The sequence below is a fragment of the Barbus barbus genome (assembly GCF_936440315.1).
Source record: "Barbus barbus genome assembly, chromosome: 34".
Taxonomy (NCBI): Eukaryota; Metazoa; Chordata; class Actinopteri; order Cypriniformes; family Cyprinidae; genus Barbus; species Barbus barbus.
Window position 1 is genome coordinate 5,758,271 of NC_136762.1, and position 60,948 is coordinate 5,819,218.

A 60,948-nucleotide genomic window follows, 5' to 3' on the forward strand; every position below is an offset into this window, starting at 1 on the left:
AAAACAAATAAAAATAGGCTATAATGGCTTACCTGGATGTGACTGTCTTGTAGTCTGATATAAAAAACTATCCGACAATGAGCAAAGAAAGTATTTAATTTATTTAATTGCTTTATTTCTTCCAAAAGAATTAAAATGAGGAGAATAACTCTTTGTTTGTCCCTTTTCCCGCTTCTTGCTTGGCGCTGTCACGGTTGCTAGGCGACAGGATATGAGCAACGGGTAAGGGAGGGAACTGAAAGAAGGGTAGGCTGTCCAAATTCACAAACACCGACTTCCGGGTTTTGCGGACGTCGGAGGATCCCTCCTCCTTCAAACGGGTAGGAAGGATCCTAAGGAGGATGCAGACCCTGAATTTGGACACAGCCATAGTCCTGTCTGTTCAGTTAGATTTCGGCTGGTCTACTCATTACCCCCGGTGTTTGATGTCTGTGAGTTTGCCTTGTCCTGCCATGTCTTCAGTAAAATCTATTATTTGAGTTACGTTCTCGTATGCGTGTTCCTTGTTCCTCCCTGCTGTGTGCACCGTGACAAAACCACTCAAAGCTTGAAATAATGATTGCCTTGAAAAAATGGATGGTCAACAAAAAAAAAGATATTAAAATATCTATATTAAAGTCATCATGAAATAAAAAAAAATGACCCTAACAGTTACTTACTTTTTTAGTGCACTTTACTAGTCTTGTATCGAACAATTAAACCGTGCAAGTCAATACACCGGGAAAAAAATTGTCTGCCGTTGTAATATTTAATCAAAACCTGAAAATTCGCTTCCACTCTGGAATGGTGTTTTCGCTCTGACGTCAGTTTGATGGCTTGGGGAGAATCCTCTTGTTAAGTCATGACGTAAGGCATGCTGCTACCGGGTCCAAGCCGCTTCCCTATTTCACTTGAGAATACTATCTCAGCAGCCATTTATGATCACTATTTAATTAATATTACATATTGTGACGGGGTGGAAGAATCACGCGTCAAGGAGAGCTCAAATAAATACCCCGGAGGGTGGATTTATTAATAAAGTGGGTGCTGAGTGGAGTGTAGCTCGCTGAAGTGGTGCGGTGCTCTCCGTGCGTGGTTTTCCCTTGGGCGGTGCGTCGGTGCTGTGCTCGTGGCAGGGCTGGATCGGTCACACGCTGGTATCTGCAAATACGCAAGAGATAGCACATTAAATCCTCAGCTTCTTGGAGACCAGTCTCCCCGTGTGACAGTCTCCCGCGGCTTATATGGCCGCGGGCAAATGGGCCACAGGTGTGGCCGATCCAGCCGTGATGAGCGAGTGCAGATGTCTCGCTTCTTTCTCCAGGGCAACGCTGATGAGTGCTCGGGATGCTCGGCTTGATGAGGCCCCGTCCTACCTGGAAGCCCAGGTACTTTGCCTCAAAGAGGTCCAGGTGACACTTGCGATGGTTGGCGGTTAGTCCAGCCCTTCGAAGATCCGTAAGCACCCTCCGCAGACGGTCCAGGTGGTCTTCCCAACGCTCCGAGTGAATGACAACATTAGCCATTGGAACGTGGCCGGCGCCCTGTGCAGACCGAAGGGAAGGGTCCGATACTGCCAATGGCCACTTGGGGTTGAAAAGGCGGTTTTCGGTTTAGCATTTTCGGAGAGTGGTACCTGCCAGTAGCCCTTCGTCAGGTCCAGGGTGGAAATGTACCGGGCCCTTCCCAGGTGATCCAGCAGTTCATCCACCCAGGCCATTGGGTACCCGTCAAATTCAGAGACTTCGTTGAGGCGTCAAAAGTAATTGCAGAAGCGGAGGGTGCCATCTGGTTTCGGGACCAGAACGATTGGGCTGGACCATGGGCTGCGCGATGGGTCGAGCACCCCTAACTTCAACATCTGCTGAATTTCTTCCTCAATAGCCTGCCGACGAGCCTCTGGGATTCGGTAGGGCCGCTGCTTTACAACGACTCCTGGTGGCGTCTTGATGTTATGCTGTAGAAGGTGGGTTTGCCCGGGGACTGTAGAGAACACATCCGAGAACTGACCGACCAGGTGTTGCAGCTCAGCCTTCTGCGCCGCCGACAGTCCGGGATTGGTGTCTACCAGTACGGAGGCAACGGTCTGCTCCCTGGTCCCCACCCATCTCTTCAGCAGATTTACGTGATATAGTTGCTTGGGGCTTCGTCTCCCAGGTTGCTGTACATAGTATGTCACCGGTCCCACCTTCTCTACCACCGTGTACGGCCCTTGCCAGGTGGCCAGAAATTTACAGGCTGCGGTGGGGACCAACACCATAACTCGGTCGCCCGTCTGGAATTCCCGAGGCTGAGCTGCACGGTTATAATGGCGCCGTTGAGCCTGCTGGGCCTTTGCCAGGTGTTCCCGGACTAATGGCATGACACAGTCGATCCGCTGCTTCATTTCGGCGACATGCTCGACCAGGGACCGGTGTGGGGTAGGTTGTTGGTGTTCCCAGGCCTCCTTTGCCACGTCGATCAGTCCACGAGGTTGCCGACCGAAGAGGAGCTCAAACGGCATAAAGCCTGTGGACGCTTGGGGGACCTCCCAAATTCCAAACAGAACGTAGGGCAGCATCTGGTCCCAGTCCCGTTTATCTTCTGCTGCCACCCGTTGTAGCATCTGCTTAAGGGTCTGGTTAAAGCATGTGACGAGTCCGTCCGTTTGGGGGTGATAAACGGTCGTCCGCAGCTGCTTTACCCGGAGCAGGCGGCAGAGGTAAGCCATTAGCCGGGACATGAACAGTGTTCCCTGGTCGGTCAGGATCTCCGTCGGTATGCCGACTCGGCTGAACAGCAGGAAGAGCTCGTGTGCGATGTTCTTTGCTGTGGCTTTCCTGAGGGGGACGGCTTCAGGGGGACTGGAAAATTTTCAGTACTCTTTCCACAACTGCAAAAGCATGATGGGAAATGACTGGCTGACGACACAGCTTAATGCTCATTGGTTGAGACAACTGATGTTGCGTTCTCTTCTAAAATGTTTTATTTTTTATCTGATTTCATGTGATTACATATTTAAATTATGCATGAATATTCCCAAACACTAATGACAGTGCAATCTCTGTGTGAGATATGTGATTGTTGTCATATTTCTATAAAACTCTAAAATACATGTTTGTATTAAAGTAAAAATGGGTGATAATTAAACAGCAAGCACTTTGAAAGTCTTGTCCATCATATTTATTTTCATATAAAGCAACAGAACTGAAATTATATCATGTTTATCAGCAGTACAGCACATGAGCGAGAATAACGCGATATAAGCCTTTGATCTCGTAGGTATCTGTTCCACTTCGAGAGGTCAGAACTGCCCGTCTTGACTGCACTTATTTCACTCCTCCCCTCACTGCAGCCGCCTACATTTCAGGCGAGGCGCATCTGATGACATGGCATCTGACGCATGGAAGCCAGTGACATGCATGTCACAAGTAAATCCATGCAAATTAATTCCGCAATGTAATTAAGTTTGATAGAAACGTGTCATCAATTAAATATAGTGTGAATGTGTGAATGCTTGTGTTCATGTGTTAGATTAGTTTACATGTCTTAGATTTATCAAATAAAGCCTTAAGCCTTATTTATATTGAAAAGAGGAGTATATTGTGTTTTGTGCTCACAAGTTAATGTCTTAAACTGCCGACCTTTGTTACTGTGCTATTAAATAATGCCATCCCTATATTTTGGATTTTAATATCCCGTGCACAGTTGATGTTATACGGCTCGTTCAGTGAATCGGTGCCATGAAACTGTTCAAATTCCCTATAAAATCATAAATTATTCCCTTTGAGATAATAGTTGACATAATAGTTGATAACTTTACTGTAACACACTGTACTTTCACCAAATTCAGTTGACACATCACTGCTCTCTTACTGGTTTTACTACAACACTCATTTTGTTTGTTGCACTGTACTATGTGAACTGAATTTGATGAAAGTACAGTGTGTTACAGCGAAGTTATTAACTATTATGTCCAATAACATTGACGTTATTGAATATAAAATATAACATAAAAATGATCCAAAAGCAGTTATTTTCAAAATAAGTGTTGTAGTATAATCAGCAGGAGAGCAGTGATGTGTGAACTGAATTTGGTGACACTTCAGCGTGTCACTGTGAAGTTAGTGAGTGTTTTATTAGTAAAATTTTTCGTGTTTCACACTTTGCAGACGGTCCCTTAGAACTTGTCTCTCAGATGCCAGCGCATTAAGATCTATGAATTTTTTACAGAGCGGAGAAAAGCTTGTTTTGAGGACAAGTTTTTCTCTTTTTTTTTTTTTTTTTTTTTTTGTGGACATAGGCTTTAAACAATAAGAACTCCAGAAAAGCTTCACTGTGAGAAAAATAAAAATCACAAACCTAGCAGAAGGTACCGCTGGTTTCAGTCTCCTAACTGACCAACTTTTGAAGCTGTGCATTTTTCTTTCATGTAAATATTATTGACATGTCTATGACAGCACACTGCGGATTTCTAACGAAAACTACATTTCGAACCACTTTATTTACTATTGCTGTACGACGGGCAAATTCAAAAGAGATCAAAACATAGATGTGAAAAAAAAACATCTTTATATGAATATTTTAAGCAAAAATAAATATTCTGTCGTCATTTACTCACCTTTTCGTTGTTCAAAGACAATGCGTACAGGTCTACAGTAAACCAGTTAAACAGTAGCCTAGCGAGTGAAGTCGGGTTCGTGAAAGAATTGTTCTTTTAAACCAAATCGTTCTAAATCGTTCGCGTATCTCTCAAGTCAGCACGTTACTAAAGTTACACACTAGTCACAGTCACTCTGACTCTGACCAATATCCCGGAGTATATTATAACGAAGTTACGCAGTTATGTTATATTATACGCAGTTGCACACACAAGCAGGGGCAGGGCTTGACCCAACTCACACAGAACATTTCATAACAACCCAATCAAGTCCAACATTAACATTTAACACATTCCTTTAACAACAGTAACCTTTTAAACAAGCTTAAATATGTTACTGCAGTTACTAAATCCTGAGCATGCTGGTAATATTTATTTATTTATTTTTCAGTGGGACAAAATACATAATTCTTAAGTGTTTTGAAACATCAGATAGTGTAATAAAATAAAATATACTGAAAATATGTGTATGGCTTAATTACTGTCTTCGCACTGTATTAAAGAATAGAATAGAATAGAATAGAATAGAATAGAATACCTTTATTGCCATTGTAGAGCTCTGCAACAAAATTTGGCACTCATTCAAAAGTATACACATACACATACAAAAGTAAATGAAAACAAAAGTAAACAGATGTGTGCAGAATGCAAATGTAAACAGAGTTCAAATGTAATCATATGTACAGTAAGCACAGTGCATGTAAACAGATTGCACAATAGGTCGAGGGCAAATGAAGCAAATATGTAAGTGAATGCAGATATATATTATAGTGGTAAGAACACATCGATTGCATATTTAGTAGCTTGTTATGGTGTGAACTTAATTCAATTTCTGTCATATGAAGCTTTTAATTAAGATAAGCTTACAGTAATGTCAATTGTTTTCTAATCTCACATATTTTGGTGGGTCTTGAAATCAATTGTACTTGTCTATGTGGGTCCTGGAATGGAAAAGTTTGTGAACCCCCCCAACTTTGCAACTGGACCAGCTGCCTTCCTGGGATTGACACTAGAGCACTTTCCTGACCTCAGCTGTGCTGATAGAAGGTGTCAGGCTGTCAGTGGATGGTAACAGCTCAGACTCAGTTTCATTCATATTGACTTCAAAGCAGGTGAAGTAGTGATTTAGTTCCTCCGTCAATGAGTCGCTGGTGCTGGTGATTCGTAAACCTGTAAAAGCCTTTGTCATTTGTAAGGTGCTGGATGCCCTGCCATACTTCAGGGTCCCCATAACTGAAGTGGCCTTCAGTTTTATTCCTATAGGCTGCTTTTGCTCCTTTGATGCTCCTCTTCCAGACCTGAAGGCTGGTCCCTCGGTCAGAGCTTGTGTCATCTGTGATTTGTTGTTTGGATAGTCATTTGATTTGCTGTGACACTGTCAATGCAGAACTGTAGGTAGGACATGATACTGAATGTGTAGTCTTCTATGTTTTGTTGTGCAAATAAATCCCAGTTGATGCTTTCAAATAGGTCCTGAAGTACAGGCTTTGTTTTTCTGATGAGAAGTTTGTAGGCAGGGGTGAGAAAGTGGGACAGATGATCAGACTAACCTGAGTGGGGGAGGGTCATAACTTTGTATTCGTCCTTTATATTGCTGTAAATGTGATCTAAAACATTGCGTCCTCTCCGGTTATTTTCCAAGAACTGGAATTATATAATATAGCCTTCAGGTATTTGGAAAACATATTTCATGGGTCTTTTTAAATATATGTTCACACAGCTCCCTCTGTAGTTCAAAACATCTGGCTGAGTGTCAGTGATAATTAGTGAGATCTCGCGATACCTTGAGGGTCCACTGCGCTCAGACAGTCTCTTTGGAAATTAAAACTGAAACCAAAACAGAATTTATTGAAAATGAACGTGATTGTTTTCCCCATTGCGCTATCAAGGGAATGCAAAAGAAGTCAACAAAAACAGTACAAAACCCCCACATAAATAAGTATGTTTGTGGAAATACGTTAAAGTCCGTGTAAAGTGATATTAAAATATGTGTTCTGAGTTTGTCACACAACAGAAAAATGTGTTATTAACCACCCAGCCAAATTTCAATGATAAAAAAACCTGCCAAGTAACTAAAATAAGACAAACACTGAGATCAGAGCGGCTTCGAGGGATGTTTTTATCCCCCCCATCCGGCACTTCTCTACTGGCACTTCTTTTTTTCCACTTCAAGCACTGTATATATATATATATATATATATATATATGGGTAATTCCAGACCTCCCCGGAAACCACAGTTGTACCACAGGGAATGGCTAGAGTCCAACTCCTAAATAATGGTTACATTGTGATTATCCCTTTAATTTTTAAATGGTTGATTACAAAAATTAACCACGGTTTCACTACAAAAACACATGGTTATTGCAGTTAAACAATGGTAACCACGAAATAACCATGGCTTTGCTAGACTAACCATAGTTTAACCATGGTATTTGTAGTAAAACTGTGGTTATACAAATGGTAATCAATCAAAAATGGTTACTACACTTTTACAACAATAAAACCATGGTTAACTTTCGTAAGGGATTTGTTATGAAAAATATATTATTAAAATGCAGTATTAAAAAATTTAAACAACTAATCTCAGAGATTTACCCAACAAACACAGAACGTTCCCCTAACGTTCCCGTATGGTTCCCATTTGGTTATTTTTTTGGGAACCAAATAAGAACGTTCTAGGAACGTTCCCTGTAGGTTATTTTGTAAATAACCTAAAGAGAACCTTCCCAGAACGTTCCCTGTAGGTTATTTTTAGGTTCTATTTTATAACCTAAAGGGAACGTTCTGGGAACGTTCCCTGTAGGTTATTTTTAGGTTCTATTTTTATAACCTAAAGGGAACGTTCTGGGAACGTTCCATGTAGGTTATTTTTAGGTTATATTTTTATAACCTAAAGGGAACGTTCTGGGAACGTTCCCTGTAGGTTATTTTAGGTTCTATTTTTATAACCTAAAGGGAACGCTCCGTTCTATTTTTCTTAACATGTAAACCAATTAAAACGTTGCAAATGTTTCGTGTGCTTTAACAGCAGTGATCAAATGCTTAATTACATGACCATTATCAGGTAGTAGAGGGTATGTCTTCATAAAACAAAGTTTAAAAATTGTTCATGATGCATGTATTAATGTGTACGAAAAAATATATTCATATGTATACGCCTTAGTTTTTAATCAATGTTTTTTCATTTTTATTTCTACACCACGTTTACCATTTCTAAAGGTATTATATTATATTATATTATATTATATTATATTATATTATATTTACGTAACTTCTGCGTGACTTCTACGTGCTTTAATGTGCGCGCGCTGAGCTGGAGCGGAGGAAGTCACCATGGAAACGGGGCACAGCTCAACTGTCAAACAACTAAACGCCGTCTCTCACTGTTGTTTTCACTAATTGCAGGTAAATTTAGTCTCTAAAATTCCACAAATAGTACATACAAGTGTTCCTGACACTTTCTTTCATTCAAATAACACGCTTTTGTTGAATATTTACTTTAAAGAAATGGTTTAGTGTCTTCGGGAAAAGTCCGTTAGCATCTCAACAGTTAGGCTAACTATAAGAGCTAAATTAACTAGCTATAGACTTGAGCTCTTGTTTCTGAAAGTTTGGGCTTTTAATGTCTTCTTATGTGTAGATGAGCGTTTTTTTTATATAAAGGTTTTGCTGGCAAGTTGTCAAAGGATGAATGGAAGTAACTTAAACTAATTAAGTTACTTCAACCTAAAAGTATGTAACATTACTGTACAGTTAATCGGATAACGTTACATCTCTTACACAGAGCGTGAAAATGAGCTGAAACTTAAAACAGGTTTTGATCTTTAAACACATATTAATAACACTTGTTCTGTGATTTCAGAGGTGTCAGGAAAAACCCTCTATGACACAGGAGAAGTTCCTGATTTAAACTATTTCTGAAGGGAGCTGCTGACAGAGAAATAGAAAACACAGGTGATCTGAGAAAACTTAAATAACTTTATATGCATCTTTCACAACATATTTTGCCTATATCACCATTCATCTGTAATTTTCCTTTGCAAAATTGTGTGCGTGTGTGTGTGTTTGCTTGTTAGTTACTTTAAAAAGGCTTTGCTGTCCAAACATAAGTAACACTGTAAGAGCATTACTAAATAAGTAAACCTAAAAATGTACATTCTGTTATTAAATTGTATATTCTGTAAATTATTATTTTTCTTTTCTGCATTTCACCTCTGCTATAGTTTAAATAAACCTGGCATTGTATAATAAATATTGTTGGCTCTGTGACAGATTGTTTATGTTCCTAGATTCTTCCACGCTGATGGCTGTGCTCTAGAGTTGGAGCGTATCTCCTGTCAAAGAACATCTCTAGACATTATGAACCATATGACTTGTAAGTAATACCTAAAGCATACACTGCTTAAAGTTTAAGGGTTAGATTTGTCACCTATTTGCATGTGTTTTCTGAAGTTGCAGCGTGTTGAGCTCTCGCGGCCACTGTAGGCTATCACACAGAAGTCATAATTATATACCTTAGACATCTGATATTCATAACAAAAGACATAAGATATTAAGTGAAAGATATGATGCATGATTAGTCACATAGTTTGCATAAACGCACAGCATCTCCGCAGAGCACATGCGGAGCTGTTTCTCATATCCCGCCGTCAGCAACAACTGTCAAAAACAGACCGTCAGAAACCGCTATCTGCATTCAGTTCCGGAACCTTATGGTTATTATTATATATCATTACTATAATATTCTAAATATGATGGTTTCATTATAAAATGTGTTGCTTATTATCAGACACCCAGCTAAAATTATATTGACTATCTGAATCTTACATTTCTTTTCAAAAAAGGAAGAATCACCATTATTTTTTATATTGTGCTTTTAGCAAAAATATAAAATAATAATGCAACTTTTTGCCCCAAAAGTCAAACTTTTACATATTTTTCAGTCATAAACAAATAACAAATAAGCTCTCTAACCTGCTCTACTGCTCATGTTTTGAACTACTGGTTCAATATATCTGGTTTCAATTTGCCAACAAATGTTTTTGTTTGTTTGTCTGTTTGCTTTAAATGTGAAATTTGTTGCATGAAAACTAAAACATTCTTTTCATTTTCAGCAGAAGGACCAGAGAAAGGCTGTGCAGCTGCAAAATGAGGATGATGAGACACTCCTTTTTGAAAATTAATAAGGCTTTAATCATTTGTTAAACAGAGTCAAAATGTAATGACTTGAACAAAATTAACAAAAATGAAAATTTTATTTTTTTTAATTCTCAACAAATTTTTTGGTAACATTTTTGAAAATTAATATTAATTATTAGCTTAGTGTGGGAAATGTCACTGAAATGCTGAATAAATAGCCTACTGTAAATGTGTTTGTGATCATCACTTGATGCTCACAAAGTAAACGAGTACAGAACAGTACTTAGTGTAACAGTACTTATCAGAAGTAATAAAGCTCAAAGCCTGTTGTGATTATTGGATGGCAGCCCTGATATAAATAATGTTTAGTAACATTTTGTCCATGGATCAGCTGAAAACAGCATTGACCAAAAGAACGATTTTGTGATTTAAGGATCAATAAAATTTTTAATTCATCAAAATAAAGATCTATTAAAACTGGGAAATCAATATTGTCAACCCAGTCCTACTGCCATACGAGCAGCCTTTTTTGAAACCATGGGGCAAAAGGCTCATGAGGTAAGACAGGTAATCTACAGGGCTGGATTTCACCATTCAATTACTCATAAAGAGTAGATAATTAATAATCTAAGCAAGCATAATGTATGACTTAAAAATGACTTCATATCAAAATGTATGTCGTAAAAACAAATGACGCTGTAACTTGATGTACAACATACACATTATAATATTTACATTTTATTTTGAAAATTGAAAAGGTCACAGACTTCAAGAAGGCTGGGGAGATTCAGTTTGAAGGAGGCAGCAATGAGCGAAGTAAGTTATTATCAAAAAGTTCTTTGGGAATGTGTGACTTCATAAGTTTAATTTTCATTTAAATGTAATGTACATTTACATTTTTCACAGCCTTTCTCTGGTCCTTCCACTGAAATGTAAGCAATATTAATAAGGAGAACACAGACATGTCAAAACCTCATCCACCGAAATGTAAGTTGTTAACACGTGAGTCAAGAGTCACGAGTCATTCTATAATTAGGGGTACATTTGGCTTTTTTTTTTTCTTTTTTCCACAAACTCAAACCTTATTCTATTGTGTGTGTGTGTGTGTGTTTCAAAAAGCATATAACAATATATATTCCTGGTCAACTATGTTACAGACTATGTTTGGGTCTATAGTCTATACCAGGGTTCCACAAATGTATCCCTGGAGGGCCAATCTGCTGCAGAGTTTAGCTCCAACCCTGATCAAAAAAATTCCTAGCCAGTATAAAAAAAAATAATGATTATGGCAGCTAAATTTTGTTAACTCACCGGCCATCGGCACACAATCCTTAACTGCACTACAGTCAATTCTTTAGGTCTATAATTTCTATCTGACTCATGTATTTTTTTTCCCTTTGTTTTTGATTTGCAGCTGATGGTGAAGTGAAGACGTTGGAGAAGTTGTTCACAGTTTCATGTTCACCGTACACATTTTCACAGTTTCATGTTCACCGTACACATTTTCACAGTTTCATGTTCACCGTACACATTTTCACAGTTTCATGTTCACCGTACACATTTTCATACCTATTGATGTAAATTTTGTTTGATGATGTTTGTTGTTTAAAATGTTCATATCTCATTTCAGAGATTGAGATCGTTTCTTTAAATGCAAGTTATATTTATTTTTTTTAATATTTAATTCATGGTTCATAAAATTCTCATGTTTTGTGAACAATAAACTATGTAGAAGAAGTGGCTTGTTGACTGATTATTTATGTACAGGCATCAGAGTATAGAGGTTAGGAGAACGTTCTGGGAACCTTCAGAGAACTTTCTGGGAACCTTCTAGGAACGTTCCCTATTGGTTAGCCAGGAAAGTTTTCTTAACGTAAATAGAACGTTCCCGTAAGGTTAGGGGAACGTTCCGGGAACTTTATGGGAACGTTCTATTTACGTAAAGAAAACTTTCCTGGCTAACCAATAGGGAACGTTCTTGGGAACGTTCTGGGAACATTCTGGGAACCAAAAACGAACGTTCCCAGAACGTTCTGGGAACCAAAAATTGTTAGCTGGGTAGTTACTTACTCAGTGTTGAGTTGAAGCTTTGATTCATAAATAGAATGAATATGCTGCAACACCTACTGAACATTCCAACGTTTTTGGAATTGTACTCCACTAATAATGTAACCATTATTTAGGAGTTGGACTCTAGCCATTCCCTTTGACTGTGGTTTCCGGGGAGGTCAATAGACACACTTCTCTAATGAAGGGACCACCTGTGTTTCTTTGGCACCTAAAGGAAATAAGAAAATGCAATTGTGCACTTGCATTTTCATTATCTAATTCAGAAATAACATATCTTACTTCAGGCAGTTTAAATACTCAATTATAGGCTAACTATGTCTATGACTAAATGCAAATACTTTGCTAGACGAATAGCATATACATTATTATTCACTATTTTACCTTCTTCTCATGTTTACAGTTCCCCGTGAGGCCTCACCACTGAAGTTACGTGCGAACTGGAATGGGTCTGGTTTGTGGCAAACAGTTAAAAAGTCTTTGTCTCTCATTTTCTGAATGAATGTCTCTGTCCCCTAGAGCCTCCTCAATTCTATTCAAAATGTCAGGAGTAGTTAAAATTGTTTCTACAATGCGCCTAGCCATTTTACCTCACTCATTTACATTAATAATAGCAGAGGTTTATGGGTAAAATGTAATTGAGTGGCGCCAAATGAACTTGTATCTGTTTAGATTGGTCAGCGCAGCGCTGGTGAGGATTGTTCGCGCCGCGCTGCCCATTGGGTGTCGCTAGGAAACACGTCCGCGCTGAGCTGACAAATCGGCCGCGCGGCTCGGACCATTGAACCGCGCAGATGACATGTCAGCGCGGCGCGAGCTCTGTAAACCCCCGCTGTTTCGTCCCACTTTTGGTTTGAATGGCTTCCCATAAACATGAGTCCGTGTTGCCGCGACTGTCAAGAGCTGCTCGACGGTGTTTAGTGTCCTGCAGCAGCAGCAGTGAGCCGTCAGCACAGCTGAAGAGTTCTGCTTCATATATACGCAATAAAGCAAAAGCCCCAGCAAAAGTAAATACCATGAATGTGTCCGGGGGAAATAGTAAGGATTCGCCATCTCCTCGTTAGACGCGCCTTTAGAGAGAAGTGCATCTTCACGGATAAAGATTATGGTAACACTTTAGTTAAGGGTACACAAATTACCATGAATTCATATTAATGCATGAATTTATGCATGAATTCATGGTAATTTGTGTACCCTTAACTAAAGTGTTACCAATAGTTTTTGTTTTCATTTTTATTTATTTCGTTAAGTAGTAATTTAAAGCTTTCTATAGATATATTTATCATGTCTGTGTGACGTATTCGCTGACTTTCGGTTCATTTTTGTGAAGCGCTCCTTTTCAAGATAAAAGCAACGTTTTGTTGATTTTGTTGAGTGCACACAAATAAAAGTAGACCCTTTACAGTTACGAATTATGTATTACTCTTACATTTATGATCAAAAATTATGGCGTAAGTTGTTTCCATTGAAAAAAAATTGCAATTGATTGCGCTGGTGCCTCCATGTCTTGCGCTTTAGCTTCCACTCTCCGCACAAACTAATGGATGCAGCGCACATTTATCTAGGTCTAACGTTTAAACATTGTTATATGCTTGAACTGTTTTAGTATATCTATAGATTTTATTTTAGGCAAGTCATGATGATTTGAGAAGGCTAAATATAACAAACATAAGCTATGATCAGCCTGCTGGTCTGCCGCTGGCCGCTTGGTCGTTACTTTAAGAAAACAATTATGTAATGAACAAAAAATGCTCCAAACATTTTTTCTAAATGAATTTAATAAAAAGCCGGAACGAAATATAAGCACTTTGCCATTAGGGCAGGGCTTTAGTACATTTAGTCATTTTAGAATGTTAAGTTCTACTTCTTTAGATATTTTGGTGAAAGTAACTCAAAAGTAATACATGAATCATGTAAAGCATTACAATTCTGAGACAGTAATATTGTAAGGTAAGGAATTACTTTTAAATAACAGTAAGTAATCTGTAATGTATTACAGTTTGGAAGTAACTTGCACAACACTGGTGACATCTGATGGACCGAGAGACCTGGTGATACTGAAAGACCTGAAGGGTGCCCTCTTTCATTGTGGCCAGTGTGAGCTCCTCATCTGCAGTGTGCTCTGCCAGAATGTCAGGGTGAATGGGTGATGGCTGGCAGGGCTCTGGAATTGGCAACATGGATGTTGGGTGGGGTTGTTATGTTATGCTCTTGGATTGTGGTTTGCAAATGGCCCTGATCCTGCATCATCATTCAGGCATGCACTGGCAATCTGGGTGTGTCGGTCAAGTAGTGGTCTGCTCTGTTGCAATGACTGGCTAGAGTCATTGGGACTCTTTATCCAGAAACCCCCACACAGTGTTGTGTAAGACTCCTTGTGTTGTGCACCCAGCAGACTCACACACTTCTGTGTGTTTCCCTGCTGTCAGGTATGAATCTCTCACTCCTGGATTCTTCTTTGAGCAACTGATGTTCTGAATATATCATTTCAGATTTGGCTTCTTATTGATTATGTCAAATCAAAATCAAATCACTTTTATTGTCACATCACCAACAGCACGTGTGCCGTGTCAAGTGAAAAGCTTGGGAGCATGCTCCAGACAGTGCTGAATACAATTGCCACGTTTAACAAATAACATTATACACGTTTAGACACTTTACAAATAACAGTATACTTTTAGATGCAGTATATACACTATATAAAGCAATAAAATACAAAATATACAAAAATAATACACGTAATCCACAAATGTACACAGAGTGGTTGTAGATGTAATGGTTGGTAAATAGATGTTGGCAGAGTATTATTGTGTTAAAGTGTAGTGCATGCTACATTGAAGTCCAGTTGGTAAAAGTTGTGGTGGTGGTGGAGATAAAGTGCAGGGTGAATGGTATGGACAGAGAGGTGTGCTGTGTAAGTGTCAGTTCTGAGTGTTCAGCAGCCTGATAGTCTGAGGGGAAAAAGCTGTCCCTCAGTCGCCTTGTGCGTGATCGGATACTGCGTAACCGTCTGCCTAAGGGCAGCAGAGAGAACAGTCCATGACTTGGGTTGCTGGAGTCACTGATGATCCTCCGGGCTTTCCTCATGTACCGCCTGGTGTAGATGTCCTGGAGGGAAGGAAGCTCACCTCCTACAGTGTGGCAGGCAGTTCGCACAACCCTTTGCAGTGCTTTGCGATTGCTGCTGGTGCTGTTTCCATACGAGGATGTGAGGACTCATTCCAAATTTCCTCAGGCGCCTGAGGAAAAAGAGGCATTTTTGTGCCTTCTTCAGCACTACATCTGTGTGAGCAGACCATGTGAGGTCCTCAGTGATGTGGACGTCTAGAAATTTAAAGACGCTGACCTGCTCCACAGGTGTCCCGTCGATGATGATTCAAGATTCAAGATTCAAGAGTTTTTATTTGTCACATACACAATTATACAGGGTATAACCAGCAGTGAAATGTAGGTCAGGTCCTCTCCAAGGACAGTGCAATTATATAGAATACAAATATTAAGAAGGAGAAGTACAAAACATAAAATAAAATAAAATAAAATAAAATAAAATAAAATAAAATAAAATAAAATAAAATAAAATAATAAAATAAAATAAAATAAGATAAGATAAAAAATATAAATATAAATGTGCAGGTCAGTATGTTGTTGACTTAAATAGTAATAAGAGGAATGTACAAAAATAATGTGCAAAAAGATGTACAGGGTATTTGAATAGCAGCAATATGAGGTAGAGAAAAATTATGAATAGCTTATTGATATATGATATTTACATGGAGAAAAATTATGAATAGCTTATTGATATGGTGATATTTACATGGAGTCGAGTGATGTTATGACACAGAGTTAGAGTTTAGGAGCCTGATGGCCTGGGGGAAGAAGCTCCTCCTAAGTCTCTCAGTTTTTGCCATCAGGCTACGGAAGCGCTTACCAGATGGAAGCAAAGTGAATAGTCGGTTAGCAGGGTGATTTGGGTCCTTGAAGATTTTAACAGCTCTGTTTTTGCAGCGTTTGAGGTAGATGTCCTGCAGAGAGGGGAGAGCAGACCCTGAGATGCGCTCAGCTAAGCGCACAACTCTCTGTAGTGCTTTGCAGTCCTGATTGGAGCTGTTTCCATACCACACTGAGATGCACTGAGTCAATACACTTTCTATGGTCCCTGAATAGAAAGTTTTCAGGATTGCTGGTGAGACCCTGAATTTCCTCAGCTGTCGCAGATGGTACAGTCTTTGCCTGGCTTTCTTAACCTGTGTTTGGATGTGTGTAGTCCAAGTCAGGTTCTCGGAGATGTTTACGCCGAGTTACTTGAAGCTACTCACCCTCTCCACAGGGGTCCCACTGATCCTGAGAGTAGAGTAGGGATGCTGCTGTCTCTTCCTAAAGTCCATGATCAGCTCTTTAGTTTTGCTCACATTCAGAGAGAGACAGTTGTCCTGGCACCATGATGTGAGTCTCTCTACCTCATCCAAGTATGCGGTCTCATCGTTGTTGGAGATGAGGCCCAGAACCACAGTATCATCAGCGAATTTTACAATAGATGTGGAGCTGTGAGAGGACACGCAGTCATGCGTGTAGAGAGAGTAGAGCAGGGGACTCAGGACACAGCCCTGTGGGGCACCTATGTTCAGAGTGATGGAGTTTGAGGTGAACTGGCCAACTTTCACCACTTGAGGTCTGCCGGTGAGGAAGTCTTGAATCCAGTCACAGAGTGAGGAGTTTAGGCCGAGGTCTGTGAGTTTAGATGCCAGCTTGATGGGGACTATAGTGTTGAAAGCTGAGCTATAGTCAATGAATAGCAGCCTTACATAATTCCCATTGTTGCTGTCCAAGTGTGTGAGGGAAGAGTGGAGAACGTGAGAAATGGCATCGTCCGTGGATCTATTTGGGCGATAGGCAAACTGAAGAGGGTCCAAAGTATCAGGGATGGAGGAGCAGATGTGGCTCTTTACAAGTCTCTCAAAAACCTTCATGACTATAGATGTGAGGGCAACTGGGCGATAGTCATTCAGGCAAGAGGGTTTATTGTTCTTTGGCACAGGGATAATAATGGATTTTTTGAATGAAGTGGGAACCACGGAGATAGCAAGGGACTCATTAAAAATGGAAGTGAACAAACCAGCGAGCTGATCGGCGTAGGACCTCAGAACACGGCCGGTTATCCCATCAGGTCCGGCTGCTTTCCTGACGTTCACTCTCTTTAGCGCCCTCCGAACCTCATCCTCTGACACGGTGATTACAGGATCATCGCTGCTCTGCCTGCTGCTTCCTGACGCGCTGGACGGCAGAGTCACGCCGCCGACGTTGCCATCGAAGCGGCCGTAGAAGATGTTTAACTCGTCGGCCAGCAACGGATCTGCTCTCACCTCCGCGGAGGATTTGTTTCCGAAGTCACAGATGGTCCTCAGTCCCTGCCACATCCGTCGAGAGTCGTTGAGCTGGAAATGAGACTCAATTCTCTCTCTGTGTCTGTGTTTAGCGGCTCTTACTGCGCGTCGGAGAGCATAGCACGATGCTTTGTACTCGCTTGTATTCCCAGACAGAAGAGCCTCATTGTAAGCGGCAGTGCGTGTGTTAACCGCGGCACGGATTGTTCTGTCCACCCACGGTTTCTGAATGGAGAAGGTCCTTATCGTTATTGTTTCTGTAGCTTGCTCGGTTAGCGTGTTTACGAAGCTTAATGCTACATCCGTGAACTCGCTGACATCAGAAGAACTCGCCCGGAACATGTCCCAGTCGACGTCATCAAGCGCCGCCTGCAGCATAGTCTCTGAGTGGGAGGACCAGCGCGTCACTACTCTCTGCACCGGAGGTTCCTGAACGAGCCTTTGTTTGTATCCCGGTGTTAGAAAAATGGTGGCATGGTCCGATTTGCCAAAAGCCGGTAGTGAGCGTGCTTTGTAGGCATCCTTGAACTGAGTGTAGCAATGATCCGGTGTGTTTGGTCCTCTAGTTGGACAGGATACGTGTTGATGGAAGTTCGGCATGACCTGTCTGAGGTTGGCTTTGTTAAAGTCCCCCGCGATGATGAAGGCAGCGTCAGGATGTTTGTTGATGTAGCTGCTGAGCACATCGTGAAGTTTAGACAAAGCCAAGCCGGTGTCCGCCTGTGGTGGAATGTACACAGCAGTAACAATGATCGATGAGAACTCCCGGGGCAGATAAAATGGGCGGCAAATAATGGAAAGATGTTCCAGATGAGGCGAGCAGGAACGCGACAGAATGGAGATATTCCTGGGATCACACCATTTCTTGTTGATCATGAAACACACTCCTCCACCCCTGGATTTACCGGCCTCTGCTGTTCTGTCCGTCCGAAAGACAGAGAAGTTATCACTCGGCATTACAGCAGTGTCCGGGACCGAGGACGAAATCCACAATGATGGGGTGTAGGCTATTTGGGATGATATAATTCTTTACTTGACGAATAAAAGGTTAGATTTGATTTATTCTGAAAGTATTATATTTACTATTTGAAGTGGAGCCTGGTGTTTCTGCAAATCTGTGTCCAGAATGAATCATGGGCCATGTCATCTGGAACTTTTGATCTCTGTCTATCATTTTTTTTTTTTTGGCCTGTCAGTAACACAGATAACACATGACAGTACGTATGTGTGGTTATGCTATCATCATTCACAGCCTTTTTTTTTTTTTTTTTAATATTTTTTTTTTTTATTAATTAATTAATTAAATTTTATATACCCTTTTATTTAACCATACTATGACCGACAAGACCAGGGGACAGAGAAAACAAGAGAGAGAAAAAAAAAATATATAATAATAATAATAATAATAATAAAAAAATAATAATTATAATTATAATGATAATAATAAAAATAATAAAAAAAAAAAAAAAAGAAAAAAAAAAAAAGGAATTAGAAAAAAAAAAAAAAAAAAAAAAAAAATTGTGGATAAAGTCAACAGAGAAGGGGGAGAGAGAGAGAGGAAAAAAAAGAGAATGGGGGATAGAGAGAGAGAGGAAAAAACAAGACAAAAAAAAAAACAATTTGCTTCGATACCTGCTGACAAAAAGAGAAAACAACAGAAGACACAACAGAAGACACAACATCAGAGAAACTGCAGCAACAACCAACATCTGTATGAATCACAATAAATTCTAAATGTTAAATGTTATTGAGCAACACGCATAACTAATATTACAAAATAAGTTTTGAAGCAACAGCAGATCAGAACAATGTGTGTCTGTGAGCACCCGTTTTTACACCAATGTGAATGCTTGAGTGTACACCTGTGTGTGTGAGCGCGCTTGTGTTCATAAGGTTCCTCCATGTAAATGTTTAATAGTGTGTGTGTGGGGAACAACAGCCCCATCCCGCAAGGCATGAAGCAGGCATGGAAGAGACCCAGGCCCCAAACATCCGGAGGCCCCCCAGGGCACGGGACCCCCAGGGGAACCACCGCAGGGACAACTGCGGCCCCCACCCAGAAAAGGGCAGAGGAGAGCCCGAAGGTGGGACATCCGACAGCCACAGTGTAGACACCCCAGGGTGCCGTGGCGGCAAGCCCGCAGGCTCCGCCGGCAGCCGACCACACCAGGGCAGACCGAGCCCTGGGCCCGGAGATCCAAGGGCCCCCCACCCCCCAACCGGGGCCCAGCAAGGCCAGTAGGGCCAGGCCCCGCCAAGCGACCGCCGAGAGTGGGCCAGCGCTCACCCGAGCATCCTGCCCCGGCGCGAGAAACCACCAATGCACCGGCGGCATCCTCCACCGGCAGGGCATGGTGGTGGGGTGGGGGTCGACTGAGATGATGAGTGAGGTGGAGTCTAAGGCCCGACCTGACACATAGACGTAGACGAACAAGCACACATATACACAAGCATACGTTCCCACCCTCATGCACGCAACGAATATTCTCACCCTCGCCCCACATGTAGACACACAAAAATGGACATGGTACCCACACTCACACTCCCTATATGCACTCTATACTCCTAGATCCAGGCACCACCACCCCCAGAGGGGTAATCAGCGCCCGATCCCGGAGCTGAACCCCCTTCGCTCTGGCGTGGGGACAGGAAGACCACCCCGGTCCCCGCAGCAGCAGAGAAGACCACCAGCCCAGACCCCGACCGGGCGGCCAGCTCATCCTCGCAGCCCCCGGCCCCGGACAGAGAACAGAGAACAGGGGTGTGAGATAAAAAAAAAAAAAAAAAAAAGAGACCCCATGCTTCACCTCACCCGCTCAAATGTAGTGTTGGTGTGTGTTGTTCTAAGGTGCTTTAAAACAGGGGTGCTTTGAAACAGGGGAGGGGCACCCTCCACAAGCTTGTGTCAGCTCGTCCCCTCCCTAGAGCCCTCAATGTCTATGTGCAACTTAAAATTGAGAAGTGGGCACTGGCACCAGAGGGAAGGCTGAATGAACAGACCGCCCTCCGGATGCCATTCAGTGTGCCCACCCCCAAGGCCCTATATGTATGTGTCATGTGACAGTAAGTAATGAGAATGTCTAAGCTGTAATGTGTGATTGAGATGCAGGTGGCCACGAGGAGACAGAGGAGTACCACCTCCCCCGCATCCCAGCGACACACCCGCACCTCAAAACCCTACCTATGTGTTGGTGTGATGGAGCGGGAGAAGTGAAGCCTTAGGGATGGGGAGGAAAGAATCAGAGGGGGCAAAATACCCCCCCCTTCGGAGCCAGCTCCCCCGCTGACCCCCATAGGCACCCCCGTTACCCCAAATCTGCCCAGGGCGGGGGGCCCAGGCCCATCCAGACCAGGGCCCATGGCAGCCCGGGGCGGCCCACCAGACCCCACAGCAGAGGAAAAACTACCCCACCCCATCACTCATTCAACTCCCAGACTACATAAGACAATAAGACACCCAGGTTAGGCCCGTTTTCCCTGCCTCTATTGGATCCCCCCCGCGGAGGCACCGATGCATCGAAGACCCCCACACCAGGGCCGGGCCCAAGCGCATGCACCAACCCATGCTCCCGGCGGCACACCAACCAGGACCCAAGCCCCCCAGGCCCAGCCGTAACCCCAACCGGGAGGCAGAGCGCCCCCAGAACCCCAAGCCCCCCCCGGACCAACCCTGGAATAGTGCAGCCGCCAGGCCGGCAACCTACGTCCGCCGGCACAGGCATCCCCAGTAGCGCCGCATGCAGCCGCCAGAAAAACAGCACCCAAGAGTCACCAATACCCCATCCAGGCCAAGATCGCAGCCCCAGCGCCGAACCCCCCAAGAAACCCACCCCCAGGGAACTCCCAGATGCCCCAAGCCCATATGGCCACCCCAACAGCAAAAACCACAGCCGGACAGAATCAGGACCCCCACTCACACTAGGTGATGGAGCTGATCAAAGGAGTCCAGAGAGATTGATCTAATGTGGCAGCAGAAGCTGTGTCAAGACTAATATAATCCCACAAATAATTTCTATATTGGTTGATATTAAGATTATTTTTATTTTTCCAGTTCATGAGGACAGTCTTCTTAGCAATGCATAGGGCAGTGAAAGCCATGTGGATTGTGTTACCTTCTGTAGTGACACCATCTAGGTCGCCCAACAAGCAGACTGAAGGAGAGGCTGGAATAGAGCATTTAAGACACTTTGATAAATCTTCACAAATCCTGTACCAGTACCTCTGAACAGGTGGACAGAACCATAGAGCGTGGATGTCTCTGTCTATCATTGATGTAGAGCAAGTTATAAGAAAACTACTCGTTTTAAGTAAGCATGTGGCAGCTGACATATATGTACAATACAGATAAATTTATAAATAACATGGGACACATTAAACATTAAACTTTAAGCGCTATTACTTGAACATTACAACAATATTTTAAAGCAAAAATAAATGTGCTATGATTTCAGTAAGTTCACACAGATGGATGAGTTTAATAGTTTTTTGTAAATACATAATTTTATTTCTGTCACAACAATATGAAACAAAATGGCTGCTGTATATCATATGTAAATACTATATTTGTCCATATTTATATTGAACATTTTACAATTTTTTTTTTTTTTTATCTGATGGTGCTTACATATAGTACAACCCGAATTCTGGAAATGTTGGGACGTTTTTTAAATTTGAATAAAATGAAAACTAAAAGATTCACGTCTTTAAAACATTTTGAAAAAAAGAGGAGATTCTACACCATGGTAAACATACCCCCATCCCAACTATTTTGAGACCTGTAGCAGGCATTACATTTTAAATGAGCTCATTTAGTGGATAAAAGTGTAACATTTCTCCGTTGAACATTTATGTTATCTATGTTATATTGTGAAAAAAAATATTTGCACATGTGTGTTATGCGTCTGGTGGTTGTAGTAAAATAGGCGCTCGACAAAGGAATAAACAAAAGGAGTATTCTTTATTAAATGGCATCAACACACTTTTAGACATTAAACTAACTTAAGAACGGACAAACACTGAAGGGAAACTCAGGACTTATAAAGGGATCAGGCAAACAAGGAAACAAGATAATTAATCTAACACAGGTGGGTAAGATCATTAATTAACAAAACTAGGTCAGGAACTAAAACAGGAAGAACCAAATATGGGCAAAACCAAACTGAACAGAAACAGAACCATAACAGATATCACCCCCCTCCAGGGGGCGGGCGCCCTGGGGGCTAGAACAGGGCCAGGACAAGGAGGAGACTCGGGAAGCCTCCAGGGCGGATCAGGAGACTCAGGGAGCCATGGCGGGACTGGAGACTCGGGAGGCCATGGCGGGTCAGGAGACTCAGGGAGCCATGGCGGGACTGGAGACTTGGTCATGGGTTCGATTCCCAGGGAAAGCAAGAGCTGATAAAATGCAAAAACTGTAACTTGAATGCAATGTAAGTCGCTTTGGATAAAAGCGTCTGCTAAATGCATAAATGTAAATGTATTCCTTTGGGAGCCCAAGGTGGATCAGGGAGCTCAGTGGCCTTGGTCCTTGGCCCGGCCACACAGGCAGATACTATATAGCCCCCCCCCAAATTTTTTTTGGACTGTTCCCCTCTGGGGGCCGCACTGGAGGAGGTGGACAGAACCAGCGGAGACGAAGGAGAGCTGGACGGGACCAGCAGGGACGCAGGAGGGCGCTCTTGTAGGGCGGACACCTGAGGGCGCTCTTGCAGCTCGGACATTAGAGGGTGCACGGGAGGCGCGGAGCTGGACAGGACCAGCGGAGACGAAGGAGAGCTGGACGGGACCAGCGGAGACACAGGAGGGTATGGGAAGCCATTCAAACCAAAAGTGGGACGAAACAGCGGGGGTTTACAGAGCTCGCGCCGCGCTGACATGTCATCTGCGCGGTTCAATGGTCCGAGCCGCGCGGCCGATTCGTCAGCGCAGCGCGGACGTGTTTCCTAGCGACACCCAATGGGCAGCGCGGCGCGAACAATCCTCACCAGCGCTGCGCTGACCAATCTAAACAGATACAAGTTCATTTGGCGCCACTCAATTACATTTTAATGTAATAAATTACATTAATAATTACATTATTAATGTAAATGAGTGAGGTAAAATGGCTAGGCGCATTGTAGAAACAATTTTAACTACTCCTGACATTTTGAATAGAATTGAAGAGGCTCTAGGGGACAGAGACATTCATTCAGAAAATGAGAGACGAAGACTTTTTAACCGTTTGCCACAAACCAGACCCATTCCAGTTCGCACGTAACTTCAGTGGTGAGGCCTCACAGGGAACTGTAAACATGAGAAGAAGGTAAAATAGTGAATAACAATGTATGCTATTCGTCTAGCAAAGTATTTGCATTTAGTCATAGACATAGTTAGCCTATAATTGAGTATTTAACTGCCTGAAGTAAGATATGTTATTTCTGAATTAGATAATGAAAATGCAAGTGCACAATTGCATTTTCTTATTTCCTTTAGGTGCCAAAGAAAACACATTTCACTACAAAAACACATGGTTATTGCAGTTAAACAATGGTAACCACGAAATAACCATGGCTTTGCTAGACTAACCATAGTTTAACCATGGTATTTGTAGTAAAACTGTGGTTATACAAATGGTAATCAATCAAAAATGGTTACTACACTTTTACAACAATAAAACCATGGTTAATTTTCGTAAGGGATTTGTTATGAAAAATATATTATTACAATGCAGTATTAAAAAATTTAAACAACTAATCTCAGAGATTTAGTTACTTATATTACTCAGTGTTGAGTTGAAGCTTTGATTCATAAATAGAATGAATATGCTGCAACACCTGCTGAACATTCCAACGTTTTTGGAATTGTACTACACTAATAATGTAACCATTATTTAGGAGTTGGACTCTAGCCATTCCCTTTGACTGTGGTTTCCGGGGAGGTCAATAGACACACTTCTCTAATGAAGGGACCACCTGTGTTTCTTTGGCACCTAAAGATTCAAGATTCAAGATTCAAGAGTTTTATTTGTCACATACACAATTATACAGAGTATAACCAGCAGTGAAATGTAGGTCAGGTCCGCTCCAAGGACAGTGCAATTATAAAGTATACAAATATTAAGAAGAAGTACAAACATAAAATAAAAGATAAGATAAAATAAGATAAGATAGGATAAAAAATATAAATATAAATGTGCAGGTCAGTATGTTGTTGACAAATAGTAATGAGAGGAATGTGCAAAAAAATAATGTGCAAAAAGTTGTACAGGGTATTTGAATAGCAGCAATATGAGGTAGAGAAAAATTATGAATAGCTTATTGATATATGATATTTACATGGAGAAAAAATTATGAATAACTTGTTGATATGGTGATATTACATGGAGTCAAGTGATATTATGACACAGAGTTAGAGTTTAGAGTTTAGGAAATAAGAAAATGCAATTGTGCACTTGCATTTTCATTATCTAATTCAGAAATAACATATCTTACTTCAGGCAGTTAAATACTCAATTATAGGCTAACTATGTCTATGACTAAATGCAAATACTTTGCTAGAGGAATAGCATATACATTGTTATTCACTATTTTACCTTCTTCTCATGTTTACAGTTCCCCGTGAGGCCTCACCACTGAAGTTACGATGCGAACTGGAATGGGTCTGGTTTGTGGCAAACGGTTAAAAAGTCTTTCTCTCATTTTCTGAATGAATGTCTCTGTCCCCTAGAGCCTCCTCAATTCTATTCAAAATGTCAGGAGTAGTTAAAATTGTTTCTACAATGCGCCTAGCCATTTTACCTCACTCATTTACATTAATAATAGCAGAGGTTTATGGGTAAAATGTAATTGAGTGGTGCCAAATGAACTTGTATCTGTTTAGATTGGTCAGCGCAGCGCTGGTGAGGATTGTTCGCGCCGCGCTGCCCATTGGGTGTCGCTAGGAAACACGTCCGCGCTGCGCTGACGAATCGGCCGCGCGGCTCGGACCATTGAACCGCGCAGATGACATATCAGCGCGGCGCAAGCTCTGTAAACCCCCGCTGTTTCGTCCCACTTTTGGTTTGAATGGCTTCCCATATTTAACGGCGGCGGTGACGAGGCTCCATTCACGTCAGGTGCGCCTCATCACACGCCGCCAGCCCTGCGTGTTCAGCGCCCCTCCTCTCTCACACACCCACTCCCGTCGGGAGCCTGGTGAACGGCGGCGAATACGGGACGGGGTGGTGATGATGGACAGGGGGGAGGCAGCCGACTCGTCACAATATTTAAGTATTGCAGGTTTGTGTCATATTCTGAGTTTTTTAATTCATTTTGATGAATACTAAATTAGTTTTTTGCGAGTGGGATGAATTAATGCACATTCACATTTAGTCTAGAACTACAGTAAGAGCATGTTCACACAGCACACTGTCAGTCAATAAATGGGAAAAAAGTAACTGGCGTTACTTTTTTGAAAAAGTAACTCAGATATTTTCTTGTAAATTAAAAAGTAATGCGTTACTTTACTAGTTACTTGAAAAAAGTAATATTATTATGTAACTCGCATTACTTGTAATGCGTTACCCCCAAAACTAATGTACAGGTATGATATGTACAAATTTGAAATATAAATAAGTATGTGTGATGGATAAATGATAAATGATGTATACTAAGTTGTGTGTTCCACGTTATTGTCAATTGTTCATGAGATGGATTGCCTGAGGGAAGAAACTGTTCCTATGCCTGCCCGTTCTGGTGCTCAGAGCTCTGTAGCGTCGACCTGACGTAACAGTTCAAAGAGGGAGTGTGCTGGATGTGAGGGGTCCAGAGTGATTTTACCAGCCCTTTTGCTCACTCTGGATAATGTAAAGGTTCTGGATCATCTGTTCTCACTCCATATTCTTCTCCTGATTCCAGACAATCCTTGTAAGGTGCACATTGAAACCATTCCAAGGAGTTGAAAAATCCACTCCAAGAATCAAAAGAATTCATTGTTCGCTGTTCAACATCTGGTTTCTGTGATTGTCATCCTGAGTGGCTCATCCATACATCAGTACAAAAGCCAGAATGGACATCCTCCTTGTTAACTGATACAATTATAGAGACTGAAGAGGGAAAAGAAGACAGAAAGGTCACCAAATTGAAGCTCAAAAAAGTTACATGGAAGGATAACAACAGGACTCTGTTTTGTCGCCCAGCAAACAGTGAGGATAGCTGGCAGATCAGGAATATCACACTGTCTGTGGAACGTGAGTGTGTACATCATGTGTTTATGAACAAACACTGTATATTTAGTGTACACAGTCACTGACTGAGCATTATTCACTCCAGCTGTCCACTTCATCTCTTTTTCGTATCTAGATGCACCTAAAGAGACAAAAGCAACAGTGAGCTCTGAGAATGTAAAGGAGGGAGATTCTGTCACTCTCTCCTGCACCAGCAGAGGTCGTCCTGATGTCAGCTTCACATGGTTAAAAAAACAGAAAACAGAAAAGATCAGACTTAAAACTAATGAATGTAAAACCAGAGGACAGTGGGGAATATCCCTGTGAAGCTAAAAACAAGCATGAATCAGAGGAATCAAATATCAAAAATTGATGTGAAGTGTGAATATAATGTTTTAGGTCAACAGATAGGCCCTACCTCTATAGACAGTCTGTAAAAAAAAATAAAAATAAAAAATATATATATATATATATATTAAATGTTATAAATATGCATTTCTTGCGCCTGTGCACTGCATTTTCCAGATGGTCCACAAGGTGTCACAGTGCAACTTCTTGTCAACATTACTGATCTCAAAGAGGGAGACAAACTGACACTCAAGTGTTTAGTCCAGAGAGGTAACCCAGCAGTCTATCAGTTTACATGGTACAAAAATTCCCAAGCCCAGAGTAAAACCAGCGAGACACTCATCATCAGTAAAGTTACTGCAGAAGACAGGATCTTACCAATACCAGGCTGATAATGGGATAAAAAAGCATTATCAAATAAACTCCAAGTATCTGTAAAGTGTAAGTACTATATTATTTGTAGCACTTCTTTATATATTTGCACCTCCAACAAACTAATAAAGTGCCTTTGTTAATGTTTATAATGAAATATAGGCTAAATATGAAATCACACTCTAAAAGTTAACCAATAAAGTGATGATAAAGTTAACTTTACTCCTTGTCATTTAGAAAACTCATTCTTATTATCAAAAGCATGTTAGGTAATAAATCTCCTAATGTAAATTAGTTATATATTTCTACCAAAGCCTGCAAGAATATCTTATTATATTATGCTGAGTGTAATGATACTCTTAAAAATTTTCAATTTTCTTGTCTTTCACAGATTCACCAAGAAGCATCAAAATAGAGGGCGCAACATTCGTGAAAGTGGGCACTCCACTGACTTTGACATGCTCAGCTGATGCTGACCCTCTGCCACACATGGAAGCACACACCTGGACTGTCTTCTGTCCCGTTATCAATGGAAACTCCAAGTTAACCATTGAGAATGTGACCATTCCACATGCAGGGCAGTACTCATGTGATGTTACCAACACTATTTGTACAAGATCACACGCTATTAAAGCTGATATGCTTTGTAAGTCTGTTTTGCTCTAAAATGTATATCTATAATCAAAGTTAATGATTTCACAAAAAGCCAAATCATTTGGTCAACTTTTCTTCTGAACTCTGCAGATCCTCCATCTAATCTAAATTTGATCACGAAAAGGGAAGTGAGAGATATATTCATAACTGAATACCCCAGTGATCTTACTCCTGCTGCTAATTGAGTTGAAAGAATAATAATACTTGAAAAACATGATTCTGAAATTGCTTCAAACTGAAATAATAGCTGCTCACAGTACTATTATATCTCCCTTTCCCAGAATTCCCAAAGAGAGGAACCTGATTATGAAGATGCTGCTTGTGCTCCACCACCTTCATAGACTCATTCTGATACCAGGGAAAAGAAAGTGAATTATGCCACTATCTTAGCCCACTTTATTGTTATCTTAGTTTTTTTATATACTTGGTCTCATTGGAAAACATGACTATAGGTTATATATTTATGGTGAGCATGATTTTGCCAAGTACAACATGTTCTTGGATCAACATCCTTGTTGATCCTGGAACAACATTCCAATCAACCAATCAGAATTGAGAGATAACTTTTCAGGAAATATCTGTTTTAGGCTTACCATCAGGGTTAGGTTCTTCTACAACCTTGTTAATCAGCTATCATTTCCCTCTGAGTTTAGGAATAAATTATGGGTAGGGTTAGGTTTAGGTGTAGGGATTGAGTGAAGTCTATATTTTTTAGACAGTAATGTTGATCCAAGATCAACAAAAGATGTTGATCCAGAACATGTTGTAACAGTCTTAAGCCTGCTACGAGTTGAGTATAGCTACAGTTTTAATCCTCACTGGTAGGGGGCAGCCTTAACGTGCCTAGTAGCAGCGTTTGAGCTGATCTGCTTTTGGGGAAGGCCCTTGTTGAGAAACATGTTTGTTTCATTCTCAACTGTGAGTATGGTTATTTCGTGGCCTTCATTTATTTATTTATTTGATCAGTCATTTCTATAAAATAAAACTATTAGGTATTATTGCCTGTGTTTAATTGGTACTAAGATAGGATAATAATTTAAGTGTTTTTCTATTTGTAGAAGGGTCTTTGTCTACGTTATGCTTGATACATATGACAGCGTTGTCGATTGAATTGGAATTTTCGTTGGTGGCGTTGACAAGGACTAAAGTCGACCTGATTGTTTCTCTTCCATGGAGAGGCGTTAAGGACTGCTTTGACCCTCTACAATACGAATTATAATTGTGATTCAAGGACAACGTTTACTTCAGTCGATGTCCCCACTGGACTCCTTCAGTGTCTAACATAAATGCAGATAAGACTGTTTTCATTGACTTTTACACATATAGTGTTTTCACACACAAGGTCTTGATTCATAGTTTGATCAAGATGGGCCAATATTTGATTTCAGATGAACAAGTGGGGTGTGATTGATATTATCACTGTTGTGTTTGGAGTCAAAAGTGTATTGTTTCTCTATTATCATTTCTATTGGGGAACCTAAGTAAAAAACAAAACGAAACAAAACAAGAAGTTGTGTGGCTGCCTTGTTTTATTAAGCAGAATTAATCATCGTTTATGTTGGAAACCCACCCAAAATCAGATATATAACTATCATTGGTTTAAATATTAATCTGATTTGTTATAATGTCATACTTGGCAAAATCATTTATATAGAGCAGGGCTGTTCAAACTCGGTCCTGGAGGGCCGGTGTCCTGCAGAGTTTAGCTCCAACCCTAACTAAACACACCTGAAGCAGCTAATCAAGCTCTTATTAGGCATACTAGAAACTTCCATGCAGGTGTGTTGAGGCAAGTTGGAGCTAAACTCTGCAGGACACCGGCCCTCCAGGACCGAGTTTGGACAGCCCTGATATAGGGGCACCATTAGGGGTGCAGACTATGTAACAAGGACACTATAGGGGGCCCCAAATTACCACTTTGGAATTAATTTTTAAATTGTTTATTTTAGCCCATATACACCAAAACATTGTAACAATTAATATTGTGGTAAAATAAAATTCTAATCTGCAAAATAAGTGGAAGTGAACTTACTCTCCTGTCACTTCAAAATACAGCATGCATGACTTTAACATGAAGAATATGATGGATGGAGAAAAGGCACTTGTCCAGTGTCCCAAAGCAAAAACATAAAAAAACAGTGATGAACAGGTGAAAAGGATGAAAAATTACTTTACAAATTGGGCATTAATAAACAAAAATAGAATAAACAGAATATTGGTTGTGATGATTGCAGTATCAGACAGGTTAGGGAACAGTATAGCGATAGTAATTGGGGCAGCGTCAGGAGTTAATTTTGTCGAACCCTTTGTATTATACAATTTGCATCTGCAGTAGCAGGGCCTCGATTTTGGAATACGCTGCCTCTAGAGATTAGATTCTCTATCTGTTTTTAAGTCCCTGCTAAAGATTTATTTGTTTTCCTTAGTGTATTGACTTCTGTGATATGGCCATTTTTTTTTTTTTTTTTGATTTTTAAACGGGTTGTATTAAATTTTGTCTGGTCTGTGTTCTCTGTATGTGGTGTAATCTTGCTTTTCTGTAAAGCACATTGGTCAGCCTGGTGGCTGTTGTATATGTGCTATACAAATAAAATGAACTTGAACTTGAATTTATAGACTATGTGTGATGCTATTGTGAGATTATCAGCCAGGGGCTTGTGATGGGCTGGTAGACTATAAAGTAAAAAATAATTTTTAGTCTCCGTCCGTCCATTCGTTTTTTTTTTGTTTTTTTTTGCAGAATTTGTGTTTGCTTGTATTATTATTTCAATGTGAATGTGTTATAATTGATTAAATGATTTTCAAACATCAGAATGCGTGATCCATTTGAAACAAAAAGTTTGCAAACATAGGATTTTTATAGTCCTGCCTTGTTAAACTTTAACCAAAGTGAGAACATTTAACGGACAGTACTGACTGCAGGAACAGCATACACTTTTTTTTTAAGATTTGAGTTTTTTTTTATTTGCATCTATAAAGGTTTAGTGCCAAATTAAAGTAAAACTGTCAACATATACTGTAATGTTTTTTTTTTTTAAAGTGGCCCTATTATGAATGTCAAAATTTCATGCAGTTTGTAACAGCTCTAAGTGAATGAAAACTATAGTTGTAAAGTTGCCAAGTTTGAAATCTGAAAGTGCACTGTGTATAAAGTTATTGTCTCTCAAAATAAAGAGTCGACTCTGAATCATTGAAACAAATCGTTTTTAAAAAGAATCCCAAGCCGTTTCATGTTGACATCAACATGAAATTTTAGCATATTGCATGTCCACTTGTTGCACGCACAGAGCTGAGAAAAACTTGATTTTCGCGTTGGTCTGAATAAAAATGCAAATTCATTCTTTGCCAATAGGTGCCGCTTTTGGAGCGTTAAAAGCTCACAAACATTAAATGAATTCGACCAATCACTGCAGATTAGCGTCACGCAATGGAGGGGTTTGGAAAAATGAATCGTTGAACAAATCGTTTGGGAGTCGTTGAGCAAATAAGGTTAAAATAAATGCATATTATAAGAACATGAAAGTGTTTTTTGACCTTGTATGCATGCCAACCTTTCATAACCCATAATAGGGGCACTTTAAATTACAGGAATTTTTTTTTTTTTTTAAATACAGCTACTGCATGCCACAATTATTTAATGCTGCTGTTTTTATAATACTTATTTATATGGCATGGTACAAAATAGTGGTAAAACTCAATTAAGCCTTTGGAAACTCTATAATACAACTGAATAAGCTTGAGCTGTTACACATACATACATTCAGCTCATGCATGTGCTAAAGTTGAGTAGCAAATATGGCCAAGTCAGAAGAGCTCCCACAAAAGATATAGATAATAAATTGTTTTATTATATTAGACCGTCTATGGCTACAAGAAGATTTCTAAACCACTAAAGGCTCCTAGAGACACAGCTGGCAGGCTTATGTGTTGAAATGAGTCATCAGCAACTAAAAAAAAAAAAAAAAACTTGATTTACTGCCAAAGACCAGATTAATGTAATTAAAAAAAACAACATTTCAATGCAGAGTATAAGAACACTAAACAAGCATGCCCTAAATGTTGGTAACACCTTGCTGAATGCTCTTGACAAAGAAGAGCATAAAAGGTCAACTTGAATATGCTAAAATGTATTTAGATGGAGCTGTGGAGTTCTGGAAGAATGTTTTATGGAGTGACGTGGCCAAACTGGAACCTTCTGGACACATGGTTCAGCAGTATGTCTGGTGTAAAAAATGGCAAAGTTCATAAGCAGAAGAACACCATCTCCATAGTCAAACATGGAGGAAGACCTGACTTATTATGGGGGTGCTTTGCTGCTGCAGGAAGTGGAAATCTTGACTGTATGAAGGACATCATGGATTCTTTGAAGTATCAGGCCATTTTGGCAAAGATGGTGATGCCTTCGATGCAGAGATTGAAGCTTGATGATCAATGGACTTTCCTGCAGGACAATCATCCCAAAGTATACATCCAAATCTACTTAAGCTTGATTCAGGGATCAGTCATAAATGTTCTTCACTGGCCTGTTCAGTCTTTAGATTTAAATCTCTGAAAATATTTGGTGGAATTTGAAGAAAGCAGTGGAGTGGAAGAAACCAAAGATTATCGGTGATCTGAAGGAACAGGCCAAGATTGCAGTAGAGAGGTGACAAAAGGACTTTGACCAAGGCTCAGATCTCACTTTGCGAGGACGACGAGTCTCTTGAGCATCTGGTGAGGCAGCGGGGTCTTGACACAGGCAGGCTGAAGGCCCTGCGGACCTGCGCTATCTCTGTGGAGCTCTGCAAGAGTGAAATTAAAAGATGATGCGCAGAAGCTGAGAAAGACACCAGCACTGCAACCTCCAGATTTGTGGAACTAGCACAATCTGTTTCCCTTTCTTGTTATCTTTCAATGTCTTACATGGTCATGACCACATGGATTTAATTTAGCCTTTCATTTCCATACTGCACAGCTTTTTACAAAGCAGTCAAAAGTTCAATTCAGTGTGCAACACCAAACCCTCGTACATGTGATTTGCAGTAAGCATACAGGAAATACAAAGGCATAAATATGCGTTTCTTCGCTTTGGTTTCAGCCACAAACCAACCACTGACATGTAAAAAAGGCAAGAACGTCTCGGTTACGTACGTAACCCTCGTTCCCTGATGGAGGGAACGGAGACGTTATGTCGTGACGACATAGGGGATTTACTTGGAAGCCCCAATCATCTCTGACTTAAGAGAAAACGCCAATGAAATTGGCTAGTGGATTTTGCATACCTGAGCCACTCCCCGTGCATACGGGTATAAAAGGGCGACAGGTGCATCCACTCATCCGGTTTTACCCGCTGAGGAGCCGAGAACGTGTCCCTGGCAACCAGCGATGGTTCAAGATTGTGGCGAGAAGAACACCAGTTCGCGAACAGACTCCACTTCAGAGCATAGGCTTGCCTTGTTGAAGGAGCTCTAGCCTGAGTGATGGTGTCTACCACGGCCTGTGGTAGACCACTTAAGTCTGCCGCGTCCCGTCCAGGAGCCACACCTGGAGGTTCCACAGATCTGGACGCGGGTGCCATATGGTGCCGAGCCCCTGAGAAAGGAGTTCCTTCCTCAGAGGGATACGCCAGGGAGGGGCTGTCGCGAGGAGAATGAGTTCCGGAAACCAGGTCCGGGTGGGCCAATACGGCGCGACCAGCAGGACCTGCTCCTCGTCCTCCCTGACCTTGCACAGTGTCTGTGCGAGTAGGCTCACTGGGGGAAATGCATACTTGCGTAAAGCCCGAGGCCAGCTGTGTGCCAGTGCGTCCGTGCCGCGGGGCCCCTCGGTCAGGGAGAATATAGCTGGCAGTGGGAGGACTCGCGGGAAGCAAACAGGTCTACCTGAGCTTCCCCGAATCAACTCCAGATCAGCCGGATCGTCTCGGGATGGAGTCGCCACTCTCCGAGAAAGTGAGCTGTCGTGAGAGCGCATCGGCCGCACGATTGAGCTCCCCCGGAATGTGGACAGCGCGCAGCGACCTGAGCTGCGTGTGACTCCAGAGGAGGAGATGGCGGGCGAGCTGTGACATGCGGCGTGATCGTACACCTCCCGGCCGGTTGATGTACGACACAGCCGCAGTGTTGTCCATGCGGACCAACACATGCTTGCCTAGCAGCAGTGGCCGAAACTGCCGCAACATATGCCAGGACACTTGTTCTAAGGGCACCCCGGCCCGTAGAAAAGCACGGTCCGTCCAGGGGCTGAAGGAGCGGCAACACTCGCGCGTGATACTCACCCGAAGTGAACCGCGGCGCCATGCCCACCTCAGGACTCGGGAGTGCAACCAGTGCTGAAGTGGTCTCATATGAAGCAATCCGAGCGGCGTGACCGCAGCTGCGGATGCCATATGCCCCAGGAGCCTCTGAAACTGTTTCAGTGGCACCACAGTCCTGCCTCTGAAGGAACTCAGGCAGTTCAGCACTGATTGGGCGCGCTCGTCCATGAGGCGCGCCGTCCTACTCACCGAGTCTAACTCCACACCGAGAAAAGAGATTCTCTGCCCAGGGGAGAGCTTGCTCCTTTCCCAGTTGATCCGAAGCCCCAACTGGCTGAGGTGCCGTAACACCAGCTCCCTGTGATCGCACAACTGCTCTCGGGACTGGGCCAGAATGAGCCAGTCGTCGAGGTAGTTGAGGACCCTGACGCCCACTTCCCGTAGCGGGGCAAGGGCGCCTTCAACGCCCTTCGTGAAGACACGGGGAGACAGGGAGAGCCCGAAGGGGAGGACCTTGTACTGCCATGCCCGACCTTCGGACGCAAACCGTAGGAACGGTCTGTGTCGCGGAAGGATCGAAACATGAAAGTAAGCATCCTTCAGGTCAATCGCTGCAAACCAATCCTGGGGATTGCACCCCAGGATTGGTCGAAGACCACCGCCTTTCTTGGGTACGATGAAGTAAGGGCTGTAAAACCCCTGCCTCATCTCGGCTGGAGGGACCGGCTCGATTGCATCCTTTGCCAGGAGGACAGCAATCTCCTCGCGCAAGACAGGAACGTTCCGAGCTACCACTGAGGTCTCGAGAACGCAGCTGAACTTGGGAGGTCGCCTGGCGAACTGAATCGCATAGCCGAGTCGAATTGTGCGCGTGAGCCACCGAGACGGGCTGGGCAGCGCAAGCCACGCTTCCAGACGCCGTGCAAGGGGCTCCAACGGCACAATCGACGTACCTGCGGTGGTGCAGCGCAGAGGAGTAGGGCTGGATAGTACAGAAGGCAGCGCGTTCTGAAGCATCCTTACCGAACTCCCTAGGTCCCAAAGGGGACTGGCTAGAGGTGCGTGGGGAGGCACTGCGTCCCCGAACCGCACTCTCTTGGCCGCTGGCAAGATGGGTCGCGGGCGAGAGTGAGGAGGCAGTGCGTCGCGCACTGTCAACCCGCGAACCTGATAACCCAGGGAAAAAGGAAATTGCTCTTCTTTTGACAAAGTGGGTACCGCTGGCTTTCTTGAGCCAGCGGCGGAACAGAATGAATGATTCTCCCCCCAACCCTCCTTCGGGGGAAGGAGCGGCGCTGATCCCGCCATCTCCTGAGATAGAGCAGCTTCCCACACCTCCGGGTTGCCCGTGTCAGGGCCGTTTTATCGCCTCCTTGGACGATATCGGGGCCAGTTGGAACACGGGGGGGGGGGGGCGCCACGCTCCTGCAAGAGGCTCGACGCCCCAGCACAAGGCGGAGCAGCTCAAAGGGACACAGGAGGGCGCCCACGGTGACCAGCAGACTGGGGCTTGCCCTGTGGCGGAGCGGTGCATCACGCCGGGGCAAGATGTGCTGGACGGCCTCGGTCTGCTGCAGTACTGCCGAGAACTGCTGGGCACAGTCCTCGACAGTGTCGCCGAACAGTCCAGCCTGGGAGACAAGAGCGTCGAGAAAGTGTACTTTGTCGACTTCGCCCCTCTCCACAGGCTGAGCCACAGACGGCACTCTTGGACCACAAGTGTGTGCACATCGCCTTCCCGAGGCACTGCGCTGTGACTTCCGTTGCCCGTAGGGCAAGGCCAGTCGCTGAGCGCAGCTCCTGCGTCAACCTCGGGTTGGTACTACCCTCGTGCATTTAATGCCTTGGCCTGTGTACTCGCAGGATAGCCGTGGCATGCAGGGCAGGGGCGGCCTGGCCCGCAGCACTATAAGCTTTGGCCGAGAACGGCCATCAGCCTATAGGCTTTGGACGGGAGGCGCGAACGACTCCCCTAAGTGGCGGCGTTTCGCGGGCACAAGTGCACCGCGACCGCTCTCTCCACCTGGGGAATGTCAGCGTCACCCTTAGCCGCCCCGCCATCGAGGGTAGCGAGGATGGAGGAGGCAGACGCGCCGCTTCTGGCCGTAAAAAGGGGCCGTCCACGACTTCATCAGCTCCTCGTGCACTTCCGGGAAGAAAGGAACCAGGGCAGGGCGTGGTCGCGAGCCACAGCCTCTGCCGAGGAGCCAATCATCTCACCGCGAGGGCTCAGGACTGAGAGGTGTGCACGCCTCCAGCCCGATCTCGCGGCGGCCCGGGAAAGCACGGCCGTCAACTCTGGGTCCGATTCGGCGGCGGCCGCGAACCCCGCAGCTGCGCCGAACCTTCATCCTCAGAGGACTATTGCCCATCCCCCGATGCCGCGATCGACATCTAATCCTCTATCGGCGCGCCGAATGAAACTGCTGGGCACGCCGTGAGACGGCACAGCAGAATCACCGGGGAGCCGCACAGAACAGCTGCTGCAGGAGGAGTGAAAGGTCCGTGGGGACTGGCCCGGCGGAAGGCTCTCACTGTAACCCTCAGATCGCCCAGAGCACTAGCCGATGGTTCTCTGCTCGTGGCAGAGAAGCCAGCGCGGGTAGTGACAGAGGGGGCCCCTCCCATCCCCGTGAGGAGAGAGAGGCGCGATCGCAGCGCTGCTATGGTTACACGCTCAATGAACGCATAAACCATCCACGAACGCAGCTTCAGCGTGCTGGAGCCCCAGACACTGAAGACAACGATCGTGGCTGTTTACGGAGGACAGGAAACGACCGCAACCAAGAGGACACGGCCGGAACAGCGTCTTTAAAAAGACGTGAACCGACCATGATTTGCTCTTTTAGGAAATTTGCTCTTTCAGTTGAAGTGCCCAGGGGAATCGCTGCAGACAGGACACCGCTGTTCGCACCGTAACGCCAACCAGAACAGCTTCCAGACAGATGATGAATGGCTTTGTGGAGATCAACACGTTCATCCACTCGGCTCCGAAGCAAAAATCGGATGAGTGGATGCACCTGTCGCCCTTTTATACCCGTATGCACGGGGAGTGGCTCAGGTATGCAAAATCCACTAGCCAATTTCATTGGCGTTTTCTCTTAAGTCAGAGATGATTGGGGCTTCCAAGTAAATCCCCTATGTCGTCACGACATAACTCGTAGTGACCGACAGATAGGGAACTAAGTTTGCTTCTAGCAAGAATTAATCATTTTCAGAGCCTTATCATCACAATACAGATATGAATCTAATCTGCTTAAATTACAGTTAGTATGCAGGTGTGAATGGATGTAATGAACACAACATTAGATGTCAAAAATTCTGAATGTACAATACAGTAAATCATGTAAAAATGTAAAACGGAGTTTAAGGAAAGTCTTATTGAACAATATTTCAGATTGAAATGCATCAAATTGATCAATAATCAGTGTCCTGCCAATGTTTGGGACCTGTTTTATGCACTGCCATTTTACCCTCTATTTCTGTGTTCTGCATTTCATAGCTGTCGGGCGGAATCCTTGCATCTCCAAAACCATTATTTTTCAGGAAATAAAAAAAACTGCATATTTTTTGAGTTTTTGAGTATCGTTAAAGTTGGTATTATACCTTATATTGCTATCATATACTGTTGTGTACCAACATTAACACAACATTTCCCCAAAATCATGTTTAATCGGAGATACAAGATTTATGATCTGGGAGCAGGGATATACGAGATTACGCTGTCATTGATAAGAATGGTACGGACACAGACGTGTTCATCAAAGTCTGCGGTCGCGTTGAGCCTTTTGACGAGAGACAAGGCTTTAAGAGCTAATCAAAGCTAATGATTGTGGTTACATACATCTTCCTAAACTCTATTTTAAACATTAGAGCTATGAGTGATGCAATCAGAAGCGTGTTTAGGCACCACGCAACCCAAGCAATTGCGTGGGGCCCCGCGGTCCAGGGGGGCCCCCGCGGAACGCGATTTTTACCGATGGGAATGGAGAACCGGCATTTTTTTAGACCGGTGCATAATTGGGTCAATACAGGACTACTGATAAGCTTGAGGATAAACTGTAAATCAAATGCAGTTTGCTACAGTTAATCTTAAATTGTTAAACAGTGTTGCCAGTAAGTTAAAACCCTTTGAAATGTCTAACAGTGTACGATACCAGCATTTCCCGCTAGCATTTGAGAGCTGTTGAGCAGATTGTGGCCTTTGTGGCACTTGCTTAACAGCTATGTCTGTGATTGGCTACAATGATCATAGCTTCAACCTCTTCCTCGTCACTTACACAGATGCGCATGGGAGCGTTTGAAAACTGCGTCTATTAGTGAATTTGTCTATATTTTTAGACAAATAGAGGTCCGTAGAGGGTTAAATGATTCAGTTCAATAGCAATGACTCACTTATTAACAGTGACTTGGTGACACCTACTGGCGGTTTTAATTTAACATTTAAAGTATCTTTTGATTTTTTTTTTTTTTTTAATTTCAAATGAGTATTCAACGTTTTATGTCTTATATATCAAAACATTATTTCTGCATTTATAACTGCAGGTTAAATGCATTCATGTCCTGCATTAAACAGTGTGTAAATACATCTAAATGCCACTTCAGATGAAGCTTCTGTGTTTCCTCTGCATTGCAAAGATGAATTTTGTTGATATTGACTTAATTTGCTTGGTAACAGCCCAAATGTCTTATTATTCTAAATAACTTATTCCTTTAATTAAAAACAATAAAACAACTAGTTTAAGATTTACTGTATAGGCCTATCACAGGGGTGTCAAACTCTGCAGCCCAGCAGGGTTTAGTTCCAACCCTGTTCCAACACACATACCATGCAGTTTTCAAATAAGCCTAAATGATTAGATTAGTTGGATCAGATGGGTTTAATTAGGGTTGTGGCTGTGGCTGTGGCCCCCCAGGAACTAGGGAGTTTGATACCCTTGGCATATCCTAGTTTTGCCTCCCTCCCGCTGTTAAAAAGTAATTTTTAATCTGAGTACATTTTAAATGATCTCCTTTTTACTTTTACTTGAGTAGATTTTTAGACTGGTACTTTTACTTGCACTTAAGTATCATTTCATTAATATAATGGTACTTTTACTTGAGTAAAATATTTTCGTACTCTTTCCACCTCTGGAAACTGTGTATTTAATATGCACAGCACAGTGTGAGAAACTAGTGATGTTCTGCATCCACAGATGTGCTGAAGTCATTCAAAGTGAGGGTCTCTACACTTCCTACTAATTTCGGACAGCTGTAACCCTCCAAAATTTGAGATGTAATCTTCTTTTGTGTTAGGCTATACAGTGTTTACTGTTCTCTATTTTGATCACAGTGTTTTTAACAAAATAATTAATAAAACATGTTAGTAGAACAGTGGTATACCCACAGATAATATTCTTTAAAATTTTGAGTGATGAAGATTTCAGAAAAAAATTAAGCAAGCAAGAATGTATGTAAGTATGTATTTATCCCATTACTGAGACCTGGTCCTCAGTAGTGAAAATTCCCAATTCTTAACCAGATATCCTAACTGCAGAGATGTGGGTCTTTCTATAATGGATTTCAAATCATCATATTTCAACAGAGAATTATTCAGCTTCCATATCATCCACTAATTTTATGATCCTGAGTCCCAGTTAATGCAACTTTAAGGCTAATTAATTTATGGTCAGTTAGAACAGCAGGCAATATAGATGTCTTTGAAAAGATTCTAAACCTGAAGAAAACAACCAAATAAGTGTCTGTTGTTCCATGTCTTAGCAGTGGGGTTTTTAACCTTTCAAATATCAATCAAGTAAAGACTATAACTTAAGCGTATTAGATCACTGTTCATTCTGGATGGCATCTATCCAAGAAGTCATTCAGAAGCAGCTGTCGAATTTTCTCCAAATTGTTGTTTGTGTTCTTTGGGGAAGTCATTGTTTTTGCGCTCTCTCCCAACACAAGCAAATAAATGATAACGGGCCTCACTGGACAGGACACTGGCTTGCCTAATCTGTGAGCTACATCCTCCACCTCACTCATTTGTTTCCACAAGTTCAGACACTACTCCTTAGCAGGTTTCCATCACTTTGATCTTACAATTTTTAGTTTCTGTTTCTGGAACTCTGTATAGTTGATCACCATCTTTGATTGTAGTGCTCGTCTTCTGCTTTGCGAATGAGCTTTAGCACTTGCCTGTTCTGCAACTTCGGCTGTTAATTCACCTTTGCATGTCCATAAATCCACAATTTCTACATGAAAAGGTGGGATGATTTCATCTCTTCACTTATGTTTGAATATGTTTTGATGATTTTTTTCAATGTCTCTCTTGTTGTGTGCTATGATGATGATCTCTTGAAGCTTTTTAATGAGAGATCACCTTTGGATTTCTTTGATGCTGGAGTATTAGTGTGTGACATATATATAAAGCCACAATATCAACAAACAGTCGTTAATTATTTTAGGCGTTCTTTCTATTTCCTTAAAAGTAGAAATCATCTTAGAAATAATATTTAGGCCTACGTTCAATGTGGTTTGGTCATTCAGTAAATTGTTAAATTACAGTATTCTCTTATTCATGGTAATAAACACATCCTGAAAGACTGTCCTGTTTACTTTTTCCTGTTGCAGCATTAGTTTGCTGATAGCACCAGTTAGACACCTCCATTAGCGGGGGTTTTATTTTCTGAATAGTTTTGACAGAACTAACCACTGCCACAGGAAGTGAGCTTCACGCTTCGATGACAGAATTAACATCTCTTTATCTCTACCAAGAATGTGTGCTTTTTGCCTATTTCTTTTATGTCTGTAAGTTTAACTATGCAAATATGACAAGTTAGAAATGCACTTGGGTGAAATTCTCCTTTTGTTTCTCGGTTTGAACATTAAGACACCAATTGAGAACAACGGATTCGATTTGAAGGTAAGAGATTTTTAACTTTCTACGTTTTTTTTTTCTTTGGTGAAAACACATTTGGTAGTTGTCAGATTACTGACATAATCGGTTAAAATGTAAAGTTCAGGCATGACAAGCAATGTGCTTCTTCAAACAAAACATTTTTGGCATGGGAATGTGTCATTATAGTGTGACAATGTTATTTATGGAAGGTAGGTATGGAAGGTATTTAATGTTGTTGATTTATGGAAGGTAGGTATTAGAAACACTAAATGACATGAGTGATGGAGAGTCTGATGGTAAGTTATTCGTCCTGGGTCGGCTTAGCATCTGACGGCTCATCTGACAGTGATCCAGGCATCATATTTAGATGTTTTATCCTAACATTACTCATAATCGGTCAAACTTTGGTTTTATTATTTAATTTTTGTCTTGCCATATCGTTTATTGTACGCTACTGTGATGCTATTTATTCTAGTCTGGCCGTTTCCTGAAGAAAATAAAAATCTGATCTATGATTTTTTTTGATTACCCAAAGTTTAGTGGTGTTTCTCTCTTATTAAAATTATAAATGATATAACTAAACAAATTAATAATTGGGCCTAGGTGAAGCTGTGCGCTTGAATTTGTCATAGCATCATCCTACACAGTGTGGTGAATTATTATTGCTCATTATTGTCTATTGGCTATTTTAGTAGCCTAATTTAAATAAAATGGGTTATCCTAATATATTGATTAATTACATTGTATTATAATATTACACCACCCAAATACAGTGGTGTGAAAAAGTGTTGGCCCCCATCCAGATTTTTTATTTTATTGCATGTTTGTCACACTTTAATGTTCCAGATCATCAAACAAATTTAAATATTAATCAAAGATAACACAAGTAAACACAACATGCAGTTTTTAAATTAAGAGTTTTTTTATGAAGGGAAAAACAAAAATTCCCCCCCACACACACACACATCATGTTGATATCATGACTCATCCAAGAGGTCACAAAAGACCCCACAAAAACATCTAAAGAACTGCAGGCCTCACTTGCCTCAGCTAAGGTCAGTGTTCATGAAAGAGACTGGGCAAAAATGGCCTGCATGGCAGAGTTCCAAGACGAAAACCACTGCTGAGCAAAAAGAACATAAAGCCTTGTCTTAGTTTTGCCAGAAAACATCTTGATGATCCCCAAGACTTTTGGGAAAATACTCTGTGGACTGACGAGACAAAAGTTGAACTTTTTGGAAGGTGTGTGTCCCATTACATCTGGCGTAAAAGTAACACAGCATTTCATACCAACAGTAAAATATGGTGGTGGTAGTGTGATGGTCTGGGGCTGTTTTGCTGCTTCAGGACCTGGAAGACTTGCTGTGATAAATGGAACCATGAATTCAGCTGTCTAACAAAAAACCCTGAAGGACAATGTCCGGCCATCTGTTCGTGACCTCAAGCTGAAGCGAACTGTGGTTCTGCAGCAGGACAATGATCCAAACACACACCAGCAAATCCACCTCTGAATGGCTGAAGAAAAACAAAATGAAGACTTTGGAGTGGCCAAGTCAAAGTCCTGACCTGAATCCTATTGAGATGCTGTGGCATGACCTTAAAAAGGCGGTTCATGCTCGAAAACCCTCCAATGTGGCTGAATTACAACAATTCTGCCAAGATGAGTGGGCCAAAATTCCTCCACAGCGCTGTAACAGACTCATTGCAAGTAATCACAAACGCTTGATTGCAGTTGTTGCTGCTAAGGGCGGCCCAACCAGTTATTAGGTTTAGGGGGCAAGCACTTTTTCACACAGGGCCATGTGGGTTTGGATTTTGTTTTCCCTTCATAATAAAAAACGTCATTCAAAAACTGCATGTTGTGTTTACTTGTTTTATCTTTGATTAATATTTACATTTGTTTGATGATCTGAAACATTAAAGTGTGACAAACATGCAAAAAAAAATAAAAAATCAGGAAGGGGGCCAACACTTTTTCACACCACTGTATATACTACCTTCTAATTTTCGTTGTCAGTGCAGGCTTTTATTTATTTTTTTAGCTTACTGACCATTAGTGTAGGTTGCATTAAAAAGTCTTGAACATAATACAACAAGGTAAAAATATAGTTGACGACTAGACATAATCATTTCATGACTCTAGACACTTCTTTTTGAAGACAGTGGCATAATACAGTGAAATAATATGTTCTTTAGCCATATAAAAACAGTTGCCATGTATCTGGGTGAAATTTACCCGCTGGCGCTTTTAGGTATACAGCGATCTCTGGCGGTTCTAGTGTTAAGGAAAAAATAAATAAATAGGTGTCAGTTATTACAGCAATAAATGAATTAGCTTTATGGGGTAGTAGGCCTGATTGGTTCATTACTGTAATTGCAGGTTGAATAACATTCAGTAACAAATAAAATAAATAAAAATAAAATAAAATTTTAACACACACACAGAAAAGCAATTATAAATAATTACCAAATTGCATGTTGCCAAAATTACGCTTTTGGCATGCAATGATGAACAAAAAAAAAAAAAAAAAAAAAAGGAAGGAGAAACAGACTGACTCATTAACAGCTGTGACTACAAAAATACACATATTCACCCACACACAACGGCAAGCACCAAAAGTGCTGTCAGAGTTTGTTCTGAAAAAACTGGAGCTCAACAGAATAATATAACTAACTGTTTTTATTTCATTAGCAGCAGACAGAATGATGGTTCCTGAAGGGATTCCTCTGCTTCTGTTTGGTGTGTATTGTCTGGATTATATACTGAATGCTGATTTCTGTAAATGATTATGCTAATTTATTGATAAACATCACTGATGTTGGTTTTCCTGCAGTTCTTCTTGCGGGCTCTAGCCCCAGCTCAATTGAAGAGCTAATAATTGTGCCTGAAAAAACAGAAACAACATATGAAGGGTCATCTGTGACCATCGCCTGTGATTACAAAAAAACAAAGGATGAAACATATACATTGCTGTGGTTTAAAGATCAAATTTTTCTCAACGGCATGTTTACCGGGACTATTGTATACAGTAACACAGAAGAACGTCCCCAGTCTCCGGATTACTCCAGCAGAGTGGAATACATCACTGATACAACATCACAAGAAAACCAAGAAGGGTATTGGATAAAATGCGCTTTAAGAATCACCGATCTGCAAAAGACAGACAGTGGGAACTACAGCTTTAGATTTATTGGTTCAGAAAAGTACATGAGTAAAGCTCTGTCTCTCAAAGTTAAAGGTGATCAAGAATTTATTGAATGGGATCAATTTGATGCTGTGATTAAGGCTGTTTCTTATATAAAAGTCTGGGGGGGGGGCTCGACTCAAACTCGAGATGCCCAAAGCACAACGGCGCTGTATGTTGGCACACTGCCCACGAGGCCACTGGCAGTAACCATGTTGCTGTTTTTTTAATACGATGAAACTGAATGTGACCAGGGGCTCAAAAAATTACACTTAGCAAATAATAAAATAGTTCCTAAGACCCGACACTATATTTAAAGTCTTTATGAAGGTACCACTGGTTCTCGTGTGTCTCATAATCAATCACAATTCTCCAAATATGAATAAATATGTATTTTAATCACACAAATGAAACCTCTAGATCATCAGTGAGAATATTTAGAAGAATATTGTGCAAAAGTCCTTGATGACTTTTGAACACCAGAGGGTGAGCAGATGATTAATTTTCATTTTTTGATTATAGTTTTGTTAATCATGAAATCTTATTTCTGCTATGGAATAGTAAATTGCAAAAAAAAAAAAAAGGTAATTGTAATTTTTTCTTCATTTCTGAGTTTACCATATATTTCACAAATCTGTATTTTTTGCAAGATATAAACTCAGAATTACAAGATATAAACTTGCAATTCTGAGAAGAAAAGTCAGAATTATGTCAAATACACTTGCAGTAATGGGAAAAAAGTCAAACAGAACTTTTAAACTCACAATTCTGACTTCATCTCACAGTTACAACATTTACAAGTTTATTTATCAGAAATTGTGCTTTTCTTTTCAGAACTGTGAGTTTCTCAAAATTCTGACTTCTTTTCTCAGAACTTGAAATTACAAGATTTCAATATATTTATTTCTTGGAGAAAATGTAAAGGTTCTGGATCATCTGTTCTCACTCCATATTCTTCTCCTGATTCCAGACAATCCTTGTAAGGTGCACATTGAACCATCAGAGCTGAAGAATCCACTCAATGAGTCAGAAGACTTCACTGTTCGCTGTTCCACATCTGGTTCCTGTGATGGTCATCCTGAGTGGCTCGTCCATTCATCAGAACAAAACCAAGAATGGACATCCTCCTTCTCAACTGATACGATTATAGAGACTGAAGAGGGAAAAGAAGGCAGAAAGGTCACCAAATTGAAGCTCAAAGCGACATGGAAGGATAACAACAGGAATCTGTCTTGTCGCCCAGCAAACAGTGAGGATAGCTGGCAGATCAGGAATATCACACTGTTTGTGGAACGTGAGTGTGTACATCATGTGTTCATGAACAAACACTGTATATTTAGTGTACACAGTCACTGACTGAGCATTATTCACTCCAGCTGTCCACTTCATCTCTTTTTCTTATCTAGATGCACCTAAAGAGACAAAAGCAACAGTGAGCTCTGAGGATGTAAAGGAGGGAGATTCTGTCACTCTCTCCTGCACCAGCAGAGGTCGTCCTGATGTCAGCTTCACATGGTTCAAAAAACAGAAAACAGAAAAGTCTCAGAAAATGTCTGACTTGGAACTGATTGATGTGAAAGCAGAAGACAGTGGAGAATATTACTGTGAAGCTAAAAACAAGCTTGGAGCAGAGAAATCAAATATCATTGGAATCGATGTGAAATGTAAGTTTTATATTTTATGTAAACAGATGAAGAAAAACCAACCAGAATAAATCATCTGCTCAAATCATTTTTAAAAGTTACTCTATTAATTCTTTCTTGTAATCATGCATGTCCTGTGCCTTCAGATGGTCCAAAAGAGGTCACAGTGGAACCTCAGGGCAGCATTATTGATCTCAAAGAGGGAGACAAACTGACACTTAAGTGTTCAGTGAAGGACAGTAACCCATCAGCCAAGCAGTTTACATGGTACAATAACAGCCAGGTGCTACAACAAAACAGTGAGACATTAACCATCATTAATGTGACAGCAGATAATACAGGATCTTACCATTGCATGGCAAATAATAATATTGAAGCAGCAGAGTCAAATGCAATTACAGTATCTGTAAAGTGTAAGTATTGCTATTTTCATTTTACTAATAACATGTTTATGTTCTTGATGAAATATATGTTAAATATAAAATCAATCTCTAAGTGTTACTTTGAAGTTGTGATGAATCTCTTGTTTTAGTATTGCTCATTTTGGAATTTTCTGCAGAATGATGTACATTTTAATAATCAAAAAGCATGTTAGAGGCCAAGTCCCTTCACATAAATGAATTACAATTACATATTTCTACCAAAATCTGCAAGAATATTTTATTATATTATACTGGTTTGACAGTACTCTTCTAAATTTACACTCTTCTGGTTTCTCACAGATTCACCAAGAAACATCAAAATAGATGGCACACCTTCTGTAAAAGTGGGCACTCCACTGACTTTGACATGCTCAGCTGATGCTGACCCTCTGCCACTCACGTACACATGGAAGCACACACCTGGACTGTCTTCTGTCCCGTTATCAATGAAAACTGCACAGTTAAACATTAAGAACATGACCGTTCAACATGCAGGGCAGTACTCATGTGACGTTACCAACACTATTGGTACAAGATCACACACCATTAATGTTGATGTGCTTTGTAAGTCTGCTGTGCTCTAATTTAATATTAATATATTAAATATTTTTTCTAATTATATAAAAACATAGAATACTACAAATAATTAATTTAACATTTTTAATAATTAGGAAGTGATTGAATTAGTTACGAATTATGAGCTGTAGTTTATGTCAGTTCAGTATGTCTCAGAGTCCAAAAGACCTACCTTTAGTGACAGTAAGCTGTGGAGGACTTTTCTTGAATATAAATAATGATGTTCTCTTGCCAAAAACAATTCGCATCCTTAATGAAGGCATCGACTGCATTTATACTGTGTTAAGCACAAAAGTGCATATACCAGATTACAGTGCCTGGTAAAATATCACTAGTGCCTCACACAAATGTATAACTGTACACTAATCGGGTACACTAAACTGTACACTAATTAAACAAATAAATGGGGGAAGTCGTGGCCTAATGGTTAGAGAGTCGGACTCGTAATCGAAAGGTTGCGAGTTCGAGCCCCCGGCCGGCAGGAATTGTAGGTGGGGGGAGGGAATGTCCAGCGCTCTCTCCACCCTCAATACCACGACTGAGGTGCCCTTGAGCAAGGCACCGAACCCCCAATTGCTCCCCGGGCGCTGCAGCATGGCTGCCCACTGCTCCGGGTGTGTGTTCACGGTGTGTGTGTGTGTGTGTGTGTGTGTGGATTTTGTTCACTACTTACTGCTGTGTGTGTGCACTTGGATGGGTTAAACGCAGAGCACCAATTTCGAGTATGGGTAAACCATACTTGACAATACGTCACGACTTTTTTCGACGACTTTTTTTAATATTGTTAAATAGCTTATTCAATTAGTCATTAAAGTGTTTTTCACTTTAAAATAATGGTCCGGATCACTAGTAGTTCCTGCAAGCTGACCAGGTAACTATTGAGTAATTAGTGAGGGGTTAATGTATTTTTCACTTCAAAGCTAAAGCTCTACTAAGGAACTACTAGTGATCTGGACCATTATTTTAAAGTGAAAAACACAGTAACCTCTCAGTAATTACTCACACATAAATTAATAAGTTATTTAACGTTTTATATCTGACACATGATGCACAGTCATACATTTGTGTGAGGCACTAGTGATATTTTACCAGTAGGTAATTTGGAGTGGGATACATATTGAACTGACATAATTCAACTAATTCAATCAGGAGTTTGTCAGCATCACTTCCTAATTATTAAAATTTTTAAGTGAATTATCGCTTTTATTATTATTCTCTGTTTTTGTTTGAAATAAACAGAGAACATCCATCCTTTGGTAAGAGTATTTTAAAATGTAGCCTACTTATTTGGGGATAAATGATTTTTCACAAAGAAACCAGTCGTTCACTTTTAAGGTGTTACTGTTGTGATATGGAATTAACTGGTTTTCTTTACTAATTGGTCACAGTTCGCAAGTAGTTCTCAATGAGGATATTTTTATTTAATAATTGTCACATATCTAATAAGGAACTACCTTTGTCCTAAAATTGTTACTACTTACTGCTTAGTTAATCTTGCTTCTATATTAGTTAATAGTATTAAGTTAAGTGTTAATGTAGTACTACCTATTTCTTCTTGCATAGTTACTTGACAACGGACCATTATTCTAAAGTGTTACCCTCTTTTCTACTAGTTATTTGACACACTTCAGCTTTTTGAGGCAAAAATGCTTCTTCATTTTTTTTGGAATTTGACTTTTCTGACAGATTGTCAAATGTTTCTGATTAGTTTAGGTAGTCTAATGAATGACTTTGCCATGATAGATTGGTTAATATTACACCGTCCAAATTTGTCTGCCATGAATTTCAATAACAGTATAACAATAAATCACATAATCAGTGCTTTCCATCTACCTAATGTTATGAATATTTGTGTCCGTTTGCCTGCTTTCTATAGATGCTCCAAATATAAATATTGTCCATAACATGACAACTTTAACTCAGTGGAATTGGGAGTTTCCAGTCTATCTGACCTGCAGAGCAGATGCATTTCCTCCCGCCACTGACTACGAATGGTACAGAGAGGAGAACAACACAACCGTACTGTCACATCACCAGAACTTCACTGTTCAGCCTCAGAACCCAGGAATGTATTACTGTACAGCAGCCAATGCTATCGGAAAATCACGATCCGAAAACATCATGTTATTTATAGGCAGTGAGTATGAAATAACACTCATAACTCATTTATAAAATGATCTGCATTTAGTTATTCTAGAACTTCTTCTGCAAGACTGACATGGCCCTCTTTCTACAACTTCCGCTTTGGCGTAACCATGATGACCAAGCAAGTTATTTACCTAATATTTTAATCATATCTTTTAGGGAGTGGGATAATTTTCTGCATATCATTCCGTGAAATGTTAATGAAACTTTTATGAAACCATAACAATGCTATTGTGTTTGAAGACATTTAGGAAACATGCTAAGTACACATACTTGTTTCTCTGAAAAACAATGCTACAGCCAGTTATTCTACTTTGAAATGTGTGATTCCGCCCCCCTGCCAATTAAACACTCCGGGTTGCCAGTTGGTGTGGCCATGGAAGCCAGCAAACGAACTGGGTCAGAGATTCTACCCGACCTAATATTCCTCGTCATCCATCTAAAAAGCTGTACTGTATGGCGAGAGACATGTTAAAACACCGATAAATCAACTCATCAAATTACAGTGTAGGGCTCGTTCCCGTTGCACTTCCTCAATCTGGCAACTGGCATAAGCATCATGTCTTTTTCTAATATTTTGAATTTGGAGTATAATATGTGACCCTGGACCACAAAACCAGTCTTAAGTCGCTGGGGTATATTTGTAGCAATAGCCAAAAATACATTGTATGGGTCAAAATTATCCATTTTTCTTTTATGACAAAAATCATTAGGATATTAAGTAAAGATCATGTTCCATGAAGATATTTTGTAAATTACCTACTGTAAATATATTAAAACTTAATTTTTGATTAGTAATATACATTACTAAGAACTTCATTTGGACAACTTTAAAGGCGATTTTGTCAATATTTAGATTTTTTGGCACTCTCAGATTCAAATAGTTGTATCTCAGCCAAATATTGTCTTATCATAACATTTATTATTATGTATTCATAATGTTTATTCAGCTTTCAGATGATGTATAAATCTCAGTTTCGAAAAATTTACACATATGACTGGTTGTCTAGGGTCATATGTATTGACCCCTTTAAAAAATGTTAAAATGTACATTGTAAATGCACAATTAAATTCTTCAGCATTTTGTAGTTCTTTAAGTGGTTAACTGGGCTAATTCATAAATTTGGGTTACATTAAGTCATGCAGGGTTGAGTTTTAAAAACAATGTCATGATCTCTTCCCAAACCTCTTTTAATTTAGATAACTCTCTTATGGTGTTCTACAAGATCATCTTACCCATCATTCTCCTGCTGATTCTCATTGTAATAGCCATCTTTCTGATACACAGGTGAATTCCTCTTTCTTTTTATAGATGTTATTTATGTAAAAAAATCATTTATTAGTTTATCAGCCTATTAGTAGTCTTATGAGACGTTTAGTTCGAGGTTGTCAGTTACTCCAATTGTTGTGCTTGGTATTTTACAGGACTATCATCAAGGCAAGATCAGATCAGCAGAGTGGAGCAGATAATCCATTGTGCTTTTTTCCAGTTTTCCTGTCACGCTCTTCTACACTGACAAACTTACTATTATTGGTTATTTTACTTCTGTTTGTTTCGCAACTACGCTGCTTACAGTATAATATTGAAATCAACTTAATATGCTTTTTTTTTAAAAACAATGAAATATATATCTTTGCTTAGTAAGGGATAAATTCTGTTTTGTTTTGTATATTTAAACACTTAGAGATCACATAATAATACCCAAGAGGATCTGTCAGTGGAGGGAATTCCTGATCCAGGTTACGGAAGGGTTAATCAATCACGTCCGACACCCAGTTCCCAAGATCCTACACGAGCACAGGACCTTAATCCAAGGTAATAGCAGCAGAACCGATGGAGACATCCCCTTTTTATAATGAAATTAATTATTTTTTCTTTCTCTTAAGGCCGAAATCTGATATCCACACGGTGTATTCTGCTATTAAACTGCCACAAATGAAACAGGTGAGAGAATGTTGTTCTTTTATTGAAACATCAGTATCACAATCAACTGACGCTTTAATGCTTAGCAAGTTTTTTTTTTTTGTTGTTACAGGCAAGACCCCCAACACAACAAAAAACTGGATATATGGACAATGGTGCAGCTACATCTACCCTAAACTATGTCACTTTTGATTTCAAGGGGCAAAATAAACCAGAAAAAAGGTAGCGCAGATAAGGAATATTAAAATCAGAAGTTAAACATAAATTATAACTTTTATTATGAAATCAGAAAAAAATACATAATTTTATTGCTCATTTAAATATATGACAGATGCACTAATGATGCTTTTAAATGTATGATTGTGATTTAAGAGTACCTGAAGGATCATCAGTCTATGCTATGGTGTCAAAAAATAAGCAGACAACGGTAAGACTTCAGAATATATCAGAATATTAAAAGTTACAACGTGTAGTTTGTGTATTCATGCACGCTCTAACTGTTGCTATATTAAATATTGTTACGGTCGTGTTTACAGAGATGAGCTGACAATGCTAAAGCTCTTTCATGAGATTTGAATTGTCCGCTTTAAGACGACTTCATGCATAATACAGCGCAGCAATTTGAATAATACTGAAAAAAGCTCAGAAACCTGATGATGTAGACTTGTACTCATTAGCCATGGCAGCCACTCCAGATGAACGCATATACGTCACGAAAGGCTCAACTTTCCTTTTTGAACCGGAAGAACGAAATTGCTTAAAAAAATAACACTTTTACCTTAATAATAGATGTAACAAGTGCTTAAGTTGTTTTCACTGAGTTGTGTTTTAGGGTTTCATGACACTTTAAGTGAGTTATTTAGGCTATATCTTTTGCTTTAGTGTGTCAGTAAATATCAGTTTACATTTCCAAACATTCATTTTGCCATTAATTGTAATAATCCAGTGAGATTTTTGTTTGCACAATGAGTCTGGGCAAACCTTGGGCAAAATCTGCTTTAAACGCAAAGGATGGTCACACTAAATGTTGATTTAATTTAGTTAATAGAAGTTCATTGATGAATAAAATCTGTTTATGGCATTATTTTTGACAGCATGCTCATTTTACAGCATTTTTACACAAGTGCCTAAAACTGTTGCTTTGCAGGTAGGTTTGTTGAGGCATCTTGGAGATGTTGCCACAGTTAATCTGGATTTGTCTCAGTTTGTTCTGTTTCTTCATGTCATTCCAGACTGGATGATGATGAGATCAGATCTCTATGTGGAGCACTGGCTGCTGTGAGACTCCTTGTGCAAACAAAAATCTCACTGGATTATTAGACTAATTGCTCATTATTTAAATTGGGTTATTTTTAAATAAAAATAGATTACATAATTATATTCTATTCAGAATCGTTGTATTCTGTTACAATATGTCTAAAGAACAAACACGCTCAAAATAAGGTGTACACAATTGAAATTGTATGGAGCACTTTTTATTCAACTGTATATTGAGAATATTGTATTATTTCTTCCTCTTCCTAGAATTCCCAGTCGGAAAATCCAGATTATGAGAATGTTTCTTCTGCATGTGTGCCAAAACTTCCATTCACAAATATGGACTGGGATTCTGATACCAGTGAAGAAGATGAAGTCAATTACTCCAGCGTGTCTTGTGCTGCCAAGCCTGCTGTTAAAGATCCCAAACACAACCAGAAGAGCCGCTTTAGCAGTTCAAGTTCTGACGATGAGGACAGAACTGAATATTCGGCCGTTAAAACATAAAACACAAGGAGTTTCCAATTTAAGTATTATATCCTTAATCTGTATCATAGTTATAATATTGATCAATAAAGATATTTTAAAGTGAAAATATTATATAAATTATGATTTTATAAGTGTGCCTTCTACTTCACTTTTTATTTTTGCAGCGAGTTGCTATTGCATTAACATAATATTCATAAATATAATTAAAAATGTTTTAAAAATGCTACTTCATTATGTATCAATTTGTGTGATCAATTCTTGAGTGGAAATTTGCCAAAGATGGTGTGATAAATTTAGTTTCACTACATTGTGTGAAATGCAACAATATAGTTTTGTAATTTCATTAAACGTTTATTTTTGCCACTGCTGAACTGCCAAGCTGAGAACATTTGACTGATTGCATAAAACTGTGAATTTAAAAAAAAGGTCTCCTGGGCTCATTGATTTCAGGAAGGAATTACGCCACAAGTTTGTTATAATATGAGAAGCAAATAATTGTTCACAAATAAAATATTTTAATATAAAACTTTAATTGGACGCAATAATGTAATTGAATCATATTTAATAGTTATATACATAAGTAGTAGAGAAATTTTTAACAATCAGCATAATTTACATATGTGACCCTGGACCACAAAACCACGAATAAGGGTCGATTTTTTGAAATTGAAATTTATACATCATCTGAAAGTTGAATAAATAAGCTTTAGGACAACATCTGGCCAATATACAACTGTTTGAAAATCTGGAATCTGAGGGTGCAAAAAAGAAAAATTGCCTTTAAAGTTGTCCAAATGAAGTCCATAGCAATGCATATTACTAATAAAAGAAAAAATAAATAAATAAATAAATATATATATATATATATATATATATATATATATATATATATATGTATGTTTACAGTAGGAAATTTACAAAATATCTTCATGGAACACTATCTTTATTTAATATCCTAAATTATTTTTAGCATAAAAGAAAAATTTATCATTTTGACCCATACAATGGCTATTGCTAATATAGCTGTGCAACTTAAGACTGGTTTTGTAGCCCAGGGATATTCAGAGTGATACTTCAGTGCAGTTATTTCCTCAACCAACCTGTCCAAAGGATTTGATATTCCAAAGATAAATGCATATTATATAAAAGTATGTAACGTATTGTATTGAAAGGCATAATATCTTGATGCTACATAATATGCATGGCAAATATTTTATTATTAATGAAGTCTGACATTGTTGATCTTCTTAAAAATGCTATAGTGAAACCCATTTTGGTTTTGGACATGTAGCTTTTTCATCAGACATTTCCATAGATGTTGCCTTCATCCGTGTTGATGTAATCAGCTTCATAATCATAATCCTTATGGAATATTTCAAGAAAGAGACATCAGTAATTTTAGTAAGAATTTGTCAAAAATCTATTTCCAGAGTGTAACACAGTAATAGCAGAAATAAACAATATACTCACTGAGTGGGATTTTGGATCACTGACGTGCATGGGAGAAAATACACATTCTTGTTATTATTTATTTTAAATGCCACGTATATTTTGTTACTTTTGAAAAATGTAAAAGACTGAACATCCACTTATTAGAGACTTATATGTGGTTCAAAGTGGCTGTACCTCTTTGGTGATGGCATTCGAGGTTTGGAGAAAGGCTTTTTTCCTGACTCTGTATTTGCATCTTTTGACCTGAGAACAGATGTTATGTGTAAGAAAAAGAACATCATATAAGTTTTAATAACGCCTTTAACATTTTGTTTCATTTCTACTTTATTTCCTGTAATTTGACCTCAAGTTTAACGTGCTTAATTGCTGACAGCTCCAGCATCTTTTAAATAACTTTTAAATGAAGTTACAGATAAATAAAGATCATATAATCAAGCATCAAAGACAGCAAATACATAAAAATTATATTGCAATTAGATAAGCATTGCTTTCTTTATATCATCCAATGAACATCTACACAGCCAAATATGGTAAGTGGTGTGACAACTTGTATTAGACATCAACTTTGCTCTCAGAATATCTAATTAGCCTTTGCTGAAGTGTGAAGCTATAAATAGACAGAGAGACAGAAAGAGACAAGTCTTTGAATATCATCTTCTCATTTCATTTACAACAGATTTATCAAAATCAGCAGTATTTTAGTTCATATACAATGAAATTCAATTTGGGAACACCTGGATTAAAGAAACATAAACAAAGAGTTACCTTTGTTGCTTCTTGTGTATGATGACTACAGCAAGGATACAAGCCAGAAGGAACACAAGTGCGGGTGTTAGGATGTAAAGACCAATAGTCTTGAGTACAGTGAGCACTGGGTCTGCCACATGATGGAAAAGGGGTAAAAATTAATCATTATTTTTAGCACACAACTGATAAGATAAATTATCTAAAAGGCAAGGCAATGGTGTAAGTATGATCTATAGAAAAAAACAAAACTAAACAAAGCACATTCTTCTTTTCTGGATTGGATTCAAAAGATTTGGAGCGGAAGTGAGTCAGTATAAAACCATATAAATGATGATATATGGGTGGGACAAAAAACTAATAAATTACTCACTTTGCACATTTAAGACAACAAATGTCATAATATCTCTTCCAGAAAAGTTTGCAGTACATATTAATTTCTTCCCATGGTCTTCTTTTGCACCCAGAAAGGTTATGTTGGAATAGGTGATCTGATCTAAACCAGAAAGTGTTTTGTTCCACTCTGTGACCTGCATGTTCTCATAGTTCCATGTGATGTTTGGATTCTCGTTCTGGCAGGAATGGTAGATGGTACAAGTGAAGTTCTTTGTGACGCCTTCTGTGACATCTGCCAGTTCAGGCTCAATCATTATGTTATGATGAACACCTGGAATTAAACTGAAACCTTGTAATAGGTCCAACTGTAGCATTTTAACTGAACTTACAGCTAATATCACACAAAGCAGTTCATGTTTGTGTTTACTCACATTTGGCATTTTTATCTTTTGTAGTTGTCACTGTTATGCCACCATAATGTGTTACTGAACACTCAATAGTTGAATGTTCTGTCTTTACGACACCTGTGCGTGTCAGAGTGATTTTCCACAGACCGTCTTTGATATCCTCATTGTCTATTTGATCAGATCCTTCTATACCGTATAGTATGATGGTTGGTTTGCTGTATGGACACGTGTGAAAAGTTGAACATTCTACTGTGATGGTGTCACCTGTCCTTTCACCTCCAAAAATTTTGATGGTGGGCAGCTGTGGACTTGCTACAAATAGCAGAAATGTAACAATTAGGCAACACACTCCCACAACTAGATCATGATTTAAAGAAAGAAAAAAATATTTACAAACCTTTGACGAGGATTTTAGAGGTGACATCATAAAATTTGTAGGTGTGAACGTTTTCAGGGTCAATCCATGCATATAATTTTTCTTCATGGTGGGATGGTTCCAGGTGTTTGATCAGCAGACTGCAATCCCAACTTGAGTTTCCATATAAATCAGTTTTCCCTTTGAACTTCTCAATGACAGCATTTGGATTCAATGGATCATAAACTAAAGGATAACCTTTGGAGACCCACTGATACCACACAACTCTACGTTGGTCTTTGGGTGGGTATGATGTGTAGTTGAAAGAACATGGTATGACCAGACAGGAACCTTTGAGGCCGTGAATGTCTTTTGGCATTCTCACTTCCCATCCAAAAGCATTATAGAACAGAACACCTGTGGTACAACAGTTGGAGTCATTACATGTACAGATAGACTGGAAATTTTAGGCTTTCATATGTCCCATATTGTTTTCTGTTAGTATTGCACACTATAATACACTAAACTTTGCACATTTCATAAGTGTCAGTAGTAGATTCAGCATATGTGACTACTGTAAACATTTAGTGTAAGGATGTTTAGCTGTTTTATATGATTGTTAAATCTTGTCATTGCTGATTTGGTGTATAGTATGTTAAATTTATTAAATTAGTCATAAAATGTAATAGGCATGTGTCAATTATCATTTTATACTGGGATTAGAAATAACATTCTTTCCATATTGTCCAAGAAAAATAGCAACATCTATATTTAAATAGAGTCTAGATTTAAATGACATTCAGTGATGTGACAGAGTTTGTTTTTAGTCACAGTACTTATCAATTATACAGCATTTGTTTGTCTGTCTAGTCTTCATTGGCAGGTGATCTGGATGTTGTAGTTTTTACTGAGCCTCCATCTTGATCTGTAGTCCTTTACCACCGCCAACTTGAGGCAACATAAAATTCCTACCCTTGACAACTCACCCTCGAAATGCCACACAGACACACAATTTACACTATAAAGGCACAATGACTTATGGGTTTCACTTTTTTTTTTTTTTTTAAATGTTGATTAAACTGAGAATATTAGTGTCTGTTTTATAGCTTCATATTATTTTATCACGGAATAAAACATATCACTGATCTTTTTTTTTTTTTGACTGCTGTGAATAAAGTTGTCCCTGTGTGTGTGAAATCCAGTGTTGGGTAAGTTACTTTAAAAAAGTAATTAATTACAGTTACTAATTACTTCATCAATATTGTATTTAAATTACTTTACTAATTACTCTATCTGAAAAGTAACTTAGTTACTCAATAAGTAACTTAATTATTCAAATCGCTAATTAGGCTACATCTTAAAATCCCTATAAACCTTAATAGAAATTAAACTCTATATTCTTTCAATTCGAGTCAAACATAGAATAGTTTAGCCTTTTAGCTTTAAAACAACTGTAATACTTAAACATTTTTATGAAAAAAATTTAACCACCTTTGGTTAACAAATAGAAATACTCTGCAAAATATCTGAATAACAAAAAGGCTTAAAAGTTAAACAATACATTTCAGTTTGGCAAGATGTTCAGGAAAAACCCAACTAGTAAAATCTGTACAGGTTTATGTCAAAATAACACGTTAACTAATGTAGCAAAGAATAAATTACAGAAATGATCTTCTCTGCTGAATAATGTCAGATCGCGCTGTTCTTATGAGGTAAATTTCTCATAGCAGGTCTTCTTTCAAAAATGATGAATATTAGATGATTTTTTTTTTTCTTAATATTTTACTTTTTTTTTGTATCTAGGTGAGGGCATATGCGCGCAGGTGACTGCATATAATGAGCTCAGACACGGGAAAGACTGTACCTTGCTTTAGTTTCATTCGGATTGCATAATCAGAAACATTAGTTTTTAATTTCAAGTAGACACTTCAAGATTTTTAGATTCTATTGATTTTAGCCTTATATGTATCTGAGTCAGAGCCGGCGCCAGGGCACCTCCATCAGAGGGGCATTTGAATTTCTGGGGGGGGGCACAAATCACGTTTTGTGTGTGTGTGTGGTGGGTGGTGGTGGTGGTTGGGGGGGTTCGGGGTGGGATGGGAAGCGTGCAATCTGTGATTGCGTGCAGTTTGTGACGCTCGCTATAAAGCGTGCAATCGCTTTCTTATGTGCGCTGTTTTACCGGTTTCACTTTCGCTTTCGAAACGATCACGTTCAGCAAGAAGGGGAGAGGATGGAAAGTGGGGGGCACCGTAACTCTGCCCGCGAATGCCCCCTCTTGGTGCCGGCCCTGATTTGAGTATTTAAGGTTTCTCTGTGAATCAGGAAAATCTGAAAGTGAACGCACCCGCACGCGGAGGGTTAAAGCCGCTGCATTCAATATCTTTAGACGGTAAATTTAGATTTCAAATTCAATATTGCTTTTAGAACTGTTGAAATTATTTACTGTATGTAACGCAAGTACTTTATAAGTAACTGTAATTAAATTACCTAAAAATGAACAGTAATCCCTTACTTTACTTTTTCAGTGGATAAGTAATTTAATTACAGAAACGCGTTACTTAGTAACGCGTTACACCCAACACTGGTGAAATCATAGCCTATAATTGTATTTCATAATTGAGTAGCCTAATGTGAAAATTTCTATTAAACTACATTAATAAATGCAAACATTTATTGTGACACAACATGCCCAAAACATGCCAACAGACAATGTACCTTGGAAAAGTAAATGAAGCATAAGTGGTGCTTTCATGTTCCTGGGTCAATACATAAACAAAAACCAAAGTTAAATGGCAATAATGTGTGAACATCCATCTTAACACATTATCACTTTTATTGTATTTTTCACAGTAATGTCCTTAATAATAATAATTTAATAATCCATTCGGTCTTCTAAAGCACTTTTATGTAACAATTTTATTTATCATTCCTACCTTCTCAGTAGTCCTCTGTAGAGGAATGGATAAGAACCTTCTACCAAGAAGAGCAAAATACGAGAGATGAAGAGAGAAAGGAGATGCGTATTTTTCAGAAAAAATATTTCCTTGATCTTGTCAGAGCTCATCACATCAAAGCGCTTGTGTTGTGACACCACAGTCAAAAATTGTATTTCCTGACATGATCACCACAAGAGAGGGTTAAGAAGTGGTACTTTTAAAAACAAATGTACAATCGACAAATTGAACTTAACACATAACACAGCTAGTTTTAAATCTGAACTTGTTAGGATTGTGCATTTTCTTTTCACAATTATTTTTTTTTTTACAAAGGTTAATATTTCTCACAACATTTGGTTTAATCACTTCTCTTAATTCAGTAGCAATATATTTTCAAATGACAAACAAATGTGCATTAATATATACAACAGCACAATTTAGTGTTTGCTAGTACTGAATATTCTACAGATTTGCTGGTTTCTGGGGTAAAATGTACTTACAGTTTGAATTATTTACTGTAGTTAACCTTTGACCTCTGATGATTCATAAAGGCATTAACTGGACATGTTGCATTTCTTCTCTGGCAAATTAATTCAAAATCCTAAAGCCTATGCAAGCATGCAGTGCTGGTTGCTGTAGAGTCTCTGAAGAACTATTAAAAGATACTGACACCTAACACATAGCCTTTGGTCTATTAATGCCTGGAACAAATGCAAACTACTATTTCTACTAATGTGCTCTATGCTGCAAGCGTAGATAAATGGCAGAGTAGAGCAGAGATAACAACATTAATACAATCAATAAAGTCAATACATGCTACAGACTGAAAAACAGACTCTGACAATATTTCTGATAGTATACAATAGACCCACAAGAAAAACCCACTGTTGATCCTTGTTTTGTTCATCATATTTCCATACACATTGAGATCATCCACGTGGCCATAATAAGCCTCATAATCATGTAATATTTCAAGAGAAAATAGAGACACAGAGGTCAGTCAATAACTTATTAGCATTTGAAACCGCAGAATCTGAATAGGCTTATGTTTTCCAAAGTTTAATAAAGTAATGGTAGAAATACATAATAAACTCATTGAGTAGGATTTTGGTTTGCTGAGGTGCATGGTGGAAAAAAACAAAAAAAACAAAACAGATATCTGCATTTATTTTTGTTGTAAGTCGTCAGTGAGTGGAGAATATTTAACCCCTCTGGGTTCTACTCCTCTCACTTCTCTGGCATGGAAGTTGTGCATGCTAACAAAGCTGCTAAAGACTGCAACCTCAAGCGTCAGTCACTAGTGCCTCTTGAGATCAGGGGTGTGAGGTTTAACCGCACAGCTGACCTCTGTTACACTAGAATGTGTGATGCTGTGAATTTTATGAAGATTTTTTTCCCCCCTGTTCAACGTGCAAAGACAACTCTAAAAGATTTGTCAGATAATTTCCCCCACACATTGCGTTTCTGTCATATTTATGGCCTGACACAACCACAGTGGCTCAACCAATGAGTGTGGAGAGTAACATTGAAAGGTAAAAAATGCATTTAATGAAATTTAATTAGAAAATGTATGAAAACAATGAATGAAAACAAACAATATTCTTTTTTTAAGAATTAAAATACTTAAGAATAAAATGACTTGCATTCTGCTCTCAGATTTGCATTGGTGGGTGATTGGGGTCTACAACAAAAAAAGATTAAAATTATCAAATTGGTTGAATTTATTATTTAAATATAAAGCATAGGCAACAAACACAAAAAGGTAAATATTCATTACCTAGAAAACTCGCACCAGATGTGACTTGAAAGGGTCATTGGATGCCCATTTTCCACAAGCTGATATGATTCTTTAGGGTCTTAATGATGTCACACAGCCAATAATATGTGAACGGCTTGATCTGAGGGGGTAATGATTTATGGGGATTTAAAAAAAGCAAAAACACTGGATGGATTTTTATCATTATAGGGTGGTTGTGTATACACACTGCCAACACGCATTTCAGTTCAAAAAACATCTAAAAGTGAATTTTGCATCCAATGGCCCCTTTAAGATAAATGCTTCACATAAATAGTTTTGAGCTCCAAATTTTATATTCATATTAATTCAAAATTTTGAATTTAAATTCTGAATATGAGTCCACACATGTACCATATATTATAATTAAAAATGAAGCAACCTTTATTAAGCACTTCAGTTC

General features: G+C 39.8%; 3 protein-coding genes and 1 long non-coding RNA gene across 6 annotated transcripts in view; 2 read left to right on the forward strand and 2 right to left on the reverse strand.

Annotated features, from left to right (window-relative positions):
• LOC306853774 (myeloid cell surface antigen CD33-like) overlaps window positions 1-1,699 on the reverse strand; it is a gene marked incomplete at both ends in the record, with an annotated part of 6,728 nt that extends 5,029 nt beyond the window's left edge. Inside the window, 2 exons of the mRNA XM_079391420.1 lie at window positions 995-1,523; window positions 1,616-1,699. Of these exons, the coding sequence (XP_079247546.1) occupies window positions 995-1,523; window positions 1,616-1,699 (613 nt within the window). The remainder of the gene's footprint in view (window positions 1-994; window positions 1,524-1,615) is intronic.
• Window positions 1,700-7,929: 6,230 nt separating this feature from the next.
• LOC306853859 lies at window positions 7,930-11,498 on the forward strand. The gene is made up of 7 exons (XR_013782777.1): window positions 7,930-8,024; window positions 8,482-8,573; window positions 8,909-8,994; window positions 9,734-10,574; window positions 10,665-10,745; window positions 11,173-11,210; window positions 11,270-11,498. It is a non-coding gene; the product is annotated as an uncharacterized lncRNA (long non-coding RNA).
• Window positions 11,499-40,045: 28,547 nt separating this feature from the next.
• On the forward strand, window positions 40,046-52,934 carry LOC306853969 (B-cell receptor CD22-like). 3 transcript variants are annotated; one of them, XM_079391701.1, is made up of 16 exons: window positions 40,046-40,241; window positions 40,868-40,900; window positions 43,569-43,616; window positions 43,711-44,115; window positions 45,032-45,355; window positions 45,468-45,725; window positions 45,851-46,117; window positions 46,427-46,690; window positions 48,579-48,839; window positions 50,048-50,135; window positions 50,273-50,381; window positions 50,533-50,663; window positions 50,735-50,792; window positions 50,884-50,993; window positions 51,144-51,198; window positions 52,296-52,934. In XM_079391701.1, the coding sequence occupies exons 3-16, from the start codon at window positions 43,580-43,582 to the stop codon at window positions 52,533-52,535; spliced, it is 2,607 nt and encodes an 868-aa protein (XP_079247827.1). In that variant the 5' UTR covers window positions 40,046-40,241; window positions 40,868-40,900; window positions 43,569-43,579; the 3' UTR covers window positions 52,536-52,934. The 3 variants fall into 3 exon arrangements, with proteins under 3 accessions (XP_079247827.1, XP_079247826.1, XP_079247828.1); XM_079391700.1 differs by having other exon boundaries at window positions 43,572-43,616; XM_079391702.1 differs by lacking the exon at window positions 40,046-40,241 and having other exon boundaries at window positions 40,689-40,900; window positions 43,572-43,616.
• Window positions 52,935-53,816: 882 nt separating this feature from the next.
• LOC306853776 (uncharacterized protein) lies at window positions 53,817-58,566 on the reverse strand (the record flags this gene model as incomplete). Its single annotated transcript, XM_079391423.1, has 8 exons — window positions 53,817-53,879; window positions 53,988-54,006; window positions 54,144-54,212; window positions 54,735-54,846; window positions 55,087-55,380; window positions 55,481-55,764; window positions 55,850-56,228; window positions 58,530-58,566. The coding sequence occupies 8 exons, from the start codon at window positions 58,564-58,566 to the stop codon at window positions 53,817-53,819; spliced, it is 1,257 nt and encodes a 418-aa protein (XP_079247549.1).
• Window positions 58,567-60,948: the final 2,382 nt, after the last annotated feature.

Excerpts from the sequence above, each read along its gene's own strand:
- LOC306853969 (XM_079391701.1), top strand. The coding sequence starts at position 43,580 with ATGATGGTTCCTGAAGGGATTCCTCTGCTTCTGTTTG. Across the intron at positions 50,382-50,532 it reads TGACAAACTTACTATTATTG|AGATCACATAATAATACCCA; the intron begins GTTATTTTACTT and ends TTAAACACTTAG. Across the intron at positions 51,199-52,295 it reads CAAAAAATAAGCAGACAACG|AATTCCCAGTCGGAAAATCC; the intron begins GTAAGACTTCAG and ends TCCTCTTCCTAG.